Source organism: Rattus norvegicus, chromosome 16, assembly GCF_036323735.1.
Source record: "Rattus norvegicus strain BN/NHsdMcwi chromosome 16, GRCr8, whole genome shotgun sequence".
In the NCBI taxonomy this organism is placed as follows: domain Eukaryota; kingdom Metazoa; phylum Chordata; class Mammalia; order Rodentia; family Muridae; genus Rattus; species Rattus norvegicus.
This window is the reverse complement of record NC_086034.1, coordinates 27599018-27671106: the sequence shown is the minus strand read 5'-3', so window position 1 is coordinate 27671106 and position 72089 is coordinate 27599018. Positions and strand designations below refer to the sequence as shown.

The window sequence follows — 72089 nt, the reverse complement described above, 5'->3', positions numbered from 1 at the left end:
TGAGTCATATTCCTTTGTGTAAATGAACCACATTGTCTTTATTTATTCTTCCCTTGAGGTACATCTAGGTTATTTCCTGTTTTTGAATATTATAGCTATGGACATAGATGATCAAGGGTTCTTGTGGGAGGGTGGAGCGTTATTTGGGCACATATTGATCTTAGCCATTCTGACAGGTGTAAGATGGGTCTCAGACTTTGATGTGTATTTCTCTGATGGCTAAGGATGTTGAACATTTCCTTAAGTGATTCTCAGCCATTTGAGAATGCTTTATTGAGGATTCTCTGTTTACATCTGTACCTCCTTGGATTGTTTGGGTTTTGTGTCTGTGTGTGTGTGTGTGTGTGTGTGTGTGTGTGTGTGTCTGTGTGTGTGTGTGTTTAGTTTTTTGAGTTCTTTATATATTTTGAATATTAGTCTTCTATTGAATGTGAAATTGGTAAAAAAAAAATATTTCCCCATTCTGTAGGCTGCTTCGTTGTCTCATTCATGGTGTGTTTTCATTCCAGGAGCCTTTTAGTTTCATGAGGTCCTACTTATTAATTGTTGATCTTAGTGATAGTGACATCGGTGTTATGTTCATGAAGTTGTCTCCTGTGCCAATGTGTTCAAGGTTATTCCTTATTTTCTCTTCTATTAGGTTCAGAGTATCTAGTTCTATATTGATGTCTTTGATCCATTTGGACTTAAGATTTGTGCAGGATGATAAAAATGGATCTATTCGCATTTCTCCACATGCAAACATCCAGCTTTTCCAGCACCTTTTGTATAAGATACTTTCTTCTTTCTAATTGTATTTCTCTAACTTCTTTATCAAAAAATAAGGTGTTCATAGGTGTATGGATTTACATTCAGGTCTTCAATTTGATTTCATTGATCAATGTATTCTTTTTTTTTTGTATCAATACCATGCTTGTTTTTTTATTATTATGGCTCCGTAGTATAACTTGAAATCAGGAAAGTTGAGAACTCCAGAAGTCCTTTATTGTTCAGGATTGTTTTAGCTATCTTGGGTTCTTTTGTTTTTCCAATTGTCCTTTAAAGATCTGTAAATAATTGTGTTGAAATTTTGATGGGGATTGTGTTGAATCTGTAGATTGCTTTGGGCAAGATTATAATATCAATTCGAATGATCCACGACTATAGAAGATATTTCTATCTTCTAGTATTTTGTTCAATTTCTTTCTTCAAAGACTTGGAGCTTTTTCATACATGTCTTTTACTTGCCTAGCTATCACAAGATATACCAAACAACTTTGAACACACGCACATCATTATATTTCCTTGAGGAAAAATTTTGTCTGAATTATGTTTTACTCTGCTTTTGCTTCATCCTTAGCATCTAATCGATAAAACAGGATAAGAACATCTTATAGCTTAGAACAATCACATAGAAACCATATCTGCAGGCATTACAGCTAGAAAGACAATAGAACAGGATGCTCTGCTGTTTAAATTGGACAACATGTGAATGTAGAAGTAAATTCTGTCCAGGGATTTACTTGCAGTGCCAGCAACACTAGCTCTACTCTGATAGATGTCCTTTGAATGTATCTGTTCCCAAACTCGGAGACAGTGAGGACATCGGAAATTTAATTTACTGTATTTTGTTGAGTGTCGTAATCTGCAGTGTTTGATATCATGAGCTTAACATTCCTTCAGTGGTCACATAGTTCCTGGAAACTTACTTTTTTTTTTTAGGAGCTGGGGACGGAACCCAGGGCCAGCGCTCTACCACTGAGCTAAATCCCCAACCCCTGGAAACTTACTTCTAATGTATTTTCTTCTATGAAACTAATTATTGGGATAATTTTGAAGGGTGAGAGTAGTCTTTATCTTTTAACTTTCAGTCTTCTTTGGCTCATTTAGATGTAAGTAGATATATATTGTTCCAGGAGATATTATTATCATTGATTATTTATTTATTTGCAGAGCTGGAGTCCAAACCCAGGGCTTCATCCCCACTCATTTGTTTGTGACTTGCATCTCTTCCCTCTTCTTTTTTTTAATCTTTTTATCATTTCTTTTCTGGGTAACTGTAGGTAGGGCATAGACACTGTAGGATGTGATGATGAATGAGAGAAGCTACATAGCAAGGGAAGAAGTGTGTTAGGAGTGGAAGCAGGTAGGAATATTAGGAAGTTGGTGAGAATTTTAAGTGTTTGTGTTAATTTGTTCTTGTGACAAATGTATTGAGCATAAAGGCTGTTCAGAGTGAAAGTAATTATTTTTCAGATTTTTTAAAATGTACATATTTGTAAGAGAAATGTGATAAGAAGTGGAGGAATTTGTATGAGCAAAATATATTATATACATGTATAAAGTTCTTAAATGATGTATAATAAATCAATTCGAAATGAGCATGAAACCTTGGAGTTCCACTGACTTATTTTTTCTAACATGTTTGTAACATTAAATAAAAATAAAATTTGAAAGTGCCATGTTATAAGTGTGTGAAGGTGATTTTAATGAATTCTCTGAATATTGGAAGACATGGAGTTCTAATTGATCTTGTCTTTTCCACTGGGTTACGTCAACTGAGTTGCTGGTGACTGTGGTTTCATAAAAATACCTAAACAATTCAGGCTTTTGATAACCAAAGGGGTTGCTTTTCACAAACTGGCAGCAAGTCCTCATTGCTAAAGAGAAGACTGACACAACTCAGTGTATATGAAGAAGCCAAGCTGGTGTCTGCAAAATATTGACTCTTTGTTCCAGTGCCCTTGTTATGGGAAATTGCTTTGCAAGAGATGTAAGGCAAAATTGAAGTACCCGATGGGGCTTCACTAGCCTTATGCCGACTGAGAACGGGACCCCCGTGGAAGGAATCTTAGAAAGGACTGAAAGAGCTTGAAGGGGCTTGAGACCCCATATGAACAACAATGCCAACCAACCAGAGCTTACAGGGACTAAGCCACTACCCAAAGACTATACATGGACTGATTCTGGGCTCCAAATGCATAGGTAGCAATGAATAGCCTAGTAAGAGCACCAGTGGAAGGGGAAGCCCTTGGTCCTGCCAAGACTGAAGCCCCCAGTGAATGTGATTGTTGGGGGTAGGGCGGTAATGGGGGGAAGATGGGGAGGGGAACACCTATAGAGAAGGGGAGGGGGAGGGGTTAGGGGGATGTTGGCCTGGAAACCGGGAAAGGGAATAACAATCGAAATGTAAATAAGAAATACCCAAGCTAATAAAGATGAAAAAAACAAAAAACAAAAAACAAAATGATCTGAAAAAAAAAAAAAAAGATTAGGCCAAGTACCAGCTTCACACCTTGGGTAAAGGCTAGGTCAAGTTCCATCTCCACCAAGTTTTCAGGAGGAACAGGGATAATCTTGAAAAACACACAAAATGTACTGACTGATAGTCACCTGACCCTCTGGTCCCAGATAGAGATTGAAAGCATGTCATATGCTTGCTATCCAATAGATTCAAAGGTCAATATGATTAGCCAATAAGTTTTAGCTGTAATAAATATATATATACATATATATTTAGCTGTAAATATATATATATATATATAATTTCAGAGGACAAATCTCCTGCCATTTAGTTGGTTGGAGTGGTAGTTGGCATCTCATTTTGAATAGCATAGCCTAAAAGTTGAACTATTCTATGAATAAGGATTCTGACAGGAAGTTCTATTTCCTGAGTATTATGGTGAGTACATGGGTGATAGTTTGAATGAGATTGACCCCATAGGCTCATATGTTTGAATACTTGTTCCCAAGTTAGTGGAAATATTTGGGAAGGATTAGGAGGTGTGGCCTTATTGGAGAATGTATGTCACTTGGGTGAACTTTTAGGTTTCAAAGACTCATTTGATTTCCAGTGTGCTTACTGCCTTCTGCTTGCTCTTTTAAGATTTGAACTCTCAGCCAATGTTGCTGCCATGCATTCGCACTGTCATCATGGACTCTAAGACCTTCTGAAACTCTAAGCCCAATTAAATGCTCTCTTTTATAATTTGCCTTGGTTATGGTGTTTTATCACTGCAATAGAAAATTAATCAAGATAGGTAGCTTCTGCCTTGTGTCTTGTGCTAAACCTTTCTGGATATCACATAAACAGTGCACCTCGCTACTCCAGCTACTCATAAAACACATGTTCCTTTTTTTTTCTGGTTTTAGCAGCTTCCTCCTTGCAGGCACTTGAAGCAATTTTGTTCTAAAGTGATTATCATGGGGTATAACAGTGATTCTATTGTACAGAATTAATATTTCACATGCTGTATAATTACATTTCTCCACGAAAAACTTCAAAATGAATAAGCTTAAATCAGTTTGTGATATCATTTGTGTGCCGATGACAAATGCAATTTAATACAAACTATAGATTTGTTAATTTTGTTTCTGTATCATATCTTTATATCATCAGAAATTTTAACAGAGCATGTTTAGAGTGTGGTTAAAAGCAAACTAATTATCAAATTTTAAATATACACCTAGAAATATTGGTAATTTACATTTGCTAAATTCGTATCTTATGCTATTTCTCTTACTAAGCATCATTGATGGAAGTAGATATTACTGAGTTCAATGAAAGTGGCCAAATCAAATTAAAAATTTCCTCATGTAATTCCTAGAAACAAACTAGCAGAATTCCTTCATTGTTTGCTTATTAGAATGTAACATAATTATTCTGGGGAACTATTAGCATTCTAAATATATCCAAGTGTTATTTTCTAAAGGTAATAAATAGATTTTTCTCTGGAAAAACATCTATTAATATGAACTTAAGCAATACTTATATTTTATATGTGCTTACAAAGAAAATTGTATGTTTCTAAACATAGAATAATTTCATAGTTATAACCATAGGCCCTAGAAATATGGAAATAATTCTTCAACTTTATGAGGGGTAACTTTATACACCTTCTTTAAAACCTGAAGATAAGCGAAAATCATCAATCATTAGTGAAAGAAACCTTAGGTCAAGTTAGGTTGGAGACCAAGCTTTCCTCAAATTAGTAGTTTCTGCTATAATGACCAAGAGGGAGGCTCAGTGTCAGTTGACACTAAGCTCTAAGTTTCTGAACATCTGCAGATCCAGCTTCTTTCTCTACTTACATTTGCAATTTTAAGTGACTTGTATTCCTGGGTCTCTGGAGACTATATTTTAAATACTTTCATTCCCCTCTCCAAGCTTGACTGCTCCCTCCCACAACATGACATGTATTATCCTCTGGTATACTATGCTATATAAATACTTTCATTCCCCTCTCCAAGCTTGACTCCCCCATTCCCCAACATGTATTATCCTTTGGTACACTATGATATACTTAGTGATCTTATTATTTGTCCTTTTCCTTTGGAAGTTAAGCACCACAAGAGCAGGCTTTTTTCTCCTGCTTTGCTCCTTATAGTATACAATGCCTACCATGGCATGGCAGCTGTATTGGAAGTGCTTGAGAATGAATGAATGAACGAATGAATGAGGGAGGCAATGTGTTGAATCAAGTCTTATTTCCTTAACAACAAGAAGAACAAGAACAAGAACGACAACAACAGAGGGTAAGATGATGAAGCATTTAAAGATTTGGATTAATATTTTCTCATGTAAAAAGAAAATACACATTAAAACTTTATCATCTGCAAATTTAATGCAAATCTGGTTTGTTGGGCTGGAAGCCTCAGTATTTAAATTTTATATTGGAATAATCAGACAATTAATTTAGTCCAAAAGTTTTTGAGTGAAGGTATTACTAAGCTTGTGTAGAGTGTGATGATGTCTAAGAGAACCAGAGGCACAAATTACTAAAGCAAGTTTAATAATATAACTAATGAATTATTAAAGCAGTTACATGGGAGCTGTTTGAAGCCAACTGAAGCATTCAAGAAAGAAATCAGGAATATTAAAGATAAATTCAGTTTAAGTGCTGAAGGTGTATAACTGCTCAGACAGTTCCAAATATTACCCGACATTTCTTTCAAAGCAGCTATTAAAAGTGAGAGTACTTGAGCTGACGAGATGGCTCAGTAGTTGAGAGCATATGATGCTTAAGCAGAGGACACATCCCAGCACCAAAGCTGGGTAGCTCACAAGCACCTGGAATGACAGCTCCAAGGAGGCATAACATCTCTGGCCTCCATGGGCACCAGTATTCACACACACACACACACACACACACACACACACACACACACACACACACACACATTAAATTAAAATTTCACAATTTTAAAACGATAAGCTTAATAGATTAATTACACACAAGATGAATTTTGTAAGTGTTCTGTTCCACTTATAAAATTTGTCTTCTGGATCTTGCTCTATAGAATGACCTTGAACTCAGATATCTGCATGCCTGTCTCCTGGGATTAAAGGTGTGCACCACGGTGCCTGGATTTAAGCTTTTCTTCACCTAGAACTTGCTTTTTCCCAGGCTGGCCTTGAACTCTGAGATCTGCTTTGCTTTGTCTCCTGGGATTAAAGGTTTGTATCACCATTCCTGGATCTAAATTTAGCTGGGTAGAATCTTGACCCAAATTTCCACTCCCATAATCTATTTTCTCCTAGAACACAGGATTTAGCTCCATTTCAGTTCCTGGTGCCTCATTAATACTGAAAAGCTCTCAGGGAGAACTTTCCCTCGGGATGGAGACCCTCTAACTCCAAAGACCAGACCGAGACACCACAGGATGCAATCAGCAAGAGGATTTGGTTTATTGTCGGGATACACAGGCACAGGCACCTGCGGGCGCTTCAGTCACTCGGGGGACTGGCGCGCCCCACGGAACCAAGGATGGGCTTTTATAGGATTTTGGGGAGCAGAAGCAAGCATACAGAAGCAGATGCATGGTTACAGGGATATAATTGGTGGATTCTAATATGGCAAGGGTTTAGCCCGGGGGCAAGTTTCCTAGCTACCTTCCTGAAACATAACGGCTGACTCGGCCCCCCAAGGGTTCAGCCCGGGGGCAAGTTTCTTAGCTACCTTCTTGGAACATAACGACTGACTCGGCCCCCCACCAGGGTGTGGGACCTCTCCCGGGGCTTTTTTTCATTGTCAGGTGCTCAACCGAAGTCGTCCTGTTGCCAGGCCTTCAACCAAACACATCTTGCTTGGCAGCCGCTGTGTACTCAGTGTTCTAACCTTTCCCTGAACCAGTCATCTTAAGTACAGCCTTGCAAAATGGCGTTACTGCTGCTAAGCTGGGGTCTTTCAATACTTGAGCCATATATTTTATATTTTTTCCTTTCTCTGCTTCCTTGTTCCTTTCCATGGCTGTTCAAAACACTCTTCATTAGACTTAACCAGAGAATGAAGTCTTTGTTGGGTTTTTTTGAGACTTCCTTTGTCAATGCAACTAATAAAAATCTCTTTACCTTAGCCTCAGGTAGACTCTTCAGACAAAAAGCAGCCACACTCTTCACCAAAAATACCACGAAAACAGTCTTTAGAGCACATTCCAGAGTTCTTCTCCTCTGAAACCTCAGCACAATTCAAATTACTGACAGCAACACAGTCTCCCATATTCCTACTAGGATGACCCATTCAGACCCATTTAAATCATTCCACCACTTCCCAAATCCAAAGTCCCCAAATCTACATTCCTCCAAACGAAAGCATGGTCAGGCCAATCACTGCAATACCCTAGTCCCTGGTACCAACTTCTGTCTTAGGGTTTTACTGCTGTGAACAGATCCCATGACCAAGGCAAGTCTTTTTTTTTGGTTCTTTTTTTCGGAGCTGGGGACCGAACCCAGGGCCTTGCGCTTCCTAGGCAAGCGCTCTACCACTGAGCTAGATCCCCAGCCCCCCAAGGCAAGTCTTATAAGGACAACATTTAATTGGGGCTGGCTTCCAGGTTCAGAGGTTCAGTCCATTATCATCAGGATGGGAGCATGGCAGCATCCAAGCAGCCATGGTGCAGAAGGAGTTGAGAGTTCTACATCTTTATCCGAAAGAAGCCAGGAAGACTGGGCATCCTTGGGCAGCTAGGAAGAGGGTCTCCAAGCCCACCCCCACAGTGACACATTTCCTTCAACAAGGACACACCTTTTAATAGTGCAACTCCCTGGGCCGAGCATGTGGAACCATCATAGGGACTAACATCCTTTTCAAAAGAAGGACCAGATTGAAGCTCTCACTACAGCATCCTCTCTTATCATGTGACCACTTACACACACACACACACACACACACACTTCCATGGCAGTTTATAACAATACTTGCCATGGTATGAGGCATCCAGGTGACCTTTAGCAGTTCTGACTCTATGGTGTTTGGCTTTTTAGTCTATGTTAATATGAGCTAAATGGACCTGCATATGCCTATCATGTAGTTTAGAGTTACATTTGCCACCTAAGAGGGTGTCTTATTCAGGGACTACATGACTGAGTCTCTCCCATTCTTGCATCTATTGGCTATTTTGACCCAAGTTATTTTCAATTGAATGAGAGCAGAAAAACATGTTGGTCAAGGCTTAAGATACCAAGAAGGGTTCAATCTCTAACCTCTTGTTCCTCAAGTTAAATATCCAGGGTTTCACAAGCTAGATACTTCAAGGTACACAAGACATTGTTTCCATGGAAGGAAGAGAGTTGCTTTTCTGAATCACCTGGTAGAACAGTCACAGCTTTACAAAAGACCAGAAATGAACTATTCTGTGAGCAATAAATAAATGTTTACACAAAAGAGATGAATTTATTATATTTTCTGTATATTAAAGCTAGTTGGAAAGATCACAGATTTGTTATTGACTAGAATAGTTAAAAGAAAAATTGCTTTAAAGTAGAGATCATTAAATATAAAGAAACTAATCAATCAGCTATTCTGAATACAACTCGTCAAAGAACTAGTTCTTCCCAGGTAGTCATTATTATGTTTTCACTTTTAAAACGTTTTTAGAGAGTAGATAGAATGCGCTAAATGAAAATATTGGTGTAGAACACATACAATGATGATTAAAGGTGTGCTTTCCATGTTGAACAAAGATACAGCTGGAAGCAGTGAGAAACTTACCAAATTTCTGCCTTTGCCAATTCTGTCTGGTACATTAGAACACTTTTCATTTACTCAGAGATACACTGTAATAACAGGTGCATCCTATAGAAAAATAAATCACTGTGCAAACTGGAAACCTAATTTATTACAGATGTGTATATATCTTTGTACATCATTTTAAACCCTGAAGGCAAACAATTATTAGTTCTTCACTAGCCATAGTTATTGTGTTACATGCATTTTGTCCTTTTTAAAAAGATTTATTCATTTATTATATATATATATATATATATATATATATATATATATACTGTAGCTGTCTTCAGATACACCAGAAGAAGGCACCAGATCTCATTACAGATGGTTGTGAGCCACCATGTGGTTGCTGGGAATTGAACTCAGGACCTCTGGAAGAGCAGTTGGGGCTTTTAACCACTGAGCCGTCTCTCCAGCCCTGCATTTTGTCCTTTTAAATATTTGCCTCTGTCCAACCGAAAGTTTCTCAGAATGACAGAGGTGATTTGCTCACCCTGGATGTTGAGGATTAAGAACCTAGAACACTGATTTGAGATTTTGTATTTTCAGGAGAATGTTGAAAGTATGGCAAATGCCTTGTCTCCCTCTGCTCACTCCCTATGTAAATGTGAGATACAGACCGAGTATTTCCATGGTCAAGGAAACATAAATGGAAGGGAAACATCCTTTCTAGACATTCAGAATCTATTTATGATTGACAGCTATTCCTGGTTGTCAAACCAGGGATACGTCCGGAATTAACTAAAATTCAAAAGTAGAAGACACACTTGTGAGGGATTTTTGCTTACTTTTAAGTAGGAAAACCCATTTATAATCTGGATCATGGAGGTTAAAGGCCTTTAATCTGGATCATGAGATAGGAAGACACCTTTAATCTGGCCATCTTCTGTAGGAAGCCTATCTTCTGTAGGAAGCCTATCTTCTGTAGGAAGCCTATGTTAGGACACAGAAGAAGGAAGCTGTTGGTTACTCTTGCCCTGCTAGTAAGTCGACTCCTTCACTGGCATCAGAGCCTACTTCTTTGGGATTCCAGTGTCAACTGAAGGCCAGCTGAGATATCCAGCCACATGGGTTGAGAAACCACTGTCTTCTCAGACTTTCTATTCCTAGGCAGCCTTGTTGGGTTAGCTGGACCAAGCCTGTAAGTCATTCCAATAAATTCCCTTTCTTTCTATATATAGCAAGATTGATTCTATAAGTTCCGTTACTCTAGAGAACCCTGGTTAATACCTATGGTAACTCAGAAAACTTGTTTGTTTTCTGTGATGACCTCTACAAAATACAAAACTATTAAGGCCATCGAAGAGTTTATAAACTCAAGAATAAGAATCATCATCTACAAGGCTTACTTAACCACAGTACTCCTTGAGAGCCATATTTAACTTCATAAAGTACTTTGCTGTTGGTATATGTCATAAAAATTTTCCACTTCAGCCAGAACTACTGTTTGCATGGAAAGTAACAAAACTTTCTGCGTGTGATGATACCTAGACATATTCAACCCCAAATTTAAAGGTAACTGTTGTATTTTTATTTTCTGTGGCTGTAATAAAATACTCTGACCAAAAACACCTTGTGTAAGGAAAAGGTTTATTTCAACTTACAAGTTACAGGCCATCACTGAGGGGGGCCAGAACAGGTTTCAAGGAAGGAATATGGAAGCAGGAACTGAAGCAGAGACCATTGAGGAATACTGCTTAGTGGCTTGTTTCCAAGCTTACACTCAGCATCCTTTGCTATATACCCAAGCAAAGGAATTGGAGTGCTCACAGTGGGCTGGGCCCCTCCTAAATCAATCAATCGGCAATTAAGAAAATACACTCACAGACATGTCCACAGGACAATCTGATGGAGGCTATTGAAGAATTAAGGTTCCCTCTTTCTAGGTAAATCAAGCTGACAACCAAGATTAGCCATCACAGACATGCTATAAAAACTAGCTGATTTAGTTTCATGGTACTTTAGCCAGATGTGGTGGTATAGACCTGTAACCCCAGTACTTAGAAAATACAGACAGGTGTACTGTTATGAATTGGAGAATATCCTGAATTAAATGCCAACTTCATACATAGAGTAGACACTGTCTCAAAAAAATAAATACAAATAATAAAAATAAAAAACAATTTTTAAAAAAAGAAAAGGAAAAAAAAATTTTTAGCATTTTGCCAAAATAGGCATCCCATTTCTGGACAGACCTCAACTGACAAGCTAATTGCTAAGACCAGAATTCCTGATTACTTAAGATACAAAGATACAAAAAAACAAACAGATGTTATTTTTCCCTATGGTCATATTAGAGAAAGAGGGGGGGAGTAATTCCAACCTCAACCCAGAACCAGAAGTTCTAGGCAAAAATAAAATCTATTTGAAGCCACAAGAAAAGCTGCCAAGTGACAGATTTGTCACACTAAGATCCCAAAGAGAATGTTATGAGAGGTTAACTCAAGATCTGCTGATCCAAAATGAGTACAGAAGCTGCAGTGTAGGAAGAAGCCACACGGTCTCAGGGAAGAAACACTGCACGTCACATTCCGAGGGCCCACACGCTAGGATCGGAGAGTAAGTCAGAAACAAAGCTTCAGTCAGAACCACTCAGCTGATGTGTGAGATGACCTAGGACTCAGGATCACTTTTCTCATATGACAAAAGTCTAAAAAGCAACTTAAGGAAGGCTTGTGTTGGCTCACACGAGAGGGTACCATCCATCATGGTGGCAGGAGCTGAGATGGCTAACCATGCTGCAACCCCAGTCAGGAAGGAGAGAGAGAGAGAGAGAGAGAGAGAGAGAGAGAGAGAGAGAGAGAGAGAGAAGAAGGAAGAAGAAGAAGAAGAAGAAGAAGAAGAAGAAGAAGAAGAAGAAGAAGAAGAAGAAGAAGAAGAAGAGAAGAGGGGGAGAGAGAGAGACAGAGAGAGAGGAAGGGAGGGGAGAAGAGGGGAAGGGAGGGGAGGGGAGGGAAGGGGAGAGGGAGAGAGAGAGAGAGAGAGAGAGAGAGAGAGAGAGAGAGAGAGAGAACTGAATGCTACCATTTCCTTTTTATTCAGTCTGAGACCCCAAACAGGAATGGCTCTTCTCACCTCAGCTAGACCTTTTGGGAAACATACTTAGAGTCACAACCCACCTAATTAAATCTAAATCCCATATAAGTTGGCAAGATTAAACATCACATGATTGTTTTCTGACATTAAAAAAAAATTACTGGCTGTACAAAAAAAAAAAACAAAACCTGAAGAATACTGAGGGCAAAATAATCAGAAGAATCATATAATAGAGTTCTTAGGCACAAATTTAGAAATAACTACCATTAATACATTCAATTTATTAAAGGATATACCATAGTCATCTTTGTTTTTTTTTTATCATGGTCATCTTGACAGAGAAATATGAACTGCGCAAAAGAAACAAAAGTTAAACTTTGAACTGAAGAATATTGTAACCAAGTTCAAGAACTGAGTGGATAGGTTTGACAACAGGTTAAGTATAGTTGGAAAAAAAATAAATGCATTGTAATATAGATCATACAGCAGAATAGACAGAAGTATGGAAGACATAAGGTATAGAAAATATATAAAAGAGAAAATGGAAAGAAAGTGCAATGGGTAAAAGTGCTTGCTACTCAAACTCAAGGACATGAGTTCAAATCTCTAGGATCCATATAACAAACTGGCCATGACTATAATCCTAGATCTGGAGTGTTGTGATAGGCAGATCCCAGGGGCTCAGTGACCAGCGGCCTAGTCAGCTACATAATGGTAAACTTTTGGTTTGATGACCTCCATGTGTACATACATGCATGTAACCCCACAGTCATGTATATGCACATACAGAGAGAGAGAGAGAGAGAGAGAGAGAGAGAGAGAGAGAGAACAAATAAAAAAGAGACATAAAGAAACACAAGAAACATGACATAACAAAATGGCCTATCAGACAGGAAACTGGAAACTTAGAGCGAGGGAGTCAATGATCAGAAGTTCTACTTGTAACAGTAATGCCTTGGGTACTTACTTTTCCCAAGTGGTTCTGAAAGGCCAAACCTACTCCATCTTGGGACTGGCCTTCATTTTAATAGAAAAAGGGCCTGAGAACTTGACTTGCAGTTGAACCCAAGCTGCACCCAAGTTCCAGGAAAGAATCACACAGCTCGTTTCTGGCCCATACTCCAGAGTTACTCCCTAGCTACTCCCTAGCAACAGCCAATCAGGATTAGGCTGGTAGTTTGCAGATGTACCTTCAGACCGTTTGTGATTGGTCATGGTCTTGCTTCAGAGCGTCCACCTGTGGGCTTACAATGGTCGTGCTTGCCTCTAATTAGAAACCCTGTCGCTTGCTCACCATTTCCTATAAAACCTTGTCTGCTGAAGACTTGGGGCTTCACGCTCCTGTCCTGCTGCATCAGTGACAGAGGTAAGCCCAAACTGGAGCTTGAATAAAGACCCTAGTGTGATCGCATTGGAATTGGCTCCCTTGGTGGTCTTTTGGGGTTCAAAATGCTTCCTGAAAGGGCACAGGAAGTTCTTTGAGTGAAGCTGAGAAAGATCTTATGACTTTGGCAGTGGAAGGGTAAAGTCACTGTGGAAAATGACCAGCACCTTCTCCATTACAAGACATCCTTCACAGAAGAAATGACTTTGGCAGAACATTGTGCCCGGTCTGTGTAAGGTGGATCATTTCATTTTGGTCCTTTCTATGTTCTCTAGCTCACATAAGGGGCTGTAGGAAAGGGAAGAAACTGCCTCAAAACACATCAATCACAACTAAGACTGTGATTAATTCAAGATGTTGTTGAATGTAGCCTTTTCGAATACCTACCAAATGTCAATACAGCTCCCCTACATTAACTCAAGAGGTGAGACATAAACTAAATGGAATCCCAAGACCAACAGGGAGAGGAAAACACGGGAGACCAGGAGAAAATTAAGCTTCTAGCATTTACAGGTGAGCTCAAGAAGAGCCAAATTCGTAGTCCCTCTGAAAATCTGTCTACCTGCTATATCACATAAATACATCATGCCTGGCTTTTAACAATAAATGACAAGTATACCAAAAGGCAAGGAAATCAATGAGAAGAGACAAAACAAGCATTAGAGATAGATGTAGATAGGACTTTGAAGTCAAAGTCATAAGTGATTTGAAAAAGTAGACAACAGGCAATAACTGACAGTACCCCAGGAGATCCGATCTGTAAGAACAGCAAGGATCAGAAACACTGTAACAAAACCCAAAGAATTCCATTGATTTGAGCTTATCAGTAGGCTAGATGTGATTCACGAGCTTAAAGGCAACTGATAAACACTCCCCACAGGAAATGCAAAGAAACAAGCATGGTGGGACATTTTGAGAAGTTGTGGAGGATATAGTTGGATTGAATGACATATGGAAATGAGAGGTTGAGATAGAAGACATGGTTGAAGGAATATGATCCAGGGCTCAGTTTCAGAGTACTGACCGAAATCACAGGTCCAGAAAGCTCGGGGAACACCAGCACTTTTTCTGTTCGCTTAAAGGGATACCTGTGAGACAACCCACCAAGCAGGAAGACTGTTACATTTAAAACTCCTCAGTTGATTGGGCAGAACAATTGTGCTAGGACCACAGTTGTGAGCCCTACACTGCTGTTTTTAATTATTTATTTTACATGAATGGGTGCTTTGCCTACACTATGTCCCTGTACCACATGTGTGCCTGGTACTCACAGATAATAGAAGAGGGTGTCAGATCCCAGTGGTGGCAGGGAGTGAAGTTACATGTAGTTAGAAACTACAACATGGGTGTTGGGAATTGAACCTAGGTCCTCTAGAAAAGCAGCCAGGGCTCTTAACTGCTGATACATCTCTTTAGTGCCTGCATTAAAAAAAATAATAAGAGCAAGGAAACAAGAAAACAAGGGGGTGGGAGGCGGGGACCAAACTTGGTAACATTATGGATTGACCCCAGTGTTCTCATTTTATTTTAAGATCAGTCAAAAGTCCTCTGTAAAGAGGGGCATTCTGGGAAAGAATAACATCCCCAGAGCACACAAGGGACAGAACTATATTGGAGCACAGAAAAACTGAAGTGGGACTTTAAATGGATTCATGGCTTCTATGACCCAATTTTAAGGCCAGAAGTCAGAAGTTCTTACAATATGTATCAATGACTTCAAAGGGTTCAGTAGACAGGGTTGGTAATGACTGAAGTAAAGGAAACCGCAGGGCAGCTGAGGTATGCAAGGCTCTGTTTCCTTGTAAGAACTCCAAGTCTGAGCAGATCCTAGAAGAATAGGAAAAAAATGGTCAAATTGTTGAAGATTCTCAGAAATATGCATTCATAGCCACTATCCTTCCTAACTTAATTTACCCATACTGATAATATAGTGTTCAGGCTAGACTTTTGTGCTATCTCCTTTTCCTCTCTCAAAGACACTAAAATCATGTATAAAAACAAAGTGTAAGGAGGTGTGGTGGCGTGTACCTGTACTGAGCCCTCCAGAGGCAGAGGCAAGAGAACAGGAAGTTCTAGTCTTTACAAAACGAAAATACGAAAAGCCGAGCCCCACAGAACCCAGGAGTTTAATTGGCTGTAAAATGTGACAAAGAAGCTTGTGATGTGGATTTGAACAATGGTCAATATTTGTTAATTAATATCTGTATTACTACTTTTAAAAGTACAAAAATACACATTTTAAGAAATAGCTGCTGGGGCTGGTGAGGTGGTGCAAAAGTTAAGAGCTGGTTCCTCTTCTGGAGTATCAGGGTTCAAATCCCAGCACCCACGTGGCAGCTAACAGCTGTCTGCAACTCCGTTTCCAGGGCATCCCATATCCTCTTCTGTACACACAGACATGCAGACTAAACATCCACAGATAAAATAAATCTTAGGAAGAGAGGAAGAAAGAAAGAAGGAAAGAAAGAAAGAAAGAAAGAAAGAAAGAAAGAAAGAAGGAAAGAAAGAAAGAAGGAAGGAAGGAAGGAAGAAAGAAAGAAAGAAAGAAAGAAGGAAAGAAAGAAAGAAGGAGAGAAAGAAAGAAGGAAGGAAGGAGGGAAGGAAGGAAGGGAGGAAGGAAGGAAGGAAGGAAGGAAGGAAGGAAGGAAGGAAGGAAGGAAGGAAGGAAGGGGCAGAAAGCCAGCCAGCCAGCTGCTGGACAGTGGTGCACATACATTTAATCCCAGCATTTGGGAGGAAGACACAGGTGGATCTCTTGAGTGACAGGCCAGCCTGGTCTATACAGTGAGTTGCAGGACAGCCAGGGCTCCTCCTCATGCTTGCCTTGCACAGCAAGCATTTTACCCACTGCACCGTCATACCAGCCTTCCTCTGCTGTGGTGGTGTGAATCAGTATGGTCTCCGTAGTCTTATATGTTTGAAAGGTTGACCTCAGAGAGTGGCACTATAGCCTTGCCAGAATAGGTATGGCCTTGTTGGTAAGTATGTCAATGTGGGGGTGAGTTTTGGGTCTCCTATGCTCCAGCTACACCCAGTGTGGCACACAGTCTCCTTCTGTTGCCTTTGGACCATGATATAGAGCTCTTGGCTCCTTCTCCACAAACTATGCCTGCCTGCACTCTGCCGTGTTTCCCTACGATGACAATAATGAACTAAACCTCTGAAACTGTAAACCAGACCCAATTAAATATTTTCATTGGTAAGAGTTTTGTTGGTCATGGTTTCTCTTCACAGCAATGGAAAACCCTAACTAAAACATCAACGCTCTATTAAAATCTTCCATAATGAAAAAAGAAAAAACTTAATTTCACACTTCACCTTATATTTACTCAAGGTTGGGAGCAAAGCATTGTCCTTTGGATGTGACAGGACAGTTGCCTTAGAGGCGAAGGGGCTCACAAACCACACCTCTGACTGAGGCGCTGTTGACAGCGAATTCATTCTGGGAAAAGAGAAAGTGTGGGCCTTGCTAGGTCCAGTGGATGGCCCCATACCCAGGGGTATATGGGCATTGCAAACTGGACTTAATAGGTTACCAAGAAGAAAAACAACAGAGCACATGAAATTGGCAGTGAGTAGGGAAGAGTCGGGTGGACTTGTAAGGCGTGGGTAGAAATATGTTTAAATACATCCTATAAAACTCTCAAAGAATCTATAGAATGTTTAACAAATTTTACTGAATTATATAATAAAATATTCCAAAGAAACTAGCACATCAGTAGCAGTACTCTCGTTGAATTGGGAAATCAGGCATAGTTTGCATTCATTAAGCCAATTCGGTCATTGAAATGTATGCATATTTCAATTAATCTTGAGTCTACAATAAGTGTCTACACATTTTTATCAATTAAGAAATGGAAAAGAAAGCTCATTTAAAATAATTGTGAACTATGCATACCAATGTACAGGACTCAGATTTCAGACCTAGCCCATTAATAATTCTCCTTACGTTTATGACTTGGAAAGTGGAATTCCAATATTGCTATGAAAACTATATTTAACAAATCCTTATCAGACTGGTTATTTTCTTTTTTTCTTCTTTCATTCTCCCCTCTCACCCCTCCCTCACTTCCTCTCCCTTTTTCTCTTTCCCTTTTTCTCTTTTTCTTTCCTTCTTCCTTGGCAGCATTATTGAAAACCAGAGTCCTCTTTGGAGTTTAGACTCAAGAAAAGAATTTAAGAATGGATTCAGTCAAAAGCTTGAAGACAATGTTACTAAGTTTAAGAAAACTTCAGGCAGGAAAGCTATAAATCTTGGCGGTTGCCTGGAGGAGGAAGACTGAGAAGAGAAAGAAAAACCCATATTGTTAGAGTGGAGTTGGCACAGCCGCAAGGCAAAGAAGCAGGCACATGATGTGGAGGGGACCTTCAGGGACAGAGTAAAAAGCCCAAAATACCAGGGAAAGAATATGGAGGTTCTGGACAGCATCTAAAAGAAAAACACAGGGGGAAAACGAAGTTGCATCAGGCAGACCCAAGGTCATGGTGGAGTAGCAGTGGCACTAGGTAGTAGGAATTCTGGGAGGGAAAAGACCAGTATCCAGTTAAAGGGACAGTACTCTCTTTGCCCTCTGTAGTGTACCTTACAGAGCCCACTTCCCTGGGTCAGGTGATTAACCTACTCAGCTGGATTGTCTTAAGGGAGCAGAGGATGGCTTCTCACATCCTAAAGGTAGATTCCATTCTATTCTGTGCCTGCTGGACTGGAACTCACTGTAGCCTAGGCTGACCTTAATTTTGTAGAAATAATCTTCCCATCTCAGCCTCCAACTGCTGAGATTCCAGGCAGGCTTAGTCTGACTAAAAAAATTTTTTTATTAAAGAAATGATGTGGTAGATAAGAGTAAAACAGCTTCTGTGCCATTAGTTTAAGTTTTTACACTTAAAGTTTGAATTGTGTTGATAGCACATTACATATCAGTCAGAACTCCATCTACACTTTCAGTTTGACTTCCTACTTCTGTTGTAAATTTTAACTCAACACAATAGCAATGTAGTGTATTTATATAATTAAGTAAATGACCCTGTGCATCACAGGAATGTATATTTCCAAAGTGCTTTCGGATGAGGTCCACACATATTTAAACAAACAAACAACAGCGGCAGAGAGAGACTGATAGCCTAGGAGTTAGCAAGCTACCTTCAAGACCAAATCTCTTTTAATACTCAATCAGCTCCCACTGAATCAGACTGGAAAACTACATTCCATACTAGTGTCAATCATAAAAAATAAATAAAATAAAAAAAATAAATCATGGGGAGGATGTGGACCAAAATATTTACTCACTGCTGATGGGAATGTACTCTAGACTAGCCTGGATGGAGATCAGTGTCGAAGCTTCCAAGAACGCTGTAAATGAAACTACCTTATAACTCAGCAGCCCTGGGAATTTACCTGCAGGGCTCCACATCGGCCTTTCTCAGAGAGCCCTGCACATCAGTGTTTATTACAGCAATATCCTCAACAGCCACGTTATAGAACCAAGGTAGGTATCCAACAACAGAGGAGTATATACAGAAAACATGGCAAATATATACATGGAACGGTTTTAAACTTTAAAGAATAAAGCTATGTTGCTTGTGGAAAAATGGATGTAACGAGAAAACCGTATCAAGCAATTTTAAGCCGGTTTTACAACGATAAATACTGGTTTTCTCTGATTTCGGTTGGAGCTCCTAGACTTTACATTGTCACATAGAAAGCATGTGTCTACATTTAGAATGAAAGTACAAGTGAAACTGTCTAGGGAAATAACGGGGACAAAGAAGAAGGTAGAGACATCCCATATGAAATATGCATAAAAACTAATAACAGTCTAGTGGGCTTTGCTTTGCTCTCTTTTGGTTGTGAAAGGCTCTTGCTAGTACTCAAGACTGGCCTTGAACTTATGATCCTTCTGCCTCAGCCTCCCGAATCGCTGGAATTGTAGGCATGTATCACCAAGCTCAGCTCTTAAAAAGGTTTTAAGCCAACCGCTTAAACGAGGAAATTGAGTATATAGTTGAAGTGGGTTGCATGCAATTAGCAAAGCAGTATTTCTTAACATGATACTTGACTGGTAAGCAGTAAAAATGGTTATTGGTCGGAGGGACTCTGCCTTTGCATGAAGGCAAGATTCAGGAATGGAAAGGTGGCAGGAGAAACGGCTCAGTGAGAAGGGTACTTGTCACCTGATGAAGAAGATCTCATTTGCTCCCTGGAACCCACGTCGGGGGAACTCTTCTGACCTCCACACAGGATCCATGGCATGGACACACGACAAGCATGAGCATTTGCACACCAGGTAGGCACACGTAATAAATACAAGTAAAAGACTTTTAGAAGTATTAAGAAGTGGGTTACTCACCGGACCGCAGGAGAAAAGAAGCCTGGAGAAATGCCATTGTCTGATTTCATCAAAATACAAGATTGCATGTGACAATAAAACTCCAGGGTTAATTAGGCCAAAGTATCTCTTTTCTCTGTCATCCAAGTATTTTATTTCCAGAGATACCTGCACCAACTAATCTACTGATTGGCATTATAATTTAATTCTGGGAATAAATAACCTTGACACACTTGATTTTTGAATAAAAGACAAAAATACAATATTTCCTGTAAGAACTTTTCAGTCACCCATCAGCAAATCTCAGTGAAGCTGGGTGAAAACAATTTTCTCCCATCCAGCACACAAACCACAAAACATCTGTTCTGATAGCATCTTTCCCAGATTGGAAATGTTGACAGCTGCCACATTTGCTATTTTGTGAAACCATTCGTCTATTGATTGACCTCTGTTTAACTTTCAGGTGGCTTTATATTGTGCCTGGAAAAGAAAAATCCATTTTAGTAACTCCGCGACTAAATTAGAGGTCACGCACAGAAACACTTGGATTATTCCTCAAACTACTACTTAGAAAAAGGGGATTAACCCCAGAAGTCTGAAAATGAACAAAAGTCAAACACAGCAGAGGAACTGCATGAATTATCCTGTGTCCACCTTGTGTTGGCTAAGTTCAGATGAACTGCGGTCTTTTTTCTGGCAACTCTGCCTCCTAGTACTGTCACATTTAGTTCAGTAAATGTGACACAGGTGGGTGGTGGCCGGTTCACAGCAGCAAGCCCCAGCTAAAGGATGCTATAGTCCCGGTAAAGCAGAGTTTATGAGGCAGGATTAGCCAAGGTACTGACAGGAGACAGGAGCAAGGCAGCCCGGCTCTGTAGGTAGTTGTTGAGGATTACACATATAAAGACAAGGAAACGTCTATAAAAATCTTGAGGGAACCCGTATTCAGCTCAGGTTTTATGATGAATTCATAAACCTAGTCTGAGGTAAAAAACTAAAATGCAATTCTTTTTACTACCTGGTTCTTTTTGCCCCCTTGGAACTTTTTAATGGTGTCTCTCTCCCTTGCTTTCAGGATTTCCAATCTGTGGGTCCCATGGAACAATCAGGATTCCTCCCCATTAGCATTCAAATGAACTGACCACTTTCATCTTAAATGTGTGCCTAATTTACCCACAGGCAGGACGAAATTGGCCTGTTCCAGGATATAAAAGAATCTGTGTATTAGATTTCCATACTACCCTTCAAGGGGTCCATAATTTTCGCCATCTCTGCACATCCTCCCTCCCTTGTTTGTTCCCCCTCTTTCCCCACCCCCATTTGATCTGCCTGCTCCAGCTCCTGCCCCATCCATCTGTAATGATCTAATTCCCTCTCCTAACAAGATCTGTACTCTAATCTAAGCCCTGTGGTTCTATGGATTGAAGCATGGTTGTTCTTGATTACACAGCTAAAATCCATATGTAAGCGATTACATACCATACTTGTCTTTCTGAGTCAGGGATACCTCTCTCAGAATGACCTTTTTTCTACGTACAAACATTTGCTCCAGAATTTCATGATTTTTTTTTATGCTGAGCAATACTGCACTGTGTAGATGTAGCACATTTTCTTTATCCACTCATGTGTTGGGCGTCTAGGTTACTTCCCGTCTCTAGGTATTAGGACTTGAGTAGCAATAAACATGGTTCACCGAGTGTCTCTGTGGTGGGAGGAAGCATAGTATCCTTTGGGTCTATGCCCAAGAGCGATATAGATGGGGCTTGAGGTAGATGGATTCCTATCTTCCTGAAAACCTGCCATACTGATTTCCATAGTTGGTGTACAAGTTTGCACTCCCACCAGCAATGGAGGAGTGCTCCCCTTATGCCACATCTTCACCAGCACGAGCTGAGCTGTCACTTGTTTCTGGATCTTAGCCATTCTGACAGGTGTAAGATGAGATCTCAAATTAATTTTGATTTGCATTTCCCTGACGGCTAAGGATGTTGAACATTTCTTTGTCTTTCAGCCATTGGAGGTCTTCTGAGAATTCTGTTTCGATCTGTACCAAACTTTTAAACTGGGTTCTTTGTTTTCTTGATATCTAGTTTATTGAATTCTTTATATATTTTGTATATTAGCTCTCTCAGTCGGTAGTTGGTAAAAATCTTTTCCTACTTTCTAATATATATACATATTATATATATATTATTATATATATACACACATATTATATATATATATAAAAGATATTACCAAATGAAGGAGGAGACAGAGCCCCAACTGGCCATCACTTGTCACCAAATAAAACTTCCAATATCGAAACTGGGGTACATTTAAATGTGTTGTTAGCCTGGAAACAAACAAACAAAGAAAACACAGGCTGTTGTCAAAACTATAGATTAATCTACATAAAGTGACATCAAGGTCCCATTGTTCAATAGAACACCTACAAAAGCCATTGGACATGAAGGTGTTGAGCTGGTGCCTACATAGAGCCTTTGCCCCAATGCGCTTGTGCCTTTGGTAGACAAAGTTACTCTTTAGGATTCCAACAAGCCATAAACACCCAACCAGGCAGTAACCCTCTCATCTACAATGGCATCCTGACTGTAAAATGTGCTAGGTCAATGCTGACACAAAGCTTTTGGGAGTAGCCAACCAGCATCTGATTTGGCTTAAGACCCATGCCATGAGATAGAACCCATTCCCAGTACTGTTTGGATGACCAAAGACTAGACAGCCCGGGGAACTCGGGTGAAACCAAATGCTACTGGTGAAAGAAAAAAGGCAATAAAATGAGTCCTGGTGACATTCTGCTGTACCCATAGATCAGTGCCTTGCCCAGCTATCACCAGAGAAACTTCCTCCTGCAGCACATGGGAATAAACGCAAAGACCTACAGATATTACACAGAAAGTGAGAGACCAGGGAACCTTGTAGAAGAGGTAGGAAAGTGGAGTAGCTAGAGGGTATAGAAGGCACCATGAAAACAGGGTCCTGAAAATCAAAGTTCCTATGAACTCACGGCATCTTACACAGCATGAACAGGACCCACAAGAGTCTGCACCAGGTCCTCTGTGTATGTATTATGGCTTCCAGTTTAGTGTTTTTATGAGATTCTTGAATATGTAAGCAGGTGGGTCTCTGATTCTTGTGATTTCTCTTGGGTTCTTTTTCTTCTTTTTTGTTTGTTTTGTCCAATTCAGAAGGGTTAGTTTTTGTTTTATATTATGTTTTATTATATATCTTATTATATTACTTACTTATATTTTATTATATTATATCTCATGTATATTATTAAATTCTGTTATTTTCTTATTTATTTTTATACATTATATTATTTTATTATGTTATATATTATGTCATATGTTATATTAAAAACTTAAAAGAAAAAATAACAACTAATCCTAATCATATTTTGCAATCCATTTTTGGGTCCCTCATGGAATCAGTCAGCTGTTGCTTCTCAATATACTCTGCAAAATTTTGCCCCTCTGTCCTCCCAGTGATGAAATCACTTTTCTGGGAAGGAAACCCTCAATAGCAATTTTGAGATCTATAGAGGATAAAGAAGCAACTTTGATATAATGCCTGGTCTGGATAGTTGGATGTCAACTTGACACAAGCTGGAGTCACTATGAGGAGGGACCCACAGTTGAAAAAAATGCCTCAATAAGACCGGGCTGTCGGCAGGTCTGCAGGGCATTTTATTTAATTGTTTGTCTCTTTTTCATTTTTTCAATAGTGTATTTATCTATATAGCCCTGGTTTTCCTGGAACTTACTCTGTAGATCAGGCTGGCCTTGAACTCACAGAGATAGGCCTGCCTCTGACTCCTGAAGGCTGGGATTAAAGGAATGTACCACCACCAACCAGCAAGGCATTTTCTTAATTAATGATCAATGTGGGGGGGCCCAGCCCACTGTGGGTGGGGTCACCCTGAGGCAGGTGATCCTGGGTTCTGGTTTCATTCTAAAAATAAAATTAAAAAAAGTTGGCTGAGTAAGCTATGGGGAGCAAACCAGAAAGCAACACCCCTCCATGGTCTCTGTGACCGCTCCTGCCTCCAGGTTCCTGCACTGTTTGAGTTCCTTCCTTGACTTCCTTCAATGATGGACTAGAATGTGTAACTATAAGCCAAGTAAATGCTTTTCTCTCCAACTCTTGCTTTTTGTCATGGTGTTTCATCACAGCTATAGGAACCTTAGCTAAGGCAATGATCAAAGAACAAAGAGACTTGAAAAGTGAATCCAAATATGAGATGACAATGGGGGGAAATTTTACAAAGGGGTTCCAAGAAGAAGATAAGTGAAAAAAATAATTCCAATTCTTGAGAAAATTTTCTCCAGTGGCAAGAGGATCTAGAGTTCAAGGTTAGCCTGGCCTGCTGAGTGAAATCTATAGAGGAGGCTACAAAGCATCATTTGTGTCCAACATGTCACAGAACCCTTTGACCTAGAACCCCAAGTCTACTGCAAACTGATTTGCCAGGAAGGGCGTGGTCATTCTTTTTTTTTTTAAGGATTTATTCATTTATTATATATAAGTACACTGTAGCTGTCTTCAGATACACCAGAAGAGGGCATCGGATCTCTTTACAGATGGTTGTGAGCCACCATGTGGATGCTGGGAATTGAACTCAGGACCTCTGGAAGAGCAGTCGGGGCTCTTAACCACTGAGCCATCTCTCCAGCCCAGGGCGTGGTCATTCTTTCCTTCCTCTCTTATTGCCTACATTGCTAGTCTGGCATACGTTTTGCGCAGTGTGTTGGTTTGATTAAGAATGCTGCATAGGCTCATATATTTGAATGCTTAGTCACCAGGAAATGACACTCTTTGAAAGGATTAGAAGGATTAGGAGATGCGGCCTTGTTGGAGGAAGCATGTCACTAGGGGTGGGCTTTGAGGTTCAAAAGCCCATGCCATGTTTAGTTTCCTTCTGTGTCTGTGGATCAGGATGTACCTAACAACTACTTGTCTAGCACCATGCCTGGTATTCTTGCTACCACGTTCCCTACCATGATGATATTTAACTAAACCTCTGAAACTGTAAGCAAGGCTCCAAGTACATGCTTTCTTTTATAAGAGTTGGCTCGGTCATGGTATCTCTTCATGCAATAGGATGGTGACTAGGCAGCAAGTAGGCCCCTGGTGGGCTCATCAGGATCATATTCTAGTGAGGCATTGGAAATTGAGTTTGGATAAAATATATTTTGTCATGTGCCAAACTGACAAAAAAATAAACTAACAAACACTGATGCTGGTGTGGGTCACTTTGCAGTAGTTTGCTTGAATTGCCTTTTGCACTCAGAGAAGCATGCTGCTGGTGCACTTTGTGGAGTCTTGGCTGTGGCTATGAGAGTATACAGTGGCAGGAAGTTTCCTATATTTTGATTAGCAGATAATAGGTCTGAGGACTATGCCTGTATAGCCATGCCTGGCATTTGAAATGTGGGGGACCAGTGTCATATAAAAACCAGTTTTCTACAAAAACAATCTGTGAGACATCTGCACGTGACAATAAAAAGCAAAGGAGAAGAAACTATCCACTAGAGAGATGGACCATGGGAAGGGTTGGAGGGAGGGTAGCTGGGAAGGGATGGAAAAGGGAAGCAGTAGAAAGTGATGAAATTTTCTTTTAATTAAAATATGTTTTTAAAAGTCAGTACTGAATAAAGAATGATAAAAAGGAAAAAAAAGGTCGGTCCCCAGCTCCGAAAAAAAGAACCAAAAAAAAAAAAAAAAAAAAAAGGAAAAAAAGGAAGAAATTTAAAATAAAATCAGGTTTACTGTTTTCCCCTTGCACCATCCCATTAAACCTACCTGGTGAGGAGTAATCGCTCCCTCTTCCTTTGTTAATGCATATGCATGTGCTCATATTTGCAAGTGTGTATGGAGGCTGAGTCAATGCTGAGTGTCTTGCTCAACCGTTCACCCCTTTAGTTTTTCAACCAGAGTCTCTCCCTGGCTGCAATCTGTAATCTGGGGTTTACAGATACGACCAACATGGCTGGCCTTGGAGGTCCACAGATCTGCCTGTCTCTGATTCCCCAGTGCTGGAATTACAGCATGTGGCTTTGTACCTGGCTTTCACATGGATTCTGGGTCCTCATGCTTGCATGGCAAGAGCTCCAGCTCCCATCCATCTCCCCAGCTCCAATCCTTCCTACTTTCATAGTCTATTTTGTGTCGTTTTGGGCAGGCAAAATATATTTAATGGAGTTTGAGAAAATAAAATGAATGATAATTAAATTTAAAAAATAAAATCAAGTTGTGATTTGACCCTTGGGTTTCCAATGAGATGGCTGCCTTGCTTCATGAGAGCATCAGTTCCCAACAAAATAAATGTGAAGTGTGCTCAGCATGGGCCACTTTTGGGAATCAGAGATAACCAGGGTCATGATGGAATGACAAGTGTAACGGTTGACCATGGGAGTGTCTACTGGAATGGGATGCACTTCCACTATCAAAGAAACACTAGACACCAAGCAAGTGTCCGCTGGGAACTGAAGGATGTCTACCATAAGAGAAACACTAGACAGTGTCTGAGCAGGATTATAAAAACTTGAAATGCCATCATCCAACATGGTCACTGCCTTAGCAATATATAACTTTGGGTCTAGATAGGTTTATCCCTTGAATTTAGTCTTACCTAGTCTCTTTATACTCTACCTGGAGGAACATGTAAATTGAAACTAAGTTATTAAACAGAAGTAAATACTTTTATTTTTTTTGGTTTCAACTGCCTTATCCACATTTCAAGTTCTCAGTAATGAAGTGTGACTGGTGGGTTCTGCCATCATTAGTAATAGTTATATGTAATAACCAGAGTTCATGACGAGAAAACCACCTACAAAATGAATTTTTTAGTGCTAAGTATGAACACCTCTTCCCTTTAGAAACAAATGTTTAGAAACAAATAGAATGTAACATTCTTCAAGGAGGGTGTTTCCAGCTAGCATTGCCTGTTGAAATCTCTTCACTTCACTGTGTAATTTCTAGAGTTTCCAATAAACTCCATGTGTTTGTTTTCCACCAGAGTATAGAGCAATTTAGAAATGGGACATGGGAGTGCTTGGTTGGAAAATTATCCTAATTATTGATAAAATTACTTAGAACCAGAACATATACTCATGATCACACTTACTCAGGATGCTGAAGCAGGAGGATGTCAAGTTTGAGGCCAACCTGAGCAATTTATTGGGACCTTGTTTCAAGTAAAAATGTGAATCATGCCTACAGTTGACCTCTTGCTTCCACATGCATGCACTCTGAACACAGGACACAAGAAGACACACACAAGAAGAGGAGGAGGAAGAGGTGGTGGTGGTGGTAGTGGCGGTGGAGAAGGAGGAGGAGGAGCAGAAAGACCATCACAATGATTTGATTTGAAAACCTGATTTTAGACATGAAGCAAAATAGCCTTTTTGAGATCGACAGATCTCTCTATCCAGTCACTCTACTAGTTAGAATTTTCAATGTTCCTCTGGAGGAATAGTCAGAATCTATCCTAGCTATATAATCTAATTAAACCTCCTTAAGTTTCAATTTCCTTATTCATAAACTAGAGATAATAATTCTATCTAATATTTATGGAGAAAATGAATTTAATATAATGCTTAGAACAGTACCTGGCATACAGAGCAGAGCTGGCATATATGTGCACTTGTTAGTATTACATTATACAACAGAGGGTAATTCAAAATTCAGTCTTTGAAAGGATACAGAACTTACTGAATTCCCAGATGTATCCAGCTAGCCAATATGTGCAGTTGTTACTCCAAGCTCAGCAATAGGATAAGTCATTTGCTACTGTCTGAGTGTTAGAGGAGAGTAGGAAGTAGGAGAGTTACTCTTTTTTGCAAAGTTCAGTGTGTGTGTGTGTGTGTGTGTGTGTGTGTGTGTGTGTGTGTGTGTGTACTTGCATGGGGGTGCTCTTGGAAGCCAGAAGAGGGCATCAGATACACTGAAGCTGCAGTCACAGGTAGTTAATTGTGAGCTGCCTGACTCTTAGATGCCAGCCTCACCTTTTTTTGATCTTCTCCTTGAGGGCTACCTGAAAAGTTTCAGTACATTTATTAATCCTTGTTCTTGTGGCAATCTGCTGAAAGGCTGTAAGGCACTGACACTGGGTATGAGTCAGCACAAAATGGCTGACACCAGATGTCTAAGGGTCCCAAAGGTGACTAGTGATAGAATCTGTTGTAGAACTAACTGTTTTGTGCAGAGTAACATTTTTGTGTGATTCTGTATAATACAAAAATACGATAGTTTGAATGAAAATGTCTCCATAGGTTCATAGAAACTAGCACTGTTGGGAGGTGTGGCCTTATTGGAGGAGGCGTGTCACTGGGAGTGGGCATTGGGTTTTCATGATGCTCAGGCCATGTCCATTTTGTTTCAGTTTCTCTTCCTGCTGCCTTCCAAACCAGATGTAGAATTCTAAGCTCCTTATCCAGCACCATGTCTGCCTAAATATCACTATGCTTCCTGCTGTGATGATAATGGCTTACACCTCTGAACCGTAAGCCAGCCCCAGTTAAATGTTTTCCTTTATCAGAGCAGTTACAGTTGTGGTGTCTCTTCAGAGCAATAGAACCCTGACTGACAGTGATGAGAAGCCTGCTTGTGAGTTTTTCTGAAGGTATGGGTGTCTACTTACTTGCAGTCTGTGTGACAGTCTATGTGTGTGCTGTGCCTGCATGTGTGAGGCCTGTATGTTAACATGTGTCTGGGTTCCTTCAGGGCCAGGATTCCTTCAGGAGGCTCTCTGCTAAGTGATCAGTGTGTTGGTGAATAAAATATTTTATTTGTCCAAGGCTCCTTAGTTAGGGATTTTTTGCTGTGAAGAGATGCCATGAGAGGGGAAGCCCTTGGTCTTTCCTATAAAGGCTTGATGCCCCAGCATAGAGGAATGCTGAGGCAATGAGGTAGTATGGGTGGGTGGGTGGGGGAGCACCTTCATAGGGGTAGGGGGTAGAGGGGTGGGATGGGAGTTTTCAGAGGGGAAACTGGGAAAGGGGATAACATTTGAAATGTTAATAAATAAAATAACCAATACAAAAATTAAAACAAAAGAAATACCATGACCAAGTTGGGGCTGGCTTATAGTTTTAGAGGCTCAGTCCTTTATATCACAATGAGAAACATGGCAGTGTTCAGGCAGTCATGGTGCTGGGAAAAAACCTGAGAATTCTACATCTTGATCCGAATGCCTTCTGCAGGCATTCAGGAGGCTCTCTTGTGCACTGGACCAAGCCTGAGCATAGCAGGCCTGAAAGCCCACCTTTACAGTGACACACATCCTCCAACCAGGCCACAACTCCTACTAGTACCATTCCCTATGGAGTAAGCATATTCAATCCACCACAGCTCCTCACAATGTCTTCAGCCTCCCAGCTTCCCATGACTTTCTTGGCATCTATGGATGGCCTTCACGTCATATCTCATGTAAAGCAGAAGATTACATTATGAGTTCTATGAGCTCATGAGCTTTTTAGTTAATCATGATTCCCCCTACAGCTAGGGCTCTATTTAACGCAGATTTGTTGACTTGTCAATTAAGTGAATAAATAGGAGACAGAGAAAACTAAGTGACTCAGACAAAATCCCTCAGCATATTTGCAGGTCTGGGACTTTGTACATAGTGAGTGACTGGCAGGCAGTGGAACTGTTATGAGAATGGGGACCAAAGGAGAAGTGTGAAGAAGAGAAGCTGAGCATTTGGGAGTTTGAGGAACTTGTTGCTAACCTAAGAATGTGGGGTGGCCTACAATAAGTGTACTGGCTGGTTTTGTGTGTCAACTTGACACAAGCTGGAGTTATCACAGAGAAAGGAGCCTCCCTTGAGGAAACGCCTCCATGAGATCCAGCTGTAAGGCATTTTCTCAATTACTGATCAAGGGTGGGAGGATCCATGGTGTGTGGTGCCATCCCTGTGCTGGTGGTCCTGGCTTCTATAAGAAAGCAAGCTGAGCAAGCCAGGGGTAGCAAGCCAGTAAGTAATATCCCTCCATGGCCTCTGTATCAGCTCCTGTTTCCTGACTTGCTTGAGTTCCTGTCCTGACTTCCTTTAGTGATGAAACAGCAGTGTGGAAGTGTAAGCTGAATAAACCCTTTCCTCCCCAACTTGCTTGCTTGGCTACAGGAATAGAAACCCTGACTAAGACAATAAGATATTCAATACCTGGACTGTTCTCACTGACTGTGCATTGCCCATAATTTTTGAGACAAGGATTTTCAAGAGCCCAGAACTGTGTAGAGTTAGGCTAAGTGGCAACGGAGCCTCTCCAAGGTCTGCTCATATCCTTCCTTATTTTTCCTCCTCAGAAAAGGCATTGGTATATGTGACACTACATGTGGTGGTTTGAATAGGTATGTCCCTCATAGATTCATGTGTTTGAATGCTTGGCCACAAGGGATGGCATTATTTGGAAGTGTGGCCTTATTGGATTAGGTCTTTGTCAGAGGAAGTGTGGCACTGTTGGGGCAGACTTTGAAGTTCTATATCTCTGGAACACTCAGTGAGATAGGCAGTCCCCATCTGCTGCCTGTGGATCCTTCTCCTGCACCATGTCTGCTTGCACGTTGCCATGGTTCCCACAATGATAACAATTGCAAGCTTTCTGTAGCTGCTTGTATTCTAACACAATTGGATCCCCCAAAACTGTTTGCACAAGAGGGTCTGCAGGTAGCTTTTGGGAACCTGTACCAGTTAATTCTGATTGGTAAATAAAGGTGCCAGCAGCCAATAGCTGTGGAGGAGAGACATAGGTGGGGTTTTAGGTTTACTGGACTTGGGACCTTGAGGAAGCAGGAGGGAAAGAAATATCATGCTTTAGGTCTGTGAAGGAGAGAGAGTGTAGAGAAGCAAGGAGAGCACCCTGGGCTCTGGGCCGGAAGGCTGACTAACTGAGTTAAGAGCAGACAAGATGGAACATAGAAATTAGTAAGTAGTCAATCGGAGTTCCCGGTGGGAGGTAGATTCTAACAGCATGGAGGGTAGACTCTGCCCAGCTATTGTGCTGCTTAAGGATATTGAAATATAAAAGCTGCATGTATCTTACATTCGGCAACGTAAACCATTGCAGTGGGTAGTAACACCGTGCCGGGATTTATTAAAATATTCATACTATAGTTTTTCTTTGTAAGAGTTGTCATGGTCATGGAGTCTTCTCACAGCAATAAAACCTGAACTAAGACACTAAACCTGTCTGACATTCCTTTTTCTTTCTCTCTCTTTCTTTTTCCTTCCTTCATCTTTTCTTTCTCCTCTCTCCCTTCCTCCCTCCCTCCCTTCCTTCCTGCCTTCCTGCCTTCCTTTCACATATAGTTTTTTTTAAGTGGGTTCCAGGGATGGCTCTCAGCCCTGCATGCTTGCATAAGCAAGCACACCCCTGACTGAACTATTTCACCAACTCTGATTTATGTTTTTGAAGTCGGGTCTTACTAAGACTACAAGCCCTAAGTAGCTTTAAACTCCCTAGGGTACTCCTGCTTCAGTCCCCCAAGTGAATGCTGGGATTACAGGTAGGATCCGCCTCCCACCCCCGAAAACTCAGTTAAAAATGTGGATTGTAATGTAGAAGGTCTGGGGCAAGGCCTAAGATTCTACATAGTGCTCCGTGACAGGTGTTAACCTCCTTCTACATTTTGAACAGCAACACAGACAGTGCAGAGCAACGGCCTCATTTTTGTTTGTTTTCTTTTTTGTCTGTTTGTTTTCTTTGTAAAGTAATTTTTCAGTCGTAACAGTGTACAGAATATTGATATTTGTTAAATTGTCTTCCTAAGTTATTTTCACATATTAAATAATGTGTCATTCTGAAGTGGGATTTGGCCTTTGACTTGTAACTAATCCAACATGAGGCAAATTCTCCTCTCCAAATTTTACTGGTGATTCTGTCAGGTATTCAGATGCCAAAAAGTTAGAGTTAGCCTTGGGCTAAACACTTCAGGCTAAGTTTAGCAGCTATTAGAAATAATGCAGTAGGCAGGAAGGTTCTAGAAGTACTGGAGGTAAATTCAGGACATTTTGAAACATTTGAGCACTTAGAAAAAGCATCAATTGTGAAAGAGTGACCTATTTCAAAGCCAGGCACAGGTACAGCTATTCTTATTCTAAAACCCAGATTGTCCCCATCTCAGGAACAAGAGAATTTTATCTGCAACAGTGGCTTTCTTAGATATCGCTGAAGTAACATACAGAGAAAGAACACAACTGCACTGTCAACTTAGGTGTTATCTAGATGTAAAAATATATAAAAAATAAAATATAAGTTTTATATTTTTTGTTTTTCTTTCATTCTTCTATTCAAACATCTTTATGGGGGCTGGTAACATGGCACAGTGGGTTAATCCCCCTGCTGTCAAGCCTGGTGAGCTGAGTTCAATCCCTGGAATCCACATGGTAGAAGAAGGGGACTGGCTCTCCATATGTACCTGCCCACATACATGTGCATGGTGTATACATGCAGACACACATACAAAAGATGTTTCAAAAAGTCTTCATAATATTATAATCTGGACAAGAAAGAAACAGCTATAATAGACAGACAAAGAAAGTTCTCAGTTCATGGGACTTCATTTTTCAGGAGAAAAAAAGACAATAAGGGATGATAAATATAGTAAGTAGTTCCTAATTTCTTAAGTTTAACTTGGAGGTAATGGGCAGAAAAAGTGAGCAGTAATAATTTAGGCAGTAAGTAATACCTGAGTACTAAGGTTGACTAAGGTTGAGGGGTCTCTTCTGGAGTGTTACCAGGGTAAGATGAGTAAATAATTCTTGTTCTTGCACAAAAAATTAATACCAACAAAGGAGAAAGATCATAAATGGAGAACAAATCTGGCAGTCTGAAGGGTTTCTCAACCGGAAACCATGGGGCGCAAGAGAGAGGGAGAGAGCAGGAGACAAACATAAGAGAGTAAATTGCATCCAGCATGAGATCAAGTAGAACTTGGAATCTAAGACGGGCATTAGGTTTGATTGGTTTTGGTTGTTGTTTGGTTGGTTTTTGGTTAGTGCAAATATTTAGGGTTTGGAGCAGGAAACTGTCTATCTGATTTTTTCCCCAATTCTCTCTTGTGAAGTTTTCCTGTTTTCTCAGATTAACATATTCTTGGATTTCTTTAAAGGCTTAGCTATTGTAAAAGCCTGCTACAGTGCCGGGTGGGTATGGGGCAATCCTGGGGCTCCCTATCTATCCTGGGGACCACTTTTCCACTTTGTTTCAGTTTCTGTTGAAGATGAGCTTAGACACTGGCTGGAACTCACCCGTTTTCTCCTGGTCTGACAAGATAGACAGTGTAAGGCTAGGGGCGTGCCTCAGTGGTAGAGTTTTTGAATAACCTATTAGAGGTCCTGCCTTCACTCCACAATACTGCAAAGAAGGACATTAGTGGCCCAGCTACATAGGACAGATATAGTCAGATATGGTAGCTACCAGCTAGTTGGGTCTCTACGTGGAGGCCATTCTTGGGCTTTGTGATCCTTTTCCCCCTTATTGTTGTATTTGATGTGGGTCAGTTACAAAATATTGGCTTCACAGAGAAAAGTCTGAGCTGTTCTTAGAAGGGTCAGCTTTGTTTTATGGTTCAAAAAAGTCTTGTTTTCTGGAAGTCCCTGAGCCCAGCAGCATCATATTGCTAAATGATCTGTAGTGAGGACATTGAAATATGCTTGAGGCAGGGTTATGGCCACTGTGAATAGTTATGTTGTTTCCCAGACTGCATACTCCATTCCCAATTTTCCGCATCTGTGCATTTTTGCCATAAAAATGCACAGAATGAAAACAAAACAGAAAAATCCCAGGGGAGGTGATGCACACCTTTAATGTCAAGAGGCAGAGACAGGCAGATTTCTGTGAGTTGGAGGCCGGCCTAATATATAGCTCCAGGACAGTCAGGGATACATAGAGAAATACTGCTCAAAAAACCAACCCAACCCAACCTAACCCAACCCAACCCAAAACCAAAACCAAACCAAACCAAAACCCAACCCAACCCAACCCAACCCAAAACCAAAACCAAACCAAAACCAAACCAAACCAAAACTAAACCCAACCCAACCCAACCAAATCCAACCCAACCCAAAACCAAACCCAACCTAACCCAACCCAACCCAAACCCAAAACCAACCCAAAACCAAAACCAACCCAAAACCAAACCAAAACCAAACCCAATCTAACCCAACCCAACCTAAAACCAAAACCAAATCAAACCAAACCAAACCCAACCCAACCAAACCCAACCCAAAACCAAACCAAACCAAACCAAAACCAAACCAAACCAAAACCAAACCAAACCAAAACCAAACCAAACCAACCCACACCACACCAAACCAACCCAACCTAAACCAAACCCAAACCCAAACCAAACCAACCCACACCACACCAAACCAACCCAAATCTAAACCCAAACCCAACCAAACCAAAACCAAACCAAACCAAAGTACAATACATCACAACAACCCAACCCAAACCAACCCAACCCAAACCAAATCAAACCAAACCAAACGCTATAGTCATGCTTCTAAAGTAATTTCCTCTACTACACAAATACCTCCTTTTCCAACTTATTGTTTTTACTGATCTATGACTTTCTTCTGAAGGATTGTGATTCATTAATCTTCTGTCCAAACAAGTTATACAGCCGTGCACAGCTCAAAACAGTGCTAAATAAACAATTTTGGAATGAGCAGATGAATTTGGGAGTTATCCTTGAACTCTGCTTCTGACCTAACGTTTTATTGAATGTCTGTCTTGTACTTTTAAATTTCTTTTGGCATTTTCAATGAATCGTGAAGTTTTTTTTTTTCCCCCTCTGAGTCAATTTCCCACATTTCATTAGCATTTTCCAATTTCTGCAGTTTTACAGGCAATATCAACATCTTTGCTCTTTCATAGGTCACAGATTTTCTAGTACCTTGTTTTCAGTCTTAAGATTTTGAATTGTCATTTATTACCTCATTGACTTAACCCCTAGTTCAGATTGCCATCATCTAGTTCTTGAAAAAAAAAAAGCCCATATCATTTTGCGCCTATAGCATTATTCTGAATAAAATGTTGTGTCTTGTAGCATTCAGCTGGGTGTCTCTGCACTATTGGTCAGTATCAATGATGCATACCATTCATAAACCCCAGCTTCAGTTCACTTGACAGGGATTTCTGTACACTGAAAGCACGTTAGGCAAGTCTTGCTTCTCCACAAAACCTTATTTAATGTTCTATAAACTAGATGAGATAGTATTTGACAGATAAGAAAATTAAGATTTAGTTACAGCAGGTGGCATACTTCAGGAAAAATGATAGAATTGGGGTTTAGGACACGTGCATTTACTTGGGAAATACTGCCTAATCGTTGTGTTAGTGCCTGCCGTCTTGACTTCCTACTTCATCTAGAAGGCTCTCCAGGATACAGCCCACCGATCTTAACGTGCCATTGCTGTGCTCTGGAATCTTCTCTTCTATATTTCACCTCTCTGCTTCTAAAACTCACACTCGACTGTAAACGTTTTAATGTGGAACAATGCCTGGATTACCTCTTCCTTTACTTTGAGAGTCTTCTGTGGAGCTCCTACAATAAATTGTGAGTAAAGAACACAAAAAAATTTCCATAGTCCTTCATGAACGTGCACTAAATTGTTGCAATATTATTAGGTGAGGTATTGAGGCATCGAACGGAAGACCCAGAAAAATCAGAAAATTCTGATCTTTTTCTAACTCTCTCTCTCTCTCTCTCTCTCTCTCTCTCTCTCTCTCTCTCTCTCTCTCTCCCTTCTGAATGCTGGGATTAAAGGTCTGTACCAATACCTGGCTTCTCTCGCAAGTCTTAAGAACTTGGGGCTTGAGTGCCTTAGATCTGACTAAAGGACATGCTACATTTTAGAGTCCTTCCTATGAAGCTGCATAGGATATAGCATTGCCAAAACGTCATCAGTAAAATCCTTTTACCTGTTTTCCATATACTGGAAAAGAAAAAATAGTTTTTATGTTTCTTTTACGGTGAGAATGTAAATGCTTTTTATCCTCATTTAACTTTCTTTTTTTTTTTTTTTTTTTTTTTGGTTCTTTTTTTCGGAGCTGGGGACCGAACCCAGGGCCTTGCACTTCCTAGGTAAGCGCTCTACCACTGAGCTAAATCCCCAGCCCCCTCATTTAACTTTCAAGAGAAGTTACTCAAAGTATCTTTTCAAGACGTCCTGACTCAGGATTCTCATGTACAGAAACTAATACCATAATCCTCCTTTCTTTCCCATCATGCCTGGAAACCCTAGCTTTAGTGAGAGGTACAGCTCCTCAGAAGCAGTGAACACGACGGACTTGGGACCGCGCGGAAGCCAAGTTTCCTCTGTACTTCAAATCCTCCAGTCCCTGGGAGCCTACGTCTCGTCCGTGACGTCACCCGCCTTCCCGGAAGTCCCGTGAATGACGCCGTGCGGTTACCTGAGAGACGCGCGAGTTTTAGTGCGGCGTGAAGGCGTGCGCGTCTTCTTAGGAGAACCTCGAGCTCGTCTTAGGCCCGTGCGGCGCCATGGAGGTGGTGGAGGCTGCCGCGCAGCTGCAGACGCTCAAGTTCGGCGGCTCCGGCCCGGGATCCGCAGCATCGCCGCCACCTGAGGAGCGCCCGGACGCCGAGCAGGCGGAGCAGGCCCCGCCGGCAGGGGAGCAGCCGCCGCCAGCCCCGAGCTCGGATGCTGGTGAAAACCCACCGCCGCCGAGCGGGCCCTGCGCCACCGCACCGGACGCCGCGGAGCCGCTGCCAGAGCTGCAGGACTCGGACTCATCGGACTCGGATTCGGACAGGTCGAGTGCAGGCGAACCCCGGGGCTGCCGAGGCCGGGCGACTCGGGGCCTAGGTAGTAGTGGGTGCACGCGCCGTGCCAGGCGGCGCAGCTGATGCTCTGCGCACGTGCTCTCGGACTGGTACCCGGTGTCGCCGCATTGTTTTTCCAGTCTCAGCTCACTTCTAGGAGTTCCCACTTACTTTCCAAACTTGATAGTTCGCCGAGTTACAAGGGAAGGTAGCAACCTGCTTACAGTGTAAAAAACCCCGACATTCGTAAACTATTTGTAAAGTTACTTTGCTATGTTATTATCATAGGAACTCAGTTTAACATGTACTTTTGGGTTAGAACTTCTGAATTTTGTGGTACTTCAGAATTGTTACTTTTTTCATCGACTACTTTTTTCAAACCTTAAGAGTTGCGGATCAGAAAAGGATTACTTACGTTTCAAAGTTCATTCTTCGCTCTTTTTTTTTTTTTTTTTTTTTTTTCTGGTGTAACCCAGACTGGTCTATAGCTGGAGGGGCTGACGTCGAACTCCTGGTCTTCTTGTCTCCACCCTACAAGTGCAGAGTTGTAAAGCCACCCACCACCTTTCTCTTAAAGTTGCTTGACAGTTGATATTAATCAGAATCTTTATAGGGAGCAGGATTTTATGAAACTTGCCAATCAGTTTTTTGGTATTTTGGGCGCTGAGCTTTACACAGACATTTCCTGTCTGCGTTCTTTGTGGAAGAAGATCCAGTATATAGAAGGTTATCAAACTACAAATGTTTGAATAAGCATGGGGTGAGGGGCGTTTCAGGAGTCGGGGCACTTTTAGAAAACCACAAAGAGAGGAAAGGGAAAATGGTTTCTAACAGAGAAGTGTGAAGAGATTGATGGAGAGAGCCAAGCCAATTATGAACAGCTTGTTTTCTTGGCAGTTCTAAGATGGTAGTCATCTTGCCATCCGAGCCTACACTGCTCGGCAAGGGATGCAGGAGGTAGACCAGGAGCCAGGGTTGGAAGGGAATCATGGGATATGGTGCAGTGGCATGACTGAATAGTGTTGGGAACTGACTTCTGACCCTTGTGTCAGAGGATACCACATACTTGAAGAAATGAGAAAGGTACTGCTTTTTGACTGTGTGCTAGGTAGGATAGTATTTTGTTAGTAGAAGCATTCATTTCAATTTTTTGATAATTGCTGTGTGACTTTTTCTGGGGTGACATGAACAGACATCTATCTCTTCATCCCAGATTGTGCAGAGTAACAGGTCAAGGAAACACTGCACCTAAGCCTTGCTTCGTGAGCAATGTACACGTGCCTGTATGCCAGAGCATGGTCGACTCAAAGGTAGCTGTCTTGTGGGAAAGCCCACATAGCCTGGGTGACAGAATAGCTGTTGCTGGAGCACCTTGCTGTGGTGGCGTCTCTACCGGCAATCTGACCAGCAGTTTACTACTTTAGTGACTTCGGGTTAGGGCCTTGTGAGTTTCACGAGTTTTTTGAGTCTTCTAGGTCCCTCTTCCTCTAGGAGACAGGGTTTCAGTTGGAAGGAAATAGTACACAGCATTATCCCAAACTAGTTTTTAAGAAGTTGTGGATCTCCTCCGGTAGCAGTTTGAAGAGTGCACTGGGGAATCAGGAAGGAGAGTGATTTGGTGAGTAGGGTGACATCAAAGCAGACAATATTTAAGGAGGAATAGCGTGTTTGCTAGGCTGAAGGCATTTCAGGCAAGTCACCTAGTATCATTGCATAATAGTGAAAATACTAGGAGTTTGGAAAGTTTCGTGCATTTGGAGGATAGAATTGGGCTTCATGTGAATAGTGGGAGGAGCTAGGTTCTGGAGGTTACTAGAAACTTGGTTTTGAGGCAGTCTAAGGCTGACTTACAAGGAGCATGTGCTTTTTTTTTTATTTTGTCCACAGTATAGATATTTTGGAGGAGAATTAACGTTTTTCTGTATGTTTGAATATTTTCTTAGTTTTAAGTACAAAGCCATATAGCTACTGTCTCAGTTTAACACAAGTATTAGTATTTTCATAATTGAATGTTATTGGACCACTTAAAACTAATATCTATTATAATTGAACTTTATTTTTGGTCAGATAGCATATTCTGATCATGATTGGACTTCATCTCCTCCCAGATCCTCCTCACCCATCCAAGTTCACACCACCTTTTTCTATCTCTTTAGAAAGCACACAGGCAAATAGAGAGCATTCTCTCTCCAGGGTCTCAGTCAGTCGAGGGTGGCTTCAAACGTAGCCAACGATGACCTTGAATTCCTGCTTCTTGGAGAGCTGTTTCAACCATGTACCACTATACTTGGCTTAAAGTGGACATTCTTTTATTTAAACACAACACTATGACCACAATCATAAGTACTGTCTTAAAAAATTATTCTTATTTCTTATCATATTTATGTCAGTTTACATCAGTCATAAGTTTTTCCTTTAAAACAAGAGGGGGAGCTCATTTGGATGAGTGGCACGAGAAGGCTAAAGTAACTGCAGTGGGGTGGAGAGCGGCTGTGGGAGAGGCTGTGTTGGGAGAGGCTGTGTTTGGTATTGCTACAGCTATTACAGAAAAGGTGGGGAAGATGAGGCACTGGATTAGGTTAGGAGACTGGACTTTTGTGATTGACCTAGGATGAAATAGTTGTAAAATGGTCCCAGGGTCTCACCCACATGACGGGGTGGGAGAATGGGTAGTGAAATAAAGAGGTGTTCCAGGACAAACCCATTCAGTAAGGAGGATGATTTTTCCCTCCTCTCTGGTAGCTTGATGGAAATAGGAGGCATGTATAGCTCATACAGTTGGGATTGGTATGTGCCTAGGCATTCAAAATCTAGAATGGTAATGTCGGGACTGAAAATGGAGGCATTTATTTGCATGGATGAAGATTGAGATTATGGAGTGACAAGTGTGGAGAAAAAAAGGTGACTGTGGGTGAAACATATAAAATGGGCTGAAGTAAGGGGACTGGTTGAGTCAAGCCAAAGAAGTTTTCAGTTAAGTGGTCACTGTGACAACTTTGAAGAATTCCAAGGTAAGAAACTTGTCATTGAATTAAGTAGTCTCATCAGACAGGTTCTTGGCCTAGACTTATCATTAGTCACTGATTGTCACATTTAATTATATTTGTAGAGATAACAAGGCACTATGGGGCCAGAGAGGGCCCAGGTTTTATATATCTTTAGTAGTTCTATAGCCAGTGCCAAAAGTGGCCTCTCCCCACAATTAGTCTTTGTCTCTGTGTCACTCTGACCTTCTCACGACCCTCCATCCTAACGAGCTCTGGTCTTGCTTTAAGTCAAGGATTTAAAAAATGAACAAAATAAATCAGGTGTTGTGGTGCACGTCTTTAATTCTAGCACTTAGGTGGAGAGGCCGGCAGATTTCTGTGAGTTTGAGGCCAGCCTGGTCTACAGAGGGAGTTCCAGGACTGCTAGGGTTACAGGAGGAACCTTGTCTCCAAAACCAAGACAGACAACAAACTGCTATCCCACTAACAAAGTCGGTTTGAATGTTAGCTTTCGAACTGGACAAGCAAGAGAAAGTAAATTGTTTCCTACGTAAAACAAGATTTTATTTTAATTATGATAGTACTTGACCAAGTTTTCAACTTTTCCTCTACAGTGAAACGGATTCGGATAGCTCAAGCTCTTCCTCTTCCTCATCTTCATCATCTTCCTCCTGTGGATCGCTTCCTCCTGTGTTGTCAGACGGAGAGGAGGATGTCCAAGTTGAGAAAGAAAATAAGAATTTTCCTCTTAAAACAAAAGATGAATTGCTTCTTAATGTAAGTACTTCCATTGATTGTTCCATAAACTTAGCAGTCTCCTCTCGGCTTTTTGCGTGTCCCTCTGTTGGGCTTTGACAGTAACTGAGAGTCCTGTGGAGGCATTGACTTCACTTTGGTGACTTCTTTGTTTTCACGTCACAGAACAGTTAGTTTTGGACCACCTATTTTAACATGCATGGAAAACCCAAGGCTGTGTTCATTCCCTAGCACTACCAAAACAATGTTGAAAGTACTGTACTGGCTCTTGTGTCAACTTGACACAGTAGAGTCGTCAGAGAGGAAGGTGCCTTAGTTGAGGAAACTCTTCCATGAGACCCAGCTATTTTCTCAATTAGTGGTCAGTTGGGGAGGACCTGGTCCATTGCGGCTGGTGTAGTCCTTGGGCATGTGGTCCTGGGTTCTATAAGAGAGTAGCAGAGCAAGGCAAAGAAAGCAAGCCAGTAAGCAGCACCCCTCCATGGGCTCTGCTTCAGCTCCTGCCTCCAGGTCCCTGCCCTGTTTGAGTTCTTGTCCCGATTTCCAGTGATGAACGGTCGTGTGGACGTGTCCACTGGCTTTTGGTCATGATGGTTGGTGGAAGCAGTGGAAAGCTGTCTTAACAGTTGGTTCCTTTTGTGGTATTTGGCATTCCTTTCTTTGTTGCTGCTCTTGGTTCACAAGTCAGAAAGTTTCTTCCAAAGTAACTGAAGCTTTTTAAATTAATTTCATTTTATAGAATTAGAGGCAAAATTCACTGGCTTTCTGTGTTTTAAGCTTTTTAGAATACCTAGTTACTTGAAATGTTATATTTATTATTTTAAAAAGTCACAATTGGGAAACAACTTATATTGGTAGGTACCTCATTGAGGTCATTGGCTTAACTTTGAGTGTGTATGTAAATCTGCCTTTGGAAAAGGATGACAAGTTTGAAAATCTGTAGTTCCAGAGGATGGCCTCAGAAATGAGAGTCCAGGCTAACTTGCTTGTGTTTGGTCTAGTCTGGGTACTTCAGTCAGTGTCAGTGCTTTAAAAAGGTTGGTAATCATTACCTGCAGTTAGTGTGAAAGGCTACTGACTAATGTGAAATCTGAAGGCTGTGTGTTGCATGGCAGGTTTCTGCCAATGTTACTGCTCATAGTAAAGACTTTTGCTTTACTTAGGCTTTTGGACTAGTGTGCCATGGTTTGTGGTTAGTAGTTGATGATAGATTCTGGCAAAAAAAGGCTCATAATCTAGTGTTTTCTGAAAGTACAAGGAAACCTAGTATCTATTTTACCTGAATCCTGATGACCTCTCAGAAGTTCTCAGATTATAAAACCAACAAGTAGATTTATCTAATATGGTTTGATTTGCCTTATTCAGTCTGAATTTTTAACATTGAGAGTCCTTTGAAATTTAATGCAAAATCTTGCTGATGAGAGTGTGTGTGTGTGTGTGTGTAAGTGTAAGTGTGTAAATAGAATACTACAGATATTCATGAGAAATCAGACAGGATCTTTGGCCTTTGAGGACTGAGTTCATAACTGATTTTTGCATCTCCCTGGAACATTGAATAGTTGACCCTGGTGATAGGTTCACAGTCAGCAGTAGTAATGGTTACAGAATGAGTGTGAGTAGCTGTCTTTTCTTCATTGGTTCTTTTAGGAAATTGTAACATACCTGTAACATATGCGAGGTACTTTTAACAAAACCAATCATGTCCCTACTTTTTCATATTATCTAGTGGAAAGATACTAAATAGAGCAGAGACAAATTTAATTGCTAGGAGTTCTGTGGAGGTGTGTATTTGGCACAAATGAATTTTTTCCCTTGGGAGTACATTGTTGTGTGTCTTTTAGAACTTAGAACAGTGACTAGTGTGTTCCTTTTTTGTGCCATTTCTAAGAGATCTTTTGGAAAAGACATAAGAGGCACTGGTGGTTTGATTAGGAATGGGCCCCATAAATTTATGCATTTGAATACTTGGCCCATAGGGAGTGCACTATTGGTGGTGTGGACTTGTTGGAGCAGGTGTGGCCTTGTTGGAGGTGAGCTTTGAGGTCTCATAAGAGCTCAAACTATACCCAGTTCGGATAATAGGCTCCTTCTGCCTGCCTTTGGATTAAGATGTAGAATTTCGGCACACACTGCCATATTTTGCCATGGTGATAATCGACTAAACCTCTGTACCTCTCTGTAAGTCAGCCTAAATTAAATGTTTTCCTTTATAAGAGCTGTCTTGGTCGTGCTGTCCCGTCAGAGCAATGAAACCCTAAGATGGGCACTTACAGTTTATCATTTTAGTATATCATTACTTAGCTTTGTGTTCACTGGTGTTTGTCTACATGTGTGTCTGTGTGAGGGTAACAGAAGCCCTTGAACTGGAGTTACAGACAGGTGTTAGCTGGCATGTGAGTGCTGGGAATTGAGTGCAGGTCCTCTGGGAGAACACCCAATGTTCTCAACTACCTCTTTAGCCTTATTTACTGCCCCAATTCATTTGGGATTTTGAGTCAGGGTTTCTCTACATAGCATTGGCCGTCCTGTCCTGGAATTTATTGTGTTGACCAAGCTGGCCTCAAACTCACAGAGATCTGCCTGTCTCTGCTTACTAAGTTCTTGGATTAAAGGTACACCCACATCATACCCAGCAAGTTTTTAGTTTTAAAGCGAATGGCGTTTGATTGGAAATTGACATGTTTATATCAATAGTATTAGGAAGGAAAAATACTGCTGCTTTGTTGGTAGATGTAGTGTAGACATTATAATTTTCTGGTTTGCCCTAAAACTCTGTAAGGATCTATTAACCACTCTTTCAAAGGATTTAACAAGTTCAAGACAGGAGAGTGTCTTGGGAAAATTTTTTTTTTTAAAAAATTAGAGAAAATAAGTAGCTGAATTCCAAGGATAGTGTGACCTCAGTGTCTTTCCTGCTCTGTCTGTGCGTGCGTTGGTCTTCAGGGGTGACAGTTTGTCCACCAAAATGCATTTTTATGAGGTATTAAATCAGCTATGTACACCTGGTTGCACAGCCTTCAATGAATCATAGTCAGTGGAATGCCTATTGAGTTTGCCCGGACCTGAGCCTCATGGTCATCCCTGTTTGTGTGGGCAAGTCTGTAGGAGGTGCGAATGTGTGGGAGAGGAAAAGCTTGAGAAGTGTGTGGACTCCTAGTGATAGCGGGAGTGCCTGTGAGCCACTTAGCGAGGGCAGTGGGAATGTGTGGAGCAACAGTTTTGGAGTTTGGTTTCTTAAAAAAAAAAACCACAGAAATAATTATAATAATGTGTTTTCATTTTAATCCCAGGTATGGGGTACGGGGCTGTGGGGCTGCCGTTGGCTATGATTTGCCTTGTGGTCTGGTGGGGAGTGGGGGAGCATGATTTTGCCAACTGCAGATAATTTCTGCGATCGTGTGACATGTGGAATTCGGGGACTTGTCAGAGGGTGTGTGAATGCTAGAGCTGCCACAGGTGGGCTGGGTTGTCCATGGTGGTGTGTAAAGAGGAAGCAGCTGTCCTGACAGCGAAGATCAGTCTTGCCACAAGAAACTTGAGTCCCTAGTCATCAGCAAGTAGTCTAAATAAAACATTGCCCCTTTCTGACCCCTGACATCATTCAGGGATCTTTTGCCTTTCCTCTCTTATCTAGTATTAGGTTGAAAGGGTGAAAGAAAAGGGATGAAGGGTAGAAGAAAGAAGAACCCATAAAGTAGGAAAAGGCTACACGTGTATTTGGAGGAGGGGTGGATGTTGGGTTACTGGGGTAGTTTTCTGACAAGTAAGGGATGCTAAGGTCTTGGAGTATGAGTGCTAACTGGTGGAGGCCAGTACTCGGAAGTGATTGTGATGCTAAGCTCAGGTTGGAAGCAGTGTTGTGAGAAAACTCAACTTTACCAAAGAGAAGAGAGAGATTTCTTGTAAACTTGGGTTGGAAAGTCACGGGAACTAAGGCAGCTCTTAGGTCATTTTTTTTCCTGTGCATCTTGGATGTTCTTCCAGCTTCCGTGGAAGCTGTGTGGTTCTGTCACTCTGTCTGTCCACCCTGGCTTCCTGTGCTCACCTTAGAGTGAACTCTTATTCCAGCTTCATGACTTCCCCATCCCTGGCTCTCCATAGATGGCAGTTTCTTGTCAATTGGCTAACGTTTTGTTTCTTTTATTTTGGGTCAAAATACTAGGTTTTTGTTTGTTTAATAAGTAGCAATTCATTCTTCTGGGAAGTGTTCTCTCTTTGCTATATACTAGGCTGTTTTGTTAAGACTTTGGATGGGTCACTTGAACTGTTAGGCAGTGTTAGCGTGTCTTAGTGTGGAGCAGCCGGATATAAGCAGTCTGTTAATTTCATATCTAATAAAATTCCAAAGAAAATGAGTTGGTTTTGCTAACTGCTCTGTACAGCTAGTGGCAGCTTTTAGTTTGTGCGGGCCCAGGGATGTCTAGGTCGTGGGCATGCCCAGTTTAGTGCAGTTTTATGTCCTATCTGCTTTTAAAGTGCTCCATCTTCAAGGAGTGTTCTCTTCATAAAGAACCACCCTCCTTACTTCCTTCCAGTCTGCTTTCAAGCAAGAATACTACCTCTGCCTCCTTAAGTCATTCCTATGTTTGAAAACTCGGTGGTCTGGCTGTAGGTTGAGCATCCTTAGTGTGAACCGTAGAGGAACTGAGAAGGGAGCCCCAATTGGCCGCATGATGCTCTCACAATTACAGGCTCTGATGTGCGCTTTACGTCGTTGCTTTTCTTCAGCATAAACCTTAGAATTTGAAAGGTTGCTGTAGAGCCTGACAGATGGAAAGCAGCATCTCTCACAGCCCTGCAGTCATGTGAAGCCCCTAGCATTGAGTGTGAGTCCCTACAATAAACAATTAGATTCTTTTTAAAAATTTTCTCAGAAACTACTGCTTTTACTTCTTCAGTAGATAAATCAAATGTAATTGAAAATGTAAATTATTAAAAAACATTAGGGATAGCAATGTTTTATGCTATGAACTAGAAATAAGTTATACATTGCTGATTATTTTGTTGCCTGAAAATTAGGACTTCAGTGCTTATGGGCAATATTCAGTAGGGATTGTCATGTGTATTTATGCATATGGTAAGCATGACCATATGTTAAATGAAAATGTTATTCATGAGAAATTTAACTTTATCATCAAGATTGCCTTTATTATGTATGTATGTATGTATGTATGTATGTATGTATGTATAAGAAATGTACTTAGTGTTTAGGTTGAGGGCATGTATTTGCCTGATTTTGCTAAATCATGTATGCAGACATGTCTAAAACATCTCCATATGAAAGAAAGAAATACCTGGGCACTTCAGGTAGTTAGAAGTTGTACTGAACTATTTGACATGTGCCTGTGTCTCAACTCCTGTGAAACTGGTCTGTTTCACTGCAGTAATCATTACTAAGTGAATATGTGTTTCTCAGGTTCTGACTTATTTATCACTTTGTCCTAAATATAGGGAAAAGTTTCAAGTTTTTATAATACTGTGTAGGTTTGGAATTCACTATAGTCTCACCTGGATACTATTGAAACTTGTCACAGTGCCTTACATTTAGCAGTGTTTTATAAATGAAAAGGAAGCTGATTTTTCATTGATATTAGATGTTATGCAGTAGTCAAAATTTTTAAAGGGTTTGTCTTTCACTGTTCAGATGATTCATTCCATAAAGCCCATATGCAGCATGCTGGAGACGTAGCTTTGATAAACCACCACCTGCTTTAAAACACCCACGGGGTCCTGGGTTCTAGCACCATGAACAGTTATTCAAGGCAGGAGAATGAATGGTTTGTTAAGCTTCAACTGGAGGTTTTTATGCAATGCACTAGAGCATCCTTACACTTTCAGTGTTTGTACATACATGTGGTTTCCCCATAGACTTTAGTGAGTGCCTTTGTCTAGCTGAAGGGTGAGGGTATGTTTAAGTTGAAAGAGTAACGAATTAGTGACAATTTCAGAGTGCTGTGTGGTAAGCCATAGGACTTATAAAAAGAGAAGGCCACTTGCCTTGCAGTGCTGAGGGAAGGCATCAGGGCTGAAGGGAGACTTGGTGAGGAACCTGTGAATTTGCCCAAGACAGGGTGATTTTTGTCCATGGCAATTGTAATTTTAGTCAGGAGGAACGCACAACATTTTTTCCTTTATCACCACACAGCTGATGTTGGTAGTTCTACTGAACTTTTCTCTTAAACCTTTAAACATCTTAGATACGTGATCTGCGGCAGTAACTGCCTTTTCTCTTAGTTTTATGTGAGATCTTAAATGAAATGTACAGTCTCAGGTAACGGGAGATGCTTAGAGTTTTTTTTTTTTAAGATTTTTTTCATACTGAGGTATGATTTTAGTTCAGTTTTATAGTTGTTTTGAGTCTTTTGCAGTTTTTTTGAAGTTTGTGTTTTGTGGGGTTTTTTGTTGTTGTTTTTTTTTTATTTTTTTGCTTGTTCACTGTCTGTTTCTGAGACAGGGTCTCACTGTGTAGCTCTGACTGGCCTCAAACTCTGCAGCTGGCCTTGAACTCTCAGGGAGTTTCTGGTTCTCCCTGAGATTAAAGGGGTGTACCACCATGCCCGCTCTTGAACTTTGATTTTGTTGACAGTCATTTTAGAGAAAAATAGGATGAAAACACAATCACTGGGGGAAAAGTCATTTCAAAGAATTGTTGACACGTTTAGGTGTAACTAATGGGTGGCCTGAGACTGTGTGATGTCCTATAACAATAATTACCAAGGGCACCAGTGATGCAATCAATACACAGATGGCTGAGTTCTACAGAAATCTGTGCAGCTTCTCCTGGAGAAGTTGAAAAATTATGAATGAAATAGTAAATATGGTCATAGTTGCCACAGATTGTACAGACCTAATCCATTTTTTTTCAATATGTTTTACCAGATAATAGGAAAAATAAAAATTGAGTCCTGGCTCTCAGAACTCCAGAGATTGGATCCTACTTTCCAAGCATGTCTGAGAAGTGAAGGCTCACCTAATAGCATCAGGTAATTGGCATGCGTTCTTCTTGGTAACGAGAAAAGTGGCCAGACAATTTATTCCACTTTCCCCACTTTTCTCCGTTCCGCCCAAACTGTACCAGGAGGGAGTTTTACTTTTTCCCAGAACACTTTTTACTCTAAGTCCATTTTTATGAGTAAAAACACACGTAAGAGTGTAGATACTTTCACCTTAGGTCATCAAATTGCCTATTTTTCTTTTTGTTTTTCAGTAGTAAACCTTCAAAAAACAACTAGAGAAGGCAAAGCCATTGTAGTGGATGAACGTCACCTGCTAGGGGCTTACTTGGGGCAGAGTAGCTCCTTAAACTTTTGTGCTGTAAGTTTTGTTTTTAGTAGGATGCATTTTGAATGTTGTGCTTTACTCATTTGAGTATTTTGTCGGACAGATAACCTTGTATAGCTCACAGATGTTTACAGAGTCAGAATACAGTATTCTCACAACAGATGCTTCATGACTGTTTCAGAAGTATTGTCGGGGTCTTTTTGTTTGATTGGTTTGCGTTGCTTTGCTATGGCAGTCTCTGTTTAGCTCTGGCTCTCAATGTAGATCATGCTGGGCTAGGACTCACAGGAGAGCCACTTGTCTCTGCTTCTTGAGTGCTAAGAGGAGGCGCCATCATATCATTCCTGGGTCTTGTAATTTTATGACTTGCTTATAAGTAATTTATCAGAAAATCATGGTAATTTTGTTTTTATCTGTGTGTAGTTTTCATATTCATTACATGGCCTTTAGATGATAATCCCCAGTGTGTTGTAAATTGTTAGACATTTGTGCTAAAAGACTTTGCTCAGTTTTCCGTGTTACTAATGGAAAAAACCCTAATACAGAAAGAAAGAAACTTTCCTGAGAACTTGTTAAGTGGAAAGGAACAGAATCAGAAGTGAAAAGATTAATAGCAAAGTGCCTAGCGACAGTAGAATCTGGACTAAGTTACTTAGTATTTAGGTTCTGAATGATAGTGGGTTCTGAATGATGAAGAATCTGTTGGATGTACATTTTTTTAAATTGTATTTTTGTCAGGTTTGCCTCAGGAAGACTTTTGGCTTAGCTGTGGAGTGTAGAAGTAAATGATCTGAATTTATTTAGTATATGGGTTAGTCATTGACAAGAAGTGCCTGGTGTATTTTATGTTCAGTTGGCCTTTTGGACGGATGATGTCAATCCTTACATACTCTGTTATCAGACACAGAAATATGGACTGTCTAGGAAAACATTTTATTCTTGGATTTTAAAGAAAGATAACGTTTAATACTTGTTTCCTAAGTATTTGTGTTTAGTTGTAGGTAATGTACATTTAAAACAAGTTTTTAATTTCATTTTAACTTTAGGAACTAAAGTATGCATTAATTACAGACCTTCATTTCCCTGGTAGAATATTTAGGTTAGCATAAAGGTGCTTCAGTAATATGGTTATGTAATTTTAAATTTTAGTTCTGCCCCAGGCTGGAGCGTATCGATGCCTGTGTATGGGTCTGTGTGGTCTGTCTTTGCGAGACTATAAAGCAAGAGTATGCAGAGGTTTATGTGCAGTAGTGAGATGTGTAAGGCTAGTCTGACTTGAGACTGGCTCTTGACATTTTCTAATGTGCAGATAAGTACCTTCTTGTTTTCTCAGCATCCTGGGTTTTGTTCCTTTCTTGATGGTTAAGGTCTTTCCTATTTTTCTCTAATCTCTGCATTAGATAATTTAGAGATCTCTTCCAATTCTGTAAATTATGATTGGAATCAAAGTGCCCATCAGTATGTACTACAGCTGTTTTCTCCCTATTACTGCTGTTTGTGTGTTTTTATTTCTTGTCACACGTATACCCTTTTACCACCTACAAAAAAGAGATTGACTTCTGTTTCCTCTAATGGAGGATAATATGCCTCTGAGGACATGTACGTCCTGTCTGACCAGGGCATTTGCTGTGCCTGGGGACACCAGTGTTCACCTGATTGTGTTAGTGCTTGCAGCTGCGGCCACCTGTGTGCGTCTACACGTCCGTCATTCTTGGCAGTGTGTTTTCTTAGGAAGCTTTACTGTGTTTTGAGGTGGTTGGGTTCAGGTGTTTTTCCTTCCTTAAGGGTTATATATTAAATTATATTTTCATTTTCTGAGTTTTCCTTGGACTAAAGTGAACATTGACTTCTGAGATCTGTGATTAGCTTTGAGTGGCAACATGGATCAGTGTGTTTAATAAATATATAATGAATGTGCTAGCTAACAGTTCTGGGTGCTAAGCTGACCAGGTCCTAGTTACTGGGTTTATTTTCTCATTAGCGATGTGAAAAAAGTTAGAATATTAGTATGATTTGATGGAGGAGAAGAGTAGAATCATCAGTTAAAGAATAACTAGCTTTGATCCTGTAGTGCTTTAGATTTAGAGGTTAGGAAGTGATGGTAACATTTGGAATATAAACACCAAGATAAGGCCATATTCATACTCTAGTGGGCATGGTAGCCTCTAGAGACTTAGCCCTTGCCGTCCTTTCAAAGGTCTGTTTCCTCGGGCTCCCAGGAAAGAACATCTCTTAGATGAATTCTAGCTGATAGGACTTAAAATATTTTTAAAATATTTCTCTTTTCTCTCTCCTAGCCTGTTTATTCGAAGGAAATAAACTCTACTTTCCACCATTGTTTTTCTTTTCTTTCCTTTTTTTTTTTTTTTTTTTTGTCTGAAAAATATATGTCATTCTGGACGTAACTTTGTACAGCTTGATTTAGCTGACTTTTCAAGGTATACCAAGCTCAAATTGGAATCGTGTTTGATTACTTCTCTGTTGCAGTTTTTTGTACAGTATTTAGATGATTATGTATGCTCTGTATGCTATAGAGTATTTAGAATAGAGATTTTATTTATGGCACTTTACAGGTAGGTGTTGTGCTGTGAAGAATGCTGTGGCATGTGTCTGCAGCTCCATCGCTGGCGAGGGAGGGAGGGTCTGACTGCAGCTCTGAAGCTGCCACGCCTGTGTAGCCAGTCAGTGAGCTGCAGACTTAGCAAAGATACTGTCTCAAAAACCAAGGTGAGAATGGCTTACACACGTCCACACACGCGCCACACTCGCGCCACACACATGCACGCACACGCGGATACACACACACATACACATATACACACAAATTAATGAGTGAATAAAGGTGATGTAATCCCTCAGTTTAATGCTTGGAAGTACGGCGCATTCTCATGTTCCTGGCTCCTCGGGATTACCCAGCTGAGACTGGAAGTGTGGTAGCAGTCACAAATTCCAGCCTTTAGTTTTCCCTGTGTTTATTTCTCCATGAAATCAGATGTCCTGCACAGTTTTAATAGGGGCTTTTCATTATTATAATAATGATTGAAATAAGGTGGTGAATGGCTTGCTATGCTCCCTTCTGACAACAACACTGATCATTTGCCTTGGAAACAGTCTGGTGCTGTATGTTATGTTTTATTTTCTTGCAAATATTTCTTAGAAGAATATTAGGACTTCATTACATTGTTCACTGAGGAAGCTTAACTTACAAAAATTGTGTTAATAATAGGATATGAAGTGACAGTAAGGCCCACTGGACTTTTTTGATTAACCTTAGAGGAATAGCTACATATCTTCTTAACATTATAAAATGCAAATCAATATGGAATCTGAAAACATAAAGCACTAATATTGCAAAGAGTATGTCAGTTGCAAAGAATCAGACAAAGCTGGGCAGAGTGGCATGCACACTTGGGAAGCAGAGGTAGGCTGATTTCTGAGTTTGAGGCCAGCCTGGTCTACATAGTGAGTTCCAGCTCAACCAGAGCTATGTAGTGAGACCCTGCCTCAGAGGAAGGGGAGAGAACTCAGCTCGTGGGCTGGGGTTAAGAAGGGATGTGGGGGCTAAATACTAGGAATTTATGATAGCGAGTAATTAATGTAGCTTAAAATGAGCCTAAGTGCTAATGTAGGTATCAAAGGTACTATACTGTGATCTCAGTCAATACTAACAATACTACTATGACAGTCCTGAAGTCTGCCTAGTAGAATAAACATGTAAGAACAATTAGAAAAAAATGCCATCCGGGAAAATACTGATGGAGTTGGTAGGGAATTAGCTCTTCCTGAGTAGATGAGAGCCACAGTTGTTACTATACTGATGGTGTTGGTGTCACAGGTCAGTGGAGCTAAACTGAGATTTTGGTAGAACCGTGCAAGGATAAGTATATTTAATATGTTAAAGTCTGCTTTTCAAGCCCATCTGGAAGATTATAATCCCTGGGAATTGCCGACTAGTGTTTTAGGTAAAGATAAAGCCAATTTCTGCTCTACTTTTACACAAGGATAACATAATGAATGGACCAAATAAACAAATGCTGACTCCCGAAACTAGAGAAGTGACAATGCCAGTGGGTTTTTTGAGCAACTCAGAAGTGTCAGATGTGTGTCAGACAATGCTAGCATCTAAGGGAGCAGATATGCTCAGTGAAACAAGGAAAATAGCCTTACAAGTCCATAGTTCTCAGAAAAGTCAGGAAAAGATAAATCCTCCAAAACAGAAACTGCATGAATTATGTTTGTAGTTCATAAACACATAAGATACACCAAGAAATATGTAGTCTTGCTTATCAGTCAAGTTTAAATCAACGATGTTCAAAAGCTAGGTGTTTTCTTATTCTGTATCAGCTGGCAGAGATTTTAAGTTTACTTCGCATAAGGGCATGATGACAGAGGTGTGAATTGATACAATGTAGGATAGTGTGGGAGATCTGCTTATAAGAGCCTCAAAGTCATGTAAAAACATGTATGTCAAAGACTTTTAGAGAACAATTAAATATTTCATGATTACTGTGTTAGATTATGTCACACCTCTATAAGACCACACAGTAGGTGTAAAGTATGATTGGGTAGATATTTCTGTTTTGGTCTAGGAAAATATGCAGGCTGTAAAGGAGATAGGTAGTGTACAGCAAGGGTATTTGAGTAGAGTGAAAAGTATCAAGCTAGGTAAAGCTGTGTCTGCATAGTGAATGTTTGAAGGGAACACAGGCCAGTGACAGTAACTGGTGTGGCAAGGGTGAGGTCAGGGGGTTGTTCTTTCCTTTGTATCCTGTACTAAGGGAAGGTCGGTTTGTTCTTTTCATATGAACGTATTTTACAATTAGAACTTATTTTGAAAATCTTTTTGATGTCTGATAAGCATACTAACACTTTGAAAGTAGGAGAATTTTACCATAGAACCTCCTTCTGTCTTTATTGTGTTAAAGTGTTAGAGGTGGTTGGACAGATCACTTAGCCCCTTAAGTGATTCAGTTCCCTTCATTTGATGACTCACAACACATCTGTAACTCAAGTTCCAGGAATTCCTCTTCTGGCCTCCTTGGCATCAGGCATACACATGGTGCTCTCACATACTTGTAGCAAAAACATACTCACAAAATAATATATTTCAAAAATGGCAGGTGGTTGTTCTCTCCCTAAAGATGCTCAGTAGAAATCTGACAGTTAAAACAAAATTATTTCCTTTAACATTAGGCATGTTTTAACTCTACTGAGGCAAATTGCTGTACTATGTTGGCAGAAACCCTTAGTTTATCTTTTTGTAAGTAATCTTTGATTTAAAATATATATATATATATATATATATACACATATATATATGTATATATATATCCATATCCCAGAAAGAAGTATGTTTGAGACGTATGATTCTTTTAGAAATGTATGTTGCACAGGGAAAATGACTATCCATGATCATTTGCATTATACTTTGTTTGTTTAGATTTTTCTCATCTTAAATTTCTCCAAACATTATATGCTACCAATAACCACTAAGTGTATTGACAAGGCCTTTGCACTCTCAGGTCTCAAAGCTCTGTTTACTTAATATGAAAACTAACGTCAGTTTTATTCTTAGGTTTTGCTTTAACTTCATTTATTTCGGTATTTAGTTTCTATAGCAACGGAGGTATGGTTTACAGTTGGGTCAAAAAAGAAATCTGTAGGTGTTAAGAAATGTATTTTTTAACCTGGAAAGAGAAGGTAGGAGGTAACACCTTTTCAGCTTTTACAGGGCATATCTGTTTCCAAGAATTCTGTATTTGATTGATAGGTGTCACTGTCAGACTTTCACGTTTCCCACGGTGCCAGGAAAGATTGTTGATTGTTTATTCTACTATAATTAAAGTCACATTAATTAATTTTGATTGTTTATTCTACTATAATTAAAGTCACATTAATTAATTCGCTAGATTAACAAAACCGATCAAAGAAGCAAGCCTCCTGCCGTGGAGGAATGGTAGTTCTTAGTAGAACTCTTCAAATGGAGTCTGTCTGGTTTCCTTAATACAGCTTTTCTTTACAGAGGTCATCTCTTGTCAAGTGATTGGTAGTGTTTTATGTCTATAGTCTTTGGCTAATGTACAAAGAGGTACTGAGTTCCTTAAGTGTCTGAGCTGCAGTCAGCAGTCAACTGGCTCCTTACTACAAAGGAGACACTGAAGGAGTGCTTTAACCCTCACCGTCCATCTTCAGTATTCTCTATCACACTTGAAATGGAAAATATTGCTCCTTGCTTTTGAAGCTGCAAGAAGATTAATGTCTTCCACTATATTATAGGAACTACCTTCTGTGGAAGAACTCACTGTTACTCTGCCTGAAGACATTGCACTAAAGCCTCTTGGGAAGGTTTCGAGCATTATTGAACAGTTAGGTATGTAAGTAACTATATTAACAAGATTTGTGTTCAGGCATGCACTGATGTCAAGGTCAAGGACTTGATGTATTACGTTTTTTTGAGACATGTACACTTTATCTTAGTCATTAAACTTGAAGGTATCATATTTGGTTTTTACTTATATATTTTCTTGTCTTTGGTTTTTTGAGATCTTTTTTTGAGAATTTGTTAGTTTTTTTTTTTTTTTTTGTAGTTGTGTTTACTTTATTGGCTGTAACAAGTTGACACAAATTTTATGAGTTTGCAGCATTCTGCATTCTTGGACACGACAGTTTAGCCTTCTAGGACCAGACCTGCATCAGACTACTCCACAAAGCTGTCCAACAGCGCTGGCACTTTTGTAGGGTCCTTTCTTTGTCTTTGTTTCTAGGCATAGCCCACAAGACTCCTATTCCTGTCTCTTGTCTCTCTTCTTCATTCTTCTGCTTGCTTGCTTGCTTGCTTGCTTTGCTGTTGTTACTTGAGAGAGGGTCTCTCCCTGTATCCCTGGCTGTGTCACTCCACAGAGCAGCTAGGCTTAAACTCAGATCCTCCTGCCTCACACTTAAAGGGAGGAATTAATCCCCTTTGACCCTTTTGTATCCATCATTACATCCATTAGATGTTGTTGGCTATTCCTTGGAAAGTCTGCTGTGACACGAGCAGCCAGTAGAATTAGTAGTAATACCACATGTAGATGAAGAGGACAGATACACCTTCAAGAATATGAACTACATCCTCTCCCAGTAACCCTGGATTTGGTCAGGACGGAAGTTTGCAGATTTTCTTAGAAAAATAAACAACCAAAGGATAAAGTGATTGGCCCTCAAGGCCCTAGCTGAAGAGGGTTTCCGTTTATAGCCCATTCAGTGTAGTTTAGTTTTTCTGCCCTGCAACCACACTATGTGGAGTCTTTGGCAGCTGGGTCTTATCATCTAATTATGGTAGTCAACCAAGAACAACTCTGAGTCTTGCAGTGAGGGAATCTAGGAAGCCACTGTTGGCTGAGACAGCCATAGGAGTTTTGTACATAACACAAAGTTCAGGTCTTCCTCTTCTGATCACTTACCAGGTAGGTGAGATAGAGCTTTACCTTTTGATCCATTCCCAGACAATAGGTATATTCATATCTTTAAGAATTAATACTTACCATAATTTTATAATTTTTAATTTAAATTTATATTAAGGTAAATATCTTTGTTCTTATAAAAAATAATTCTAAAGCTTACTCCAGTTACTACATTTACTGCAATTACTTATACTCCATGGTAGATAATTTTTTACATTTTATTACTGAGTGTATGTGTGGGGGAGAGTCTCCTGAATTTCATATCATGCATTTATATTTAGAACTCAGAATTTAATTGAAATAAATTGAAATACAAAAGAGAGTTTTGTGTTACTTTTAATTATCTGCGCTTCATTTCCAGTAAATAATGGCATTTTCTGTGTAATGTAGTGGTCCTCTGTGTTATTGTAACTTTTCTAGAACTTACTATGGTGTATATGTGTTAAACATAACAATTGGGTATTGTGTTAAAGCCTTGGGACACCGAGTCTTCCTTCTTAGAGAAGAGCGGTATGCAGTAGCAATCACTGGGGACTTGTCACTTTGCTTTCATTTATTCAAAAGAAGCTGCTTTCGCGACTTGGTAAAAGCTTACCAATATTCTGTAATAGAAGTTTTGAGACTAGATGATGATATATTAGGTAATAACTGCTTAAAAATGCACATGGCTTGAATTTGTTCAAGACTGTTGAGCAATTAATATTTTCTGTTATACTTTTTCCTCTGGTAATTGTAGCTTTCTATATTAAAATAACTACAACCCATCGACCTTTGCTATTTGGTAATTAAGATTTTGTTTACTAAGAAGGAATACTTATTGAAGTATTTGAAGTATGTTATGCCACCTTAAATCTTTAGTTCTTTTTTTTTTTTTTTTTTTTTTTTTTGGTTCTTTTTTTTCGGAGCTGGGGACCGAACCCAGGGCCTTGCGCTTCCTAGGTAAGCGCTCTACCACTGAGCTAAATCCCCAGCCCCCACCTTAAATCTTTAGTTGTATTGCACTTAAGACTTAGATGATATTTAAAATTCTGGTTTATCTTCTTTATAAAGCATAATCTGCTTTTTGTGTATTTTTCAGTGATAATTGAGTCTATGACTAACATACCTCCAGTTAATGAGGATACTGTCATTTTCAAAAGTGATCGACAAGCAGCAGGGAAGGTTGGTTAAAACTCATAAAAATTCTTGTTACTTTGTTTTTTGGTTTGTCTTGTTTATCTTAAGAGCTTATTAAGTAGACGAGTCATCAAGTTATAATTCATTCTCAATTCTCCCCGTGTGTTATAAATTGGTTTAATATGCCTTAGAATTCTTTGCTGCATGGACCAGTAAATTCACATGTTTGTTTTATTTTTCTCAGTGTTTTGTCAGCTATTCAGAGGCAGAAGTTCTAAATAGAGACATTGCTTCTGTTTCCACAAGTACTCAGAACTGACTAGCATTTGCATAGTGTAGTAAAATAACTACTGCTTTTCTTGAAGTTAGTGGCTTTGAAACACTTCAGGTAGAGGTACAGAGGGGAGTTTATTTATATGTTTATGGGAAAAGATTTCAACAGCAAATTTAGTATTGCTCTACATACAAGCTAGAGGGTTATCAATGTGGATGAAGTAGCCATGCCCAAGGGACCTCTTTTACCCTCTTAGTGGGTAGCCATGCATGTCCATGTTTAATGTGAAAAGCACACACTTTGCTCAGTAAGTAAGGTAATTCTGGGCCTCTTAAATTTAAGAGCTTAAAAACTAAACAAGTGTTCATTTTTGAATTAAACATGCTGAGTAGATGTGTACCTGCTTGAAATCCTAAGAAAGAAACCAGTAGTTCTCTGCAACTTGCTGTTCAAAAATTTATTTCAGGAGATTAAAGAAAGTTACATTGAGTCAGGAAAAAGGAGATCTTCCTAGGCAAACTTACCTCCCTTTCTTGGTTCTCTACTTTTTTTAGTGTTTTAAAACAACTTAGGAAGGATCAAGGTTTACGGAGTTCTGTCACCTTTTACCACTACAGATGTTAAATTGGGCAGGCTAGTGTACCATGGCTCGTTACAAAGCAGTTGGTGGCAGGAATTGTTGGCATTGAGAACTTTTTATTCTGGGTGAAGGTTGTGAAGGGAGGGGAGATTTGTATGAGGAGGATGGTGCTCTGCCTTTTCTCCTCTGTAAACTGAGGCTGAGTGGTTTTGGTGCCCATGTGCATCTACACACAGGGAGAAAGACAACACCCTAGGTGAAAGAGAAGGCGTGCGAGAGGCCGCAGGGCTGAGCCCTGGGCAGGTTTCTGTGCTTTTTGTGGGCTGCTTTTCTATGACTTCAGAGGAAAGCATACAGTGTTCACTTCTGTCCCCAAGGAAGGAGGAGAAGAAGCAAGGGAAATCTGTGACTTGATTTTTCTTTTAATCTGAAATAAACTTACTAAAATTGATTGTTTCCCTAATTCTTATTATTTTTTTCTCATAGTTTTCCTGGGCAATTTTAATTTTAGAATATGTGCTTTGGTAATTTAGCCTTATAAATGGTATTTCTATACCACAGGTATATGTGAATTTTCAGACTAGTAAATGTTGATATGCATTAGATGAAGATTACATGCATGAAGGTAAATGACATCTTTGTTTAAATTTTACTCAGAACTCGTAAATTTGAAAAGTGTTAGGCAGGGCAGCATTCTATGGTCTGAAGAGAATTGAAGAGGTCCTACCTCAAAGAAGGAAATAAAATGCATACATCTAAATACCTTTTCTTTGAAATGGGTTTAGAGCAGAGCTGGGTAAAGGTATTTGAGAAACAAACTAGTGACCAGAATGAGGAAAACAAGCTGTTGTAGGTCTGTTTCCTGATGGATTTCTCCTTAGAGAAGGTAGGAGTAGCCTAGTCCCACATGGACTAACTGCTGGGTGAGTGAATGAATGGAAGGGAGGTGGAGCTCATCCTCCATAGAATCTGTCAATCGGCTAGGCCAGCAGGTCACACACTGCTGGGTCATAAACTGAGAGCAGCTGTGAGATGAGAATTTGGGGGACTGCATACTCTGTTACTAGATGTTTCCTTACAGCTTCCTATGCTGATAAGTGCTATGTTGTGGTGATGACCTGTGCTAACCACTTTGATGGGCACCCTTTGTATAATTGTATCTTATTTAAAGTATAAAGGTGTGTGTAGGTGGCCCAAAGTAAAAGTCTCCGTTCTTATTCTTCTAAACTTTGCTTTTTATGCTTTTCTCACACTGTAAAAGTTCCTTTGTTTTAATTTCACATTAGGTGGTGTGCAGTTACAAACTTTCCAGTGCTGAGTAGAATGTTAGGCAGGGTGCAGCGCGCTTGTAAGGACCTTTGAGAAGGCAGGCCTGCTTCCTAGAGCCCCGCTGTAAAGATGCTCTTCAGTCTCACCCTCAGGTGTTGCTCAGCACCACACCCACATTCTGAGCTCCGTAAGGTTCTTTTGATTGATTGTTTCTTTATTTTAAAATAATGTTTCTACATCCTTTTAAATCTTGACTGAACAAATTGTTTATTTCAATCAACCAAGTTTTCCTGTGACTGAGGTACAACCATGAGGTGCAGGCTAAGACTATAATAATCTTCCTATCACTTGCTATGTGATACTTTTTTAACATAATTTTTCATTCACTTTATATCCCCAAATTGTCCCTCTTCTCCTTGAGTACCACTGGAAACTCCTCCCTCCTTCTCCCATTTTCCCCTGTACTTCTTTCTTCTCTGAGAATAGGGATCCCTGCCTGGTCCCTCCACTCCCACCCCCCCACGAACACACTCATGTCAGTTACTATAGGGCTAGCTAGGCACATCCATTCTCACTGAGGCCAGACAGGGATGTTAGGGGAACAGGATCCATAGGCAGGCAACAGATTACGGACAGCCCCTGCTACAGTTGTTGGGAGACCCACATGAAGACTAAGCTGCACATCTGTTGCATATGTGGGGGGGCCTAGGTCCAGAACATGTATGTTCTTTCCTTAGTAGTTCAGTCTCTAGAGCCCCCAAGGGTCCAGGTGATTTGACTCTTGGTTTTCCTGTAGGGTGCCCATCCTGTTAGGGTCTCTCAGTTCTTTCCCTGACTCTTCCACACGACTTCCCAAGCTCCATCTAACGTTTGGTTGTGGACCGACGTTTGGTTATGACTCTGCATCTTTTAGGTCAGCTGTTGGGTAGAGCCTCTGGGGACAGTTATGCTAGGATCCTGTCTGCAAGCATAACAGAGAATCATTAATAGTGTCAGGGATTGGTTTGTGCCGATGGGATGGGTCTCAGTTTAAGCCAGTCATTGGTTGGCCATTCCCTCTGTCTGCCATATCTATCCCTGCACATCTTGCAGGCAGGCCACATTTTCCATGGAAGGTTTTGTGGGTGTGCTGCTATCCTTATTCTTTTCACTAGCAGCACTGCTTGCCTACAGGAAGTAGCTACTACAGGATCTGTATCTCTACTACTAGGAGTTTCAGCGAGAGTCATCCTCATAGCTACCCTGAGGCCTACCCCCCTCCCCTGTGTCTCTATCCCCCATTCCTCCATCTCCCCCTTTGTCCATTCATTTCCATTCTCTCTCCTGCTCTCCCTACACCTGATCTCCACCCCACTCCCTACCCCCTGTTCCCCTCCCATCTCCCAACCAGTTTCCTCCCTCTAGCCACCTCCTATGTGATACTTTTTTTTAACTTAAAACTTCATAATGATTTAGTTGTAGCTTTGAAGCAGAACCATTTTAGATCCTAAGGGAAGGGTTACTTAAAATGAGTCCAAGAATTTTTAGTGTCACAGATTTAATATGAACCAAGCTCTACATAAGCCGGAAGTCATCATAGGGGTCCTCAGGTATAGTCATTACCATAGTTAGGAAACGGAATCATAGGATTCAGGAAATGAGACCCTAGGAATGAGCCTTAGGTACAAGGTTACAGGGATTACCATGGATTGTTGGAGTCACAGAATTTTTTTTAATGATGTAGATTATTACTGTCCTATGTTTGTCCAGGAAGTTAAAATTTTTGACTATGTCCTATAGTTTTATATAGCATATAACTCGTGAACATTAATAGAAAAGTTTACTATTTGCATCTAGAATGTACTGACAAAATGGTTAGAATTGTTCATAAAACAAACTTGCTTTTCCTTTATTTGCAGGAAAGAAGTTTATAATAAGCTATTGTGTTTGTAATCAAAATATGAAAACTTCAGGTGTAAAAAAAGTTTATTGCTGTAACAGAATTGGCGTGTTTTAGCAATTGTCAGTGTTTTTAAAAATCTTGCTACCTTTTCAAATTACTAGGATATATGTTCCATGTCTTCTGTTTTGTAGATATTTGAGATCTTTGGACCTGTTGCCCATCCATTTTATGTGTTACGGTTCAATTCTTCAGAGCACATTGAGAGTAAAGGTATCAAAATAAAGGATACTATGTATTTTGCTCCATCAATGAAAGACTTCACTCAGTATATATTCACAGAAAAACTCAAACAGTAAGTGCTTCATTGATGTGTGGTCTTCCTGTGTCATATATTTTAGGAGTGGTTTTTCTTAGATGATCATTTCTTATACTTAAATGGTAGCTGTTTTCCAGAGAACTCATTTTTCTTACTATGAACATCTTTGAGAGCTATGATTTATCATTAGCAGTAGCAGGTAGAAAATATGTGATCTTATGCTTTCCCCAGATCAGCCACTAGGTTGACAGCATTTGCAGAACATAGAACCCTTATGGACTTTAGTTCATTGTTTTTTCTTTTCACTATATATTTTGGTAGATAAATTTCAATATTAGTATTACTACATAAAGGAAATTATTTCCAATAAAGTTATAAGTTTAAAGAGCTGTTTTTAGTTTTGTTTTCTTGTTTTGTTTTTGTTTATTTTTTGGTTGTTTAAGGCAGACTGTCATGTATCCCTAGCTGGACTCATTCCTGGTCCTTCTTCCTCTGTTGCCCATGTGTGGAGTTTTCAAGTTTGCACCACAGTGCCTAGCCTTATAAAAAGATACTATTATCAGATACCACAGAATAAGTTCTCTAAGCCATTTTTATATTAAATTAGGTTTCTAAATTTCACGCACTATTCAGAAGTAAATATTCTGGTCTCCATAATGGACATTGACATTTATAAGACTCTAAAGGAGGACCATTTAGCCTCAATTATTTTTCCAGCTGTATGTGGTTAATTTTTTTTATATGAAATGATGACAAGATAAATGAGTTAAATAGATACTGAACCATAAGGACATTACATTTTAAATAATTAAGCTTATGCAGTTGACTGTTTCATTCTTCTGTGAATATTAAGACACATCCAGTGTATGTGCCACATACAAAACCTTTAGCAGATACCAAAACAGGGTTTCTGAAAATGCTTATGAAATAGCTAAGTAAAAGCTTTCAATTCTGAGAAATAGGAATAAACCAGAGAAGAGAGTGATGAGGCTGTACTGCAGAAACAGTTCCCATTTATTCATTTTGGTGTCTCCTTGTACCTACCTGTATCTGGACCTTGGCTTCTGCAGTGGAATGGTTCATCCCGTTTGCAGTTCTACACCTAACAAGACTACTTTAGCTGCTTCCTATCACTTCTGTCTGTTGCTTGATCTTTCATTGGTGAATTTGAGTTTCTTATGGTAGATATACTAGCCAAGGAACTTTACTGTCACCTTTATAAACTTAGACGAAGGATCCTATACATCATTTTTAGTACTGATTGTACTAAAAGGACACTGGGTTTAAGTAAGGTTAATGACAGCTGATTCACTTAAAAAACTGTCATTGATAGCACCATGTAATGGCAAAGATCTCAGTGAAAATTTTAAATTTTAAAGCAGTTTTCATTTTGTGACATTACTATCATTGGCACATAGATTTTAGTGGCACTGATTCAGGAAAATCCATTTATCTTTAAAATCTAATTTAAAGTAGTCAGGATATCTGGTCTCAATTTATATTAATATAGTTAAGTAAGAAATATAGCTGAAACCATGATATAGTTAAGATAAAACATTTTAAAATGAGGTTTTAGAAATAATTATACCCTAATACATTTTATTTTGTCTCTAATGACTCATTTCATATAGGCTGCTGATACACTACAATGTCCTTCAGCCTATTCAGTGTCCTTCTCCCCAAACTCACCAGTCTTTCTTTTACCCTTTTGTTTTGAGAATCACTCACAAAACTGATGGTATTTCTTAGGTGAGTTAAGGAAAAAGAACCTTGTACCTTTGCCTCTGCCTGTTCCTGCAAAACATCGTCTCGTGTGGGTGTGGAACCAAATTCTATACAAAGGTCAGCATCTTCAAAGTGAAATCAAGTGCAGACCCACTTTCTCTGCACAGCATAACCTTCTCCACGCAGCTCCCTAGTGTCAACACATGTTCCGGTGGTCCTGTGTGTGTGTGTTTCCTGTAGGAGGCCTGCATTATTTGAGATTGGTGAAGGACACCAAAAAGAGTCTCAGTTTCTTGGTGTTTTCGTATAAAAGTAAACGCTGGGCTCATCTAATTTCTAAGAGCGTTGGGTTCTGTAAGCACTTAACAGAATATGATCTTTTCTAGGGACAGAGGATCTGATGCTTCTTGGAAGAATGATCAGGAACCACCTCCAGAAGTTAGTATGAGCCTTTTAATGTTTCACAAGGCAGCATATACCTTACTCATATGCATTGTTAATTAATTCTAGCTTACTTTGTTATAATTCTCATTTTTATGAACTTTGTTGATATGGCATGTTATTATTTAAACCCAAGTTTACTCTTAGGTGTAGTGAATGTCAGTGTGGGAACTGATAACATTTGGCTGTGATGCAAAAGTGAACCTCCCATTGGAGGTGTGGGTAGTGTCAGAAGCAGATGCCGGCTCTACTCCCTCACGTCTGTGTAACTCAGTTATTCTTCTCTAACCTCATGTCTTGATTTTATGTTTTGTGTCTATTTTCATAGGACCTTAGTTTCATCTCCTAAGGTGGGATACTGATTTAGTCTTTCTAGAGATGTGAACACATGTGAGCACATGTGAATGTTATGGTTATTTTCTTCTACTCCAGGTGATGGAGAATTGGATATTCTAAAGATTTTGTTGTTATGGCTTTGGTGTAATTGAAGATGTAATTTCTGAATACTTCAGATATGTCAAACAGTGCAGAAGAGCATGTCTGTGTTAGCGTCTAACTTTTTGAGGTTTGAGTCAGGCTATGGCCCGTTCAGGAGATCTCATAGGAACACGTTACTCAGCGATGCTAAGAATGTATGCCCACTCACACTCTCTGTCACGCTTACAATATCTTAATAATGAGATCGCGTGTGTAAAGTGTTTTGGACATCAACGTGGGTCTTAAAATTGGTCCTGTTAAATCCCCATTTTAGGTCTCAGGATTAAAGTTAATAATTTTGGTAATGTCAAGTTCTTGTGAAATTGGTTTGCTTAGATTGACTTTTTTATAGAAGCAATTCCCACATGCTGTATGATTGTGGTTTTGGGCGATGGGGGCGGCAGGCAGACTGCCTCTTGAAAAATGATGGGATTTAATTTTATATAGTTGTTAATGATAATCTTACAGTCTAGAAGAATTCTCTAATTTTAGACCATGGTAAAATGCTAGACATTCATAAAAGACATAAAGACTTCTTAGAAATAAATCTTACTCATCTTTACCTACATTTTAATGTACATATGCAGACTTCATAATGGATTTAAATACTTCATAAATGCAAAATTGAATTTGTATAAGAAAGATGATTTTAGGGAATGAAAGCAAAATTTACTCAAAGCAATCTCTAAAACTTCTCCCAATTATAATTTTTCTCCCTCTCACTCCTGAGAAGACAGTAACCTGATACCACAGTGTTCTTACTCCATTCTATTAGAGAAAGCTTTCCTTTGCCTTACAGAGCACATTGACTTAGCACTCTGCTGTCTTGACTGTGTGCTCAGTAAGTCTTTGCTGCTTTCTCCTTTACCCTCCTATCACAGCTTGTTTGCTGTATTGTGTATTATAAGGAATGAGATTCAAGCTGACGTGAGGCTGAGAGACAAGGCTTGTGTCCGAGTTTGAGTGACTTGGATCTGGTGATGTGTAAAAGTGGCTTAGTCTTCATTACTGCTTTCTTTGGCATTCCCTGGCAGCTGCCATGATAATGATTATTAAGTCTAAGCAGGAAGTTGGACTTCTGTTCAGGGAATGGAATATGTATTGCATATCTGAATATTGCTAATTTTGGCATTTTAAAGTTACCTCTCTAAAGATTTCTAGGAATTAGATAGACCAAAATCAAACAAACAAACAAACAAACAAAAAGAAACCCAGAGTGTCCAGCTTAATAAAGTTATTAGGGCTTAAAATACAGTAACCAGATGTTTTGTTATTACTTTAGAAGTTAGCTCATATATTAATAGGTAGGTAGTGTTGAGTTGAAGTGAGCACCTTTCCTCTGGTCAGTCAGTAAGCAGTGGTTTGAGCACTGCTGTCTCATTGGCAAACTGACGGTAAGTCCATCTCTACTTTTATCCGCAAGGCCTTGGATTTCAGTGATGATGAGAAAGAAAAAGAAGCCAAACAGAGGAAAAAGTCTCAGATTCAAGGCCGCAAAAAACTCAAGTCTGAATTGAATGAGTCAGGTGAGTGTATTGTTACCTTCATGTACAGTAGGTAAGTAAACATTAAAGAGAAGCATCAGCGTTCTCTTTTAATCTCCTGCATGTGCTATGTGGAGAGCCCTCTTACGAGCTCCATCTCACGGTCTCTTCTAGGGTAACAAGCTGAGACTGTTAGAGGAGGCTTTCTCAAGGAGTCATGTGCCCATGGTCAGACTTTATAGTATGGCACCCAGTCCCCACTATTTCTTTGACTTTTCCTTTTATAATATTTTCATTTTAAAAGTTAAGCTTTTTGAGATTATTATAGATTTACATAGTTGTATTAAACAGCAGGAGAGATGTATTATATGTTCTTCACTCTTGTGAAATTGCTGTTTCACAGCTAGGGTTATTATCGAGGTAGTATTTTTAAGGCTCAGGATTTCTAAGCCCACAACAGAATGCTCCTTAGTTCTTTATTCACTTTCTAGTTGTGGCTATGTTTGTCTTTCTCACCTCAGCTCATAGGAACAAGTCTGTCTGTCTGCGTTTCTCTGCTCCTTCCTCCACTGTCTGTCTTACACATGCAATTGCTGGGCTCAGGGTTGCTTTGTCTGGCTGTTCTCTATCTCTTCAGTATCCGTGGTCATTTCCAGAACATGAGTGAAATCCTGTAGTGGCTCACACAGTGTGAAAATCACATGTTGCTTTTGGTGCTGATCATACTTTCCTGGAAATTCATCCAAGTTGCCAGATGTGTAGATTGTCCTTTCTTTCTGGAGTCCTGTCCTGTGGAGGGAATTATACCATACATAGTTTAACTACTTACCCATTAAGGAACATCTGGCTTGTTTCCTTTGGGGGGGGCGGTGGTCAGGAATAAATCTTGTATAAATATGTTTATACAGGCTTTTAAAATAAATTTTCATTTCTCTGGACCAATACTAGGCAGGAATGTAGCCTTCCTGCTCAGCCGTGGGTGTGGATGGGGATAATGCTCTGGGGCTTTGTGGGGTTTGAATGCAGTTATTAGCATCGTCCCTAATCCTTAAGCTTTAAGTTGTGCCTTTTCAATTCATTTAAAACTGAGTTTTATGTCATATTATAAGGAGTAGAAGTCACTTTCTGACAACGATCTTGATATATTAAATTTTAATTTTTCTTTTATTTCTGCTATCAAAGGTGAAGATTTTGGTGAAGTGCATCAGAATTGGAATGCCAATAGCTCTTCAGAACATTCGAAAGGATATCACAACAGGGAATTCACGAGAGGCTTTCCGAGGGGCAGATACTCTCGAGGAAGCCATGGCAGACCTCCGCCACAGCAGTACTATAACTCAGATCCTATGGCATCTCAAGAGAGCTTGGGATTTCCACCTCAGAGACAAGATAATCCTGTCATGCCCCACTATCCTTTTCCCCCACCCATGTTTGATATGCATAACTTTCCACTGCCGCCCCCGCCCCCACCCCCACCAACGGTTAGCATGGGGTGGGCTGCACCTAGCATGACCTCTCATCCTGTTCTTAACTTACCATACTCCCTACCCCCTCCTCCACTTCCTCCTCCCCCTCCTCCTCCCTCTCCTGGGGAAAGTAATTCTTCTCATTTTGGATCTTACTATTAGTTCTATGCTTGTATTTCAGAGAAATATGGTAAAAAAAATTTAAACAAAAATATATTATAGAACTAGATTTAAAAAAAAACCACTGTAAAATACTAAATCAAATGATTCAGTTGTACGTTCATATATATTTTAAGTAACTCAGTTGTGAGTTCATATATGTTTGTAACCTTTATGAAGGTATTCATAGGGACAGTTCATCTCATTCTTAGAAAACATGTAATATTTAAATATTGACTCATGTCCTCCATTACCCACAGCTGGTTAACAATGTGTACAGTAGTGGTTATGAAGCGGGTTTCATCACAGCCTCTAATATGCTGACCACTGAATTGTCTTTTTAGTATAATCTTAAAATGTTGAAGTCCTACTAAGAGTCTTTAAAATAAAGTATTTTTATAAACTTGACACCTTTGAAATTGATTGTAAATGCAAGAATTCTTTAAACTTGATTTCCTTAAGCGAGTTAGGAGTGTGAAGGAGGAAGACACTATTGGCCGAAGCTCTCACTAGCTGGTTAGTATTAGCTATGTATTGGCAGACATCCGTTTTCTGTGTAGCTGTCCGTTATTGGGAAAGCTTTACTGTCTGCTGCTTCCATTAAGGCGTGTATATATGTGTATTCTGTGTCTGTTCCCAGGCTCTCCAGTGTCTGACATGGATGACATGCATAATAAAGGCATTGAATGACTGAGTGAATATAGTTTTTAATTAAACGAGTGTTTTTGCCAGCATTGGTATAAATGTTAAAAGCAGTTGAGGAATATTTGGGCATGAGTAGGCCTCCAGTGTAATTTGTCCTCCCATGTATTGCCTGAGGAGCCTGAGTGCTCAGAAGAGGCCATCATCTTACCAAAGCCACGCAGCTATTGCAATGGCGGAGTTGGATCCAGGTTTCTCCTTTTCGCACCTTGCTCAGGTGGTGCTCCCAACCTTTCATTCCGTGACGTTCCTAGTGCGGCACGCGTGTTCCAAGCCTGGCCGCTGTGTTTGCATTGAGGCCTCACTCCATTCCCTACAGAAAGAGGCAGCTGCGCATTTGTAGTAGAGAGCTGCAGAGCTGGTGTTGCACAGAGCTTTCCCTAGTCTGTGTGCAACATGTGTCAGCTTTTTATGTTGGGTGTTTTTATTATTCTCTGAAGATTGTTCTTTATAGTTTCAGTGTGTATTTCTGGCTTGTAGAATGTTTCTCATTGATCGATTAGGAGTGAGATTGTATTTGGCGTGGAGAGCTGGCTCAGCAGTTAAGAGTGCATACTGCTTTTGCACAGAATTTAATCTTAGTCTGCAGATATTTCAGGGCAAGCACATTGCTACAGCTTTCTTGACAACTCAAACTTGAGTAAACTAAGCTTGGGGAGCAGTGGTTGTACCAATGAGAAAAATTAGCTACAAGTTCTATCTCCTTGGCATTTGAGGACGGGTTGTTTTCTCAGGACATGTCTTGTAGTCACCTCTTCATCTTTGGGCTGGAGCCCAACTGTTAATGGTTTAACTGTTTTCTATCCAACATGGGTGGTCAGACACACTCTGCTGTTGGTAGTATTAGTATGGGGCCTTTGGGATGTGATTCCTCATGAACAGAGCTAACCATCCGTGGGTAAATGCCCTGTACCATGGCTAGAGGACACTGCACTAGCTCTCTTCCTCTCCTAACTCTCTCGTGGAAGATCTGGGAACAGGGTGCTGATTTTGGAGCAGAAATGGGCCAGCGCCAAAAAAGCTGCTATGTTTTCCAGCCTGGAGAACTAAGAATATCAGTCTATTGTTTATAAGTTACCCAGTTTGTATATTTTGGAGGAGTACACAGACTAACAGACCTTTTGAGAAAGATGTTGCAAGATTGTCACCCTCGATTTAATTGTAGAGTGCATTTCAAATCACCCTGTCCCTACAGCTAAACTCCAACCTGAAAAGTTGGTAAAAGACTTTACTGAGGGACATGTCCTACTGGGCAGTGGAGTTCTGTAGCAGTGTACCACAGACCGGGTAACTCACATCAGAATAACCGTCTCACAGTTTTGGAGTCCTGGAAGCCCAGTGTCAAAGTGCTAACATCTGGCAAGGGCCTACTTGCTGCTTCATCACATGTTAAAAGCGGTTGGGGAAAATGGGGTATATCATACCACTTTCTGAGGCAACACCCCAATGTCTAAGCCCGTTTTAAAAGGATACTTACTAGTATTCTTCCAATAACAAACATGAGGGTTTTTTGAAGGGGAGGAGGTAGGCAGACCATAGCAGACCATTTTGGAAAGTGAATTAAGTACCCCATGCCACTGTAATGAGATGGGTAGTACCAGTCCTTATCAATGCTATGTAGAGAAGGGACAGCGACAGCTAGAAGCAGGGTTTCCTCTCTTCCCCACTTGGCACAACTCTACTACTTTATGTCTTTTTAGTTACTTTTATGTGTTAACTGTTTTTTGCTAATAAAACACAATTTGATGAGAATCTGTGCGTTGTCATTTTAGCTTCTAATATGAAGGAGGGATTTAAGGTCCCAGTATTTCAAGGCTACTTCATGTACATCTACAGCGATACTCTGAAGCACTGCTGTTTTGAGGAGACTCAGCTCAAGCATAGTGTATCATTCATGTTTCCTTTCAACAGTAATGGCCGGGTTTTTTACTTGATTATGTGGATTTATATATTTAATATTTGAAGTGGCTTTGATATTTCTGTTAGATCTTTCACAGAGTTCCCATTGTTGAGTTCCTACTATTTTAACACCTTCCTGTTACACAATCGTCTGCCTCACTTCTGGACGACTTAAGATAGGGAATATAAACTCAGTAAAATAACAGCCTTTGTTCTTCACTTTCCCCATCTTAACTAATGTCCTAAGAGTTGAACAAATTCTTTATATGGAGTGCTCCCATCACATGTTCAAGGTGCCTACAACTTATTTAAAACTCATGTCATGTAACCCTTAAAAATCAAAACTTGGCATTTGCAGAATGGATTAATCTAAAGTTCACACAATGAGCCTTCCTAAAATACATGCTTGGCATCAAAGAAAACCTATGAGGTGTGTACGTACATGCACAGACACAGAAATTTCATTGTGGTTTGGGCTGAAAATGTAAAATACAAAAATCTTAACAAAAAACCATCAGATCGCCTTAAAGCTGAACTATGACTTAATGCAATTAGGATTCTAAAGGAAACCACACTTCAGTATCTTTTGCAGCCATTTTAATGTTGATGTTCTCTGCTCCCCATTTTCTATGACTCTGCTCATCCTTAGGTATGTGAATTAAGTTAGCATATAATAACAGACGAGATTCTGTGCAGTTGTGTGCTGAGATATTAAGGACACTGTATATAGTTGAAGACAAAGTTGGACATTATTTCTTCAGTATTTTCTAGCAGACACTTGTTTTAAGCTTCTAGCTACAATAACATCGCATTATATTTATCTATATGGTGTACCTAAATTATTGCAGTGAATTAGAAATGTACAACTGCTTGGTGTACTGGAAAAAAGGAACAAATGTATGTATTGTTGGTAAGTGAATAATGAAAACAATGAAAAATAACATTCCTTAGTGCAAATAAAGTCACTGTGTGTGCTCTATATTCTGTGCTGCTCTTCATGTTTATCATTTGAAACCTAGTCTGAAAACCTCACCACGACATGCCAGTTGTTCATTGCCTCTTCTCTTTTGTAAGGTTGGTGAAAGGCAAATACATTTTACACTGTAGTACTTTATAGTTCATTTCATTACTTTATCCCCCAAATAGAACAAATTGACCTTGTTCATGTGGTGAAAGCTTTCATTCTATTGAGGATAGAGGAACCAAAAGCTTTTTCAAACAAGAGATGTGACCCCAAAGATAACCTAGCACAGATACAAAGGGATAGGCCCGTTAGCAGGTACAGCCCATTGAACTGTGGTAAAGAGATGATGGCAGTCTCTCTGGTGATGGTAGAAGTGGCCTAAAATGTCCCCTGTACTAATTGCCAGTCATTGGGCAAAACCTGTTAGCATGCCTCTCTAAAGCTATAACAGTGTTCTCCAATGACATACAGGAGTGCTAGGGAACGTTTTTTCCCCTCCAACAGCTCCCGAAATATCTGATGCTGTATCATGCAGTGTTTTGTCTCAGACATGTTTGGCACCATCAGACTCAATTATGGAAGCTGTTTCAGTGTATTTGATGAAGATAATTTTAATGCTTTGAATTTTGACTGTATAATTATTGGTATATTTGTTGGTAACAATACAGTTCAGGTGAGTTCGATTACAAGTTATAGGTAGAAGTGGTTTTAAGAGAAGAAAATAGCAGAAGGCATTAATTTTGTTAATGTATTACAATACTGTTAATTTGAGCCATTCAAAACTGGCTGTAGGTGGCAGTTGCCTATGGTTTAATATTATGTGTAGGTTGTTGTCATATTGCTTTCTGTATGTATTTTGCTTCCTAGTATTTTGCCTGTAAGTGCTTTCGGGATAATTGGTAGAATTTTGCGGTAGGGTGTTGTAGTTTGAATGAGAAAACCCTCAGGGAACTCAAGTTTGAATAGAATTGTTGGGTTGTCCTTAGTAGAACCTTTGAGAAGGATTAGGGAGTGTGCCCTTGTTGAAGTAGTTATAACCTTGTTGGATTTCCTTCTCTCCCTCTCTCACTTACCCTTCAGAGATAATAAGCAAACTCATGATTAAGTGCTTCCCTCTATACAAGTTGCCTTGGTCATGGCATCTCTTTCACAGCAGTAGACAGTAACTAAGACAGATGTCTGTCTGAGAGATGGCTCATCCTGCTAAAAGATAATTAGACCAAAGGCCTTTGGTGTAGTCTGTAGGTTCAAACACATGGCTTCTGTTACCCAATCTTTCAGAAATTCCTTTAAATCCATGTAATGCAGATTTCTCCAGAAGACAAGGTCTGTGGCTCAAGGTCTTGTTTTCAGGAGAGAGGACGAGAAAAGAGCCACAAGATGTTCAGAGCAGTGGTAGCATACAAAAATGTTTCTAAATCTGACAGTGTTCCATATTCAAAATCTTTATTGTACGTGTGCTTGTCACCTGTACATACGGACTTTCATTTTCATGTGATACATTGTGTTCTCCCAGTTCCCCTACCCTCGCCACTTCTCCAGTCTACTTTCAGGTCTATTCTCTTTTTTGCTCCTAGCTTCACGTTGGGTGGGCAGTTACCGTTAGCTAAACATGATCATGCCTGCTTCGTTTTATCTTCCTGAAAGGAACCTGATTTGGGGGTGGGTTTGAATATTCTGTTATGTATCTTTACTATTTTTTGTATCCTTTTATCATTTGATGGGCTGACTTCACAGTGTAGCTCTTGAGAGCTTCAGTAAGCATGCATATACAGATGTCCCCAGTTCCCTTACTTTGTTCCCTTTGAATTTTCCTGTAAGTGCCATTGCCAGATAACATGGCACTTATATTCTTACCATGTTAGGGAGCTATATTGTTTTTCCATGGTAGCTGTACTAATCTATATTCTCTCTGTGATCTCCCCCACCCCCCAAATTCATAAGGATTTCTTTATGAATCTGCTCATATCCTTGCTAGCATTTTTCACTAGTTTTGTTTTGGGTTTGTTTAGTATGTTGTTCGTTTTGTTAAAAATTATTATCACGTGTATACATATGTTGAGATTAGAAGGCAGCATGTGGAGTCAGACATTCCGCCTTTATGTGGGTACCAGGAACTGAACTAGCCTTGTTTTAGAAGCACCTTAACACATCGGACTACCTCCTTGGCCAATCATTTTGCTTTCTGATGAAGCTGTTGTGACTGGAGTAAGATGGAGCCCAGCTAGCTTTGCTTCATTCTCATTCTGTGATTTTTACTTTGTAGATAAAGATATTCAGCATGTTCCTGTATTTGTTGGCCCTTTGTATGTTTTTGAGAATCTTTTCATAGTTTTTTT

The 72089-nt window shown here is 40.0% G+C and overlaps 1 protein-coding gene and 1 long non-coding RNA gene across 3 annotated transcripts; one reads left to right on the top strand and one right to left on the bottom strand.

Annotated features, from left to right (window-relative positions):
- Window positions 1-14907: 14907 nt before the first annotated feature.
- LOC134482367 (uncharacterized) lies at window positions 14908-36296 on the bottom strand. 2 transcript variants are annotated; one of them, XR_010058372.1, is made up of 4 exons: window positions 36161-36296; window positions 17805-22068; window positions 16726-16849; window positions 14908-15234 (listed from the first exon to the last, which is right to left on the bottom strand). It is a non-coding gene; the product is annotated as an uncharacterized LOC134482367 (long non-coding RNA). The 2 variants fall into 2 exon arrangements; XR_010058371.1 differs by having other exon boundaries at window positions 16726-22068.
- Naf1 (nuclear assembly factor 1 ribonucleoprotein) lies at window positions 36144-66879 on the top strand. Its single transcript, NM_001024772.2, has 8 exons — window positions 36144-36520; window positions 40132-40294; window positions 53831-53924; window positions 56075-56157; window positions 60309-60469; window positions 62545-62596; window positions 64500-64602; window positions 65743-66879. The coding sequence occupies exons 1-8, from the start codon at window positions 36249-36251 to the stop codon at window positions 66186-66188; spliced, it is 1374 nt and encodes a 457-aa protein (NP_001019943.1). The 5' UTR covers window positions 36144-36248; the 3' UTR covers window positions 66189-66879.
- Window positions 66880-72089: the final 5210 nt, after the last annotated feature.

Coding starts and splice junctions, on each gene's coding strand:
- Naf1 (NM_001024772.2), top strand. CDS start 36,249: ATGGAGGTGGTGGAGGCTGCCGCGCAGCTGCAGACGCTCAAGTTCGGC. Junction 40,295..53,830: donor AAGATGAATTGCTTCTTAAT/GTAAGTACTTCC, acceptor ACTATATTATAG/GAACTACCTTCTGTGGAAGA. Junction 56,158..60,308: donor ATCGACAAGCAGCAGGGAAG/GTTGGTTAAAAC, acceptor TCTGTTTTGTAG/ATATTTGAGATCTTTGGACC.